Source organism: Pteronotus mesoamericanus, unplaced genomic scaffold (genome assembly GCF_021234165.1).
Source record: "Pteronotus mesoamericanus isolate MK-2021 breed Mesoamerican mustached bat unplaced genomic scaffold, CSHL_Meso_final contig_98, whole genome shotgun sequence".
In the NCBI taxonomy this organism is placed as follows: domain Eukaryota; kingdom Metazoa; phylum Chordata; class Mammalia; order Chiroptera; family Mormoopidae; genus Pteronotus; species Pteronotus mesoamericanus.
In genome coordinates, this window is record NW_026555295.1 from 3,835,057 (window position 1) to 3,907,145 (window position 72,089).

Consider the following 72,089-nt stretch of genomic DNA (forward strand, 5'->3'; position numbering starts at 1 on the left):
TGAAAGGATAGACAAACAGATGAACAAAACAGACTAGAAAGCACAGAAGTGGACCTTTACATAAATGAACACTTGATTTAATATCAATTTGATATTCACATGGGAAAAGAAACTTAACCTCTATGTCAAACCATATCCCCAAATTAAGTTGCAATTGATTATATATTTAATTGTAAAAAAAATAAAATAATTAACATTCTAGAAGTTGATATAAATTGTCTTCATAACAGAGAACGAATTTTAAATTGAACAAGAAAGGTCACCAGCTATAAAGAAAATAATTATAAATTTGACAACAGTACATTGATAACTCAAGATCTGATGCCTATCCAAAGACAACATTAAAGAGAATGAAAAGCAAAGTACAGATTGGGAGAAGATATTTACAAGAGATAAATTAAGGGCCCATATGTGAAGTATATGAAGAATTGATATGAATCATTAAGAAAATGATTAACCACCAATAAGAAGAATGGATCAGATACTTTAGCAAGCTCTCTTTAAAAAAACCTAAATAATCAACAAATTTGTAGAAAGTTGTTCAACCTCATATGTAATGCAGAAAATGAAAATTAAAACCACAATGTGGTTTTAACCAGCAGCAGATAAGTATGGTAGGTAAGAATATTGAACTATATTTGCTCAACACAATGCCACATAAGAATGAAAAGGAAAAACTATAGCTCCTTGCAACAATGTGGAAAAATGTTATAAATGTAGTTGAGCAAAGGAGACCAGAATAATATAATGCAGTGATTTTCAACCTTTTTCATCTCATGGCACACATAAACTAATTACTAAAATTTGAAGCACAACAAAAAATAGGTATAGTTTTGATTTATTTACAGTGGATGGTTATTGTTGTGTTGGGTGCAGTCATTTTTTAAAATTTGGTAATCTAAGGGAAAAGAAGTCAGTCCTCCTGACTCAATAGTCAGGTGTTACATAAGTGTTTTAAAAATTCTTGTGGGCTGAAAATCACTACTATGATGGTACTTTGGAGAGGCTAGAAGGGAAAATGACTAGAAGGGGACAGAAAAAGGGGAAGTATGTGATGTGCTTTGTTCATTGTCTTGTTCTGGTTGTTAATTTCGTGATAATTCATTGAACTGAACATGTTGTTTTGTATACTTTTCTGTATGCATGTTATATTTATCAATAAAAACATTTAAATTTTTTAATATAAGGAAAACATCTTTGTTTCCATCAAGGAACTGAAATGTATTTCTTATTTGTAATTTACTTTGTTTTCATTCTTCATTTTGGCTAACAGGAATCCTAAAACTGAATTTGAGGTTCAGTTCTAGCAATAATGCCAACCATTGTGACCAAATTATCGCATTCTTTCTCAGTCCTTGGCTTTCTACTATTTTCTTTGCCATAATTTTTTAAAATTTATATATTTTTAAACCATTATTTAGTTTTACACATGTATAACTAGATATGACTTCTTGGTAGGTTACATCTCTTAAAATTCAAATTAACTACTTAACCCTGAAGTTTTCTTAATTAATAGGTATACTGTTATTTCTCTTGGGGATTTCTCCTACCTCTTAAATGACCGAGATTCCCAGACACAGAAAAAAGAAGTCAACTGTCCATTATAACACTTTATTAAAGAGATGGCATCATAACTGTCTAAAAAAGACTTAATTCACCCTGGAAAATGCCCAACTCACACTTAGAAAATAGTTGAAGACGTTTGAAGAATTTTATAATGCCTATAGGAGTAATAACCGCGTGGTAATTCTTTAAAACATAGTAATACTGCAAATAAAATAACAGTGAATAATTTCCCATAACTGTCCAAATTCTCTAGTACCCAAGTAACTACTGTAAAAAGGAACAACTTGAGTCCAAAGAACAGTCGTGTGTTTTTACCTTAGCACACCCAGGATGGCTATAATTGTAATCATTATGTGGTAGGAAACTGTCATAACTTTTAGCTTTAAAGTCACTTAATTCATACAATCTGTTACAGTTCTAATCTAGCTAAAATTAAATGTACTTCCTGAATATAACTACTGAATAAGTACAGTACAATTAACTCCTTGATAAAACATTCTTAATAAATAAAAGTTGTCTTGTAGAAATTTGAATGCAATATGATTAAAAATGCCAAAACCTAGCATTTCTAGGCATTTGAGTAATATGTACATGTAAGTTAGGTTTAATACAATGAAAAACATTTTAATAAATCAAAGTTAAACTCTTATTTGTTTACTTGCAGAAATTATTCATAAACTTGACAGTATTCATTAAATAAAACATTGAGACATTGAGAGTCTGTTGATAAGGAGCTTTTTTGTGGAGTGATTGCCTTGTCACTTACATTACAATGATACTATCTGCTGGATGGATGGATAATTGTGAGAAGTCTTTGTTTCAAGTAAAAAAATAATAAAAATCATAATGTGCTGTTATGTAGCACAGTATGTGTGAAGAGCCCTGCTTCAGTTATAAATCTATCAGAATACCTTTGGCAGATCTGAACAGGTAACAAAATGAGTAGAGCTTTTTTTTCCAGTCTTGTTATGTTTCTAAAATATACTCCAAAGTGCACCTGGGCCCATTTTTCCTAGTCTTGACCTACAAGCAATTGTAATTAAAGTCACCTACCATGTTTATCCCTCTTCGGAGGGAACTGCTCCATCAAGAGCCTCTGCTGCTGCCTCTGTGACTTAGATCTCACCAGCTGGCCCTAAGCAGGTAAAACTGAATGGATTAGAGGGGAGCACCTGACTTTGGAAACGAATCTATTGGCTGGTTTTTCACCTGCCTTTCACAAAAGATACATGGAGACAATTATATTTACTGTTAGAGATCTGAGGTAAGAATTTGCTAGAGGGCCTTGTTCAAAACCACGGGGGTGGGGGGCAGAAACTATGTGGCAGCCTACTGAGAGTGGAACCGAAAGAAGCCGCAGTGTTATACTGACCGGGGATGATTAAGGTGAACATCTATAGACACCACATACTGGAAACTGAACAACCGCCATTCGATTCTAGTGTCCCTAAAAATGAGGTCTGACTGTAATTCCCATCATTTCTTTCAGTGAAAACCCCTTACAGTAAATTTCCTTTCCTTCAGCTAATGCCAGTTAACCTGTATTCCTTATATTCCTTATAAAAACTGACCTAACAAGCAAAATAGAGACAGATTCATAGATAGAGAGCAGGCCGACTGCTCTGGGGCAGGGATCTGTGGGTGGACGAATCGAGCCAAAAAGAGAAAGGACTCATGGACGTGGACAACAGTGTGGAGGTTGTGGGGTGAGTGGAGGTGAAGAGGATATAACCAGGATAAGTGGTAATGGCAAAAAACAATAAAAGAAAACTTTTTTTAAAAGAAGGAAAAAAACCTGAACTAAAACAAAGCTTGGGATCAAGAGCTATACTCCAATTATTTCTTAGTTTTTATTGGAGACACCAATTGGGAACAGAGAAATGCCAGCTGCAAAAATGCTTTTATTTTTAAATGCTGTTTGCAAAGCATGGCGTGAAAGCCATTCTTAAGGATAAGATGACTATTGTAAACTTTGGCAAAAATCACACTTAGTTATAAATGATTTGAACAGTTTTTATAATAAGTTAAAGGAATATTATTTTGAAAAGTTCAAAGTAGGATATAACAATCCCATTTAAAAATGGAGTTGGGAGCTAAGATATTTTAGTGATTCATTTGAAACTGAAATAATTTATGGTGGGCACTGGCTGTCATCTGAAATCACTTTTTCTTTTTTTAATATTTCTTGTCTCACTATTTTTATAAAGACCTAAAATTTTAGAAAATACGGACTGTGTTTGTTTGCCTTTCCAAACCATACTCCAGGATGACATTTCAACTTTTGTTTTACCACTTTCCACAATTTCCTTACCTTCTCAATCTGCAAATAGTTTCCTGGTGGCCTCAAACTTTGGATCCAACATGCCATTTGCTTTTTCAGCGCTTGTATCTGAGCTATTGAGTATGTTGGAGAGGTTCTCAATTGTGCCACCATGAACCAGAGGAGGTTTCAGTGACACAAGACAAAGGTAACTGATCAGCACAGCTCATGCTTCCATCCTCTAAAATAAAGATTCCAAATTCCCACCACTTTCTATATAAGAAAAAATGCCATGAGAACAATGAAGGTTTTAATTACTAAGAATAGGCTTATGTTAAGTCTTACATAAAATTTCATAATGTAATAAGTATGATTTGCACTGTATAGTACCAAATATGCTTCTTGAAATAATCACCACAGTCAAGAGAATTGAACTTATTTATTATTCCCAAAAGCTTCTTTGTGCCCCACTGTAATACTTTTATTTGTAATATATTTTTATGTAATTTATTCTTTATTAATGGTTGTGTTTAACAACCAACTCACAAAATTCCTAAAACTTATTAATCAGCTCTTAAGGGTTAGTATGGCTGGCTACAGCACACCAGGAAGTTTCTTACCTCTCCTTCTCCTTCCTCCAGTTGAAGCAACTTCAGTTCTGCTGCCATCTCCTCTACCTATTCATCATTCTACCTATTTTTCAAACTTTTCATTAATTTGAAGCCTCTTAATTCAGTGATTGAGTTCCAAACTGGACCTAGAGCATCCTACACTATAGTTTAAAGGCTTAAAAGTGAAGCCAGGCTGTAAATGTTAAAGGAAAAGAAAGCCTAGGGCCATGAAGTTAGAATGTTGCTGGGAAAGGAAGCTCTGTGGTAGGAAGGGACCCTTTTAAACTAAAAGGCTCTTGGGAGATTAATTTGTGAATGTTGGTAGGAAGAAGGAAGCAAAGCAGGTTATTCAATTCTGAAGTGGGCATATTTTTTGCACACCATGCTTTCTGCAGGTACCGTTTAGCAGTACCATTAATTTATTCAACCCCACTGATCATTTTTGGTACCAACCCTCATTAGGCCTATATCTACTCAGAACTAACTGCTGTGGGTGTCATGGAAGTAATTTGCAAAGACACTTTTCTTTACTGCTTTCAGTGAAACCTTGGGGGCAAAAATCTGAGCAGCCCCAAAATGTCTTATTCAGGGTTTATAATTTTCTTTTTCCTGGTTGTAATGGAACGTAGTCATTGCCTATGTGGTTTTTCTTTTATGAATACCAGGGAGGTGGCCTGATTTTAAAGCTTGTCTTTGACTCTTCTTCAAGCAGCAGTATTCATATCATTTACTCTGTCACCACAATTTTAACTTTAAACACCGTTACACTGTACCTGAGACTATTATAATTATTTTACAATAAAAATAAAGTCTTAACATTTTTACAACTATTAATAGTGTTTAGGCTAGCCTAACCAATTACATGCTAAGGGATGCTTGAATTGTCCTACATACAGATGGTTCTTTTGGTGAGTGTTTCTTCATACAGAATACTCTGGCTAGAGCTGAAAGGGGCTTTTGATTGAGAATGAAATTACAGTATTTAAATTATATTAAAGTTTTAAATAACATTTTAGATCAATTTTAATGTAAAAAATATATAGGAAAGAAGCTAGTTTAATTACAAAATCTGTATTACATAACCAACTCTGCTCATATTAATTCCGTTCCTAGCATAAGAAAATTTTCCTTTCAACAGAGCTTTTCATGTCTTTCAGACTATTGGAAACAATGATTGGTGTATTTCATATGAAGGTATAGAACTCTTTTGGCTTTGGTCTAGTATCAATAATCTGGGTAACAGTGTTGGAGAAAACTGAGCCCTGGGAGTTATCATCTCATTGGCAAGATATGTGTGGAAAACACAGGTACCTTTATTCTGTTGTTGAACTATTTTCCTATACCCGTTACCATGGCTTCTAAGTGCATCAACAGGCAGCCCCTTTACTACTGTTCACATTTCCAAACCCTCCCTGTCCCCTAAATCCTCACTATTTAAAATGCAGTGTGGGGGTGAGCAACCTGGGTATCATCTGGTAGCTTGTTAGAAATACAGACCCTTGAGCCTATCCCAGACCTGCTGAATCAGAATCTGCATGGTTATGCGTCCCTAGGTTATTCACGACCACAGTGAAGTTCCAGGGGCAATCCTCTGCAAGGACATTGGCTCGCAAGGATTAATGCCTCTTTTCTCTGAAGTCTTACCTTCAGTCCATTCTGTATACTTTAGCACTTGATTACACAATCATATGTTTCTCACCAGTTATTGGACATATGCAAACCTCATTTTCCTGGCAATGTTGTGATATCCTAGACCAGGGGTGGGCAAAATTCTGTAAAAGGCCAAATGATCGGTATTTTTGGCTTTGCATGCCGCATGCTGTCTGTGTTCCATATTCTTTTATGACGTTTACTTATTTAAAATGTAAAAACCCTTTTAGCTCGAAAGCCGTACAAAATTAGACTCCAGGCTACATTTGGTCCATGGGCAGTAGTTTGCCCAGCCCTGCCCTAGATGGCCGGGCCAGTGCAACACGGTGGCTCTTGTTACAGTGCTGCCGTGGAGGTTTGTAATCAGTGTTTATCATTCAATGGTTTCTTAAAGTCATTACCTATTCCCTTCTGCCTTACATTCCAAAACATTTTGAGGTAATATTTAGGAAAAGTTATGAAAAATTGTCCTAATATTAAAGAAACATTTACACACTTTAGAAAAAATCTATTAATAATAATGGAAGATTTCAAACAAGCTCATATATAGTTTTTCTTTTCTTATGGATGCCAAGACGTAAAAGTAAACCATGAGTCCCCACTTGGCAAGAGTGTAATTATAATCCTTAATAGACCATATTTGCAAAGAAATTTGATATTTATTCCAACCCAATATGAGTACATAAATAGCAAAAAGAGTAAAAATAATATGCCACAGTAGTAAGTTTAAATTTTTTATTACAATATCTATTTTGTGATTTGACCATAATATTATTCTTTAGTCTCTAATTGCTTGTTAGATTGCAACTTAATATCATTATGTGCTATTGCTTGAGCTTAAGTTATGTGTCCAACAGGATTAGTTCCCCAATTTCATTAATATTTAGAGAATTAAAATAGTATAACTAGAGAGGAATGAAGAAATCTAGGAAAAGCAGGAACAGAATACATGTCGCGCACACACATACCACCCCTGACCTATGTTACCGCTCCAGGCAATGGCAGGAGAGAAATGGGTTTTCTGTTTAGGCTGGTATTTTGTGGATTTTTTTTAACCCTTATAAGAAAACCAGCACTAAGTTATTTTAAGACCAGAAAAAAAAAATGTAGTTTTCCTGGTGGGAAAGACCAAAACACATTACTGTTATATATTTTATAGATTGCTTCTTTCATTGATATCAGAAGAACTGAACTACATTTTGAAGAACTGAATTTAACTAAGGCTACACAGAACATATTTAAAGTTGTGAAGACATTAGCTATTAATATAATAAATAATTTTTCTTGTCATTGTTCATCTATAGAGAAAGAAATATACAATAACCAAGATTTAAAAGTAGATTATTTGTGCCTATATCTTTTCAGTCTTAGGTTTTGCTTGATACCTTCACAGGAAGAGGACCTTTAATTTATATAACAGCTAATCTACAAATAACCAATTAAAATAGCATTATTTTTGTTTGGTTTCCCACAATATTTTTTCTGTGTTTCCACTGAATAATGGAAATTTGAAGCTTTTCCAAATTTTATTTTATTTCTGTGTATTTTTTCTTCTATGAGTTATTTTTAATAATCTCAGAACACCATGTACGGGCTCACTGTAAACTGTAAACTGAGTGTAGTTGACCTTGCCTCCCAGAAACATTAAATAATCTTGCTCATTTTCAGGGACTTTTTCAGGCCTCTGTTAATTTTCCTGGAAGTGAAGTATGCTTTTCCCACTTGGCCTGGAGGAAGTTACCCTGAAATGCATCCAGGGCTGTAAGAATTAGGTCTTCATAGGAAGTCAGATCTGGGGGAATCATTCATTTAGGATGATGTTGTTTAGGTTGTAGAATTCAGTGAGGTAATTTCATAGGTCAAAGGTCAAGGTTCCATGTTCTAGTTATTGGAGTTGTGTTTTCCCCTTTACACATGCATGTGAATGTGTAGGTCTCCTGGAGATGTGGTTGTGCATACTTGATCTAACAAAGTGGAAAAAAGGAGAGAAGACTCTGGTTTTAATACTGTTGCTATCTTAGGTCCACTGGAATCATGGCAAAGACACAGCTTGCTTTAATTCCTGCTTACACACAGATCACATTTTTCTATATGTAGAGGGACCACATCATTTAATACCCAAATTAGAACAGTGCTAATAGTGAAAAAAATGCCATCAACAATTTCAGCAGAAAACAAGTGTATACTGGGGACATTTGGTTAATGGATTAATGAGGAATGTTGAAAAATGGATGAACATCATCCAAGTTTATATTAATGGGCTCTCAAAGGCCCTGAATCAGATCTCCAGACTTCAGAATGAGGTGATGTAGCAAAGCATTGGCTTTGAAGGAACATACCTGGTTCATATTCTAGTTTATTCCTTGCTATTTCTGTGTCTTTGAACAAATTTTCTAATTTCTCTGTCTCTCAGTTTTCTGGTTATCAGTAGGAATAATAATCCTTACTACCCATGGTTGTTTTGAGGATTAAAGAGATGATATATGTGTAGCATTTAGCATGGTATCTGGCACAGAACAAGTACTCAGTAAATAATTATATTTTTAGTTATTGTCCCTGCTTAACCAGTATAAGAAAAGTGACATATCCACAGGCAAGGTGGAAAGGAGCCTGTTTGACTTCTTGTTTCGTACTTTCATTAGACTTCCAAGACAATTTTATTTAGGGGTATTTTTTTAGTTTAAAATATGGAACTCTGTAGATCTTTCATTCAGTAAGCACTTTTTGGAGTGAGTTTTATAAGTGAAGCACTAGATACACCATGGGCTACCATCATTGGCAAATAAATAAATACATAAATAAAAATGGCACAATGTCTGCTTTCATGAAGTTTACAGTTCAGAGAAGAAAACATTTACCTCAAAGTCACACAAAAGTGTTATAAAAGTCAGGGTTCAGCCAGAGAAGTGGAACCAGTGAAAGATACATATTAAGAAACTTATTACAAGAGTTGGGTCAGTCAATTGTATTGGCTAGCTAGGCAAAGTCTGAAATTTGTAGGTCAGGCTAGCAGAAGGGGCAGGCTGGAATCTCAAGTATGGACTGAAGTAGATGTCCACACATTTCTTGTTTAGAGAAACCTCAATCTGGCTTTTAAAGCATTTCTATTGAGTGAATCAGGACCAACTCAGATAATATAGGATAATCCATAAGAAGGATTAATTTAAATACAACTGATTATGCATTTAAATCATAGCTACAAAATACTTTCATAGCAATACCTAGGTTAGTGTTTGAAGGAATAATGGAGATTATAACCAAATGGACACATCAAAAAGACCATTAAAATGTAAAATTACAATCACAGAAAGTATTATGAAGAAGAGGTACATGATATTGTGAGATTGAATAAGAGGGGAAAGTTGACTTGAACATGGGGGCCAGGCAAGCCTTGGCCCCTTCCTTGTCTGTCTGTGGCTTGGCCCAGTACTTTGTAAGTATTTGGAAGTTATGGGCCTTGTTTACTTTGCAGGTTCACTAAGACTTCATGGTTACACACATTGTCATCTTAAAGGGAATAATTTACTTCATTATATGGACCCAAGTTATCTTCTAAGTGAGCCAGGCCAAAATAAAGCTCTCTTTTAAATTGTTCTGAGAATGTCTTTGCATTCATGTATATGTAGTCAAATACATAGCCTATCATCAACAACAAAAAATTTGGCCTTCAGAAAAAGCATTTTAAGATTTTCTGAAACCTAATGAACTTTAGTGTAATTACGAACTTAGTATTATACCTTCAGTTTTTGACAAAACCTCTTGAAAAGTTAATAAATTTATCGCTGGCATTGATAAAATAACATTCACTGCAGAGGACAAATTTTATATAGGATGCAGACAGCCCCTTGCTACCCATATAGTCTAGAGGAGAATAGAGTGAGCCTTAGTACTGTGTGTACAGCTTCCATCCTCACCGTAGAAGCAAAAATAAATGTGTGGTAATCATTGCAGGCACTCAGTCTGCACTTTCAGTACCAGATGTTTCATCCCATTTAAGTTTTGCTCAGCAAACAAACTTTTTTTTCCTCACTATTTCAAAGGTTCTGGTAGCCCTTAGAGTTTTCAAAAACTGTTCATAAACTGGGAAATTTTCCTGGGTGGCATCAGTGTGGATACACTGGAACAAAACCAGGAACTGGCTGCGGGAAGATGTTATGATCGAATTGCATCCTGTCTCTAAAGTGAGTAGTTGTCCATTCATCTGTATCCTGCTTCAAAACATTAAGTCAGCAATTCTGGATAAAATCATTTGTCAAGACACTGCTTCACTTCTTTCCTCTCGTCCATGAGACAAGCAGCCCCACATTTCCAGGGCACAAGGCTCCACCATGATCTTCCTAGCTGTGAGAGTTGATTGGATTTGAGATAATCAAATTTAGAGGATGCTTTTGACAAAGGTTGTGTATTAGAACTAATCTAAGTTTTGTTAAAGTTATAGTTTTGCACACTGGACCTGTTTTAGACAAAGATCTGTACTGATGTTGAAACTGGGAAAGCCAGTGTTCGTGCTGCGTGTCACCTACCAGACCCAATAAGCAGAGACAGGGGTTGAATCTTTATGGGTGCTTCATTCAGGTGGCTGGTGCTCTGAGAGGATGGTGGGCGAAGTGGGAAGATGGCATGTTTGTACCCTAACAGACCATCTTAAATTCCATTTTAAAGTGGTCCTTTTTATAAGGAGAAGAAAAGTGTAGGTGAGGGGTTTGGAATTCAGGGAAAAAGTTCGTCCGATAAAAGCTGCAGCATTCTTTCATCGGTTCCCTGCATAGTGATTTTCATCTGTGCCCCAGGCAGTGGTCTTTATCTGTGCCCTAGGCAGTGGGTGTCTCACCCTGGAGTACAATGGCTCAGATACCATCTTGATTACTTGCAGTCCTCCTGAGGCACAAAGGTGGAACTGCTATGGTCTTCTGGAGTAAAGGGGTGGGGGGGTGGGAGGGTCATACCTTCAGTTCCTGAAAAAATAGCTTTTTACTTGCATTGATTGCTAAGCTTATTAACTATTACCTGAAACTAAACATTTTCTGACTTTGGAGTCCCCCATCAATGTGTTGTTAACTTTTGCATCAGCCTCATAATCTTCATGTTTCTGTAATAGGAATGTGATGTATTTCCTTGGGTGCCCTTTGCTTTGGTCTTGAAACCACGTTGAGGCCAGAATCAGCAATTTGTCCTAGTCAAAAGAATGCAATTCTAATTTTTAAATCATTGACAAAAAAAAAGGACTCCATTTCTGGGACTTTTTCCCCTCTCTTTTTACTCTATTCCCCTTAGAAGTTAGGCTATTATTTCAAATTTCATCATCTACTTCACAAAACAACAACAAAATTCCACCCAGCCAAATAACACTTTGAGGAAAGCATAGCTAGATCAGAGCAGGCATGTTGAGGATGGCATGCTCAAAGAACACTATCTTTAACATGAAAATAAGAGAGTAAACAAAAAATAGAGAAAGTCTTGAGATTCCTGACACAGATAATTTAAATAAGTACATAGGTGAAGGGAATTCCTAGGATAATTAGGAAGTGATGACCTAAGATATTAGTGGTGCAATATATTTCCACTCTTGATAAAAGCAGAATAACAGCTCTTAGGAGGGAAGCTTTCAAAAATAAAACATTGAAAGAGAGAGATATCTTTCTGGTAGAAAATTATCCTGACTATTCGTATGTGCACAAACATTTAGCAATAAATATAAGAAAAACTAAATAATTAAAAACAGCTATCTAAGATGTCAGGTGGCCAAAATGAGGATTTCCAGCTACGGCGAAGTCAGAAGCCTGGCAAGTCCTTCTCCTTCAAAAATAAGTAGAAAATGTAACTTTCTTAAAAAAAAAAAAATTAGCGTTCTGGAAATCAAACAAAGGCAAAAGCAAATTGAGAAGCATTTATTACTAAAACAATTTTCCTGAACTTCAGGTAAGAACATTGGAAGGCAAGTCTTTTTTGCCTGGGGCAGTTCCCATTTAATCTTTTAGCTCAATAGACTTGGTATTTGTAATAGGGTGGGGGCTAGCCTTAAAGCCATCAGCTTTGCTTTTGAAAGACTGACTTGATTTAGAGTGGAGGCTAAATACTACCCCCAACACATACCCTAACACTTTTGTCAGTAACAGGAGCAGTTTTAGGAAGAGAATATTGAAAGCTCTGCAATACAAGCCTGAGGTTGTAATCCTGGTTGGCATAAGTGGCATACTTGTGAACTAATGAGAAAATTAGCAGGTGGATTCCAGAAAAATTAAGCATAAAGGAGCTAGCTAATAACCTCCCACATAACTGGCTGAGTGAGAGGCCACATGTATATACAGATGTAAACCAAAGTTAATTTTATTGAGTCCACAGAGAGGAGACCTGAAAGAGTATGACAGAATGTAAAGCAGGGTCAAAGAGTCAAATTTGGATATGCTCCCAAACAATTAATAGATCTATGAGCAGGATATATGCCTTACTAACTTCAGGTGTTTGGGAACATCTGGCCAATCATGGGCTGACCACTCAGCTATACTTTGTTAATCCTGAATCTAGTATGACCAAGAAAAAAAAAGAAGATATAAATTAGCAAATCCAAGAATAAAAGTGGAGGCATTACTACCAACTCAAATATTATCAGCAATATTCTGTCAAAAAATTAGAAAACAGATGAAACAGACAATTTCCTAAAAAGACACAAAGTACTGAAACTGACTCAAGAAGAAATAGAAAATCTTAATAAACAAGTAAAGAAATTAAATTAGTAATCAGAAGTCCACAAAGAAAAGACCAGGCCCTGATATCTTCTAGTAAGTTCTATCAAACATTTAAGTAAGAAATAATGGCAACCTTTTACAAATCCTGCCAGAAAATAGAGGAAAAGAAGATACTTCCTCTTGCTATGAGGCTAGTGTTATCCTGACACTAAAGCCACATACAGTTATGTCAAGAAAAGAAAACTACAAAAGAAAAAACAAAACAAAACAAAACAGTAAAGAACCCATAAATAGAGAGAATAAGCTGATGGTTGCCAAAGATGAGTGAAAAAAAAATAGCAAAAAGAAAAACACTACAAATCAGTATCTCCCTCTAATATATATGCAAAAGCCCTCAAGAAAGTTAACAAATGAAATCTAGCAACATATAAAAGAGGTATACCATGGCCAAGTGGAATTTATCATAACAATACAAAATTATTTTAATGTCTGAAAATAAATCAATGTAATATACCATATTAAAAGAAAAAAATAAAAACCACATGATCATCTCAAGAACAAGAAAACTGAAATATAAAAAAATTCAGCACCCATGAATGATAAAAACTCAACGAATTGGGAATGATGGAACTTTGTCAATGTAATAAAGGGCACCGATAGAACGCTACAGCTGACTATACTTAACTGTGACAGACTCAGTGCTTTGTCCCTCTAATTAAAAACAAGGCAAAGATATCTGCTTTTACCCATTCTAGTCACCATTGTATTGGAGACTCTAAGACAAAGAAATAAGAACATATGAATTGAAAAGGGAGAATTAAAACTGCCTTTTTTAATGATAACATGACCCTAAGTATAGGAACTCTTAAAAAATATTTTAAAATACTGGAACTAATAAATTAGTTCAAGGTCCCAAGATACAAGATAAATGTGCAAAAATGAATTATTTTTCTATATTCTAGCAATGAACAATTGGAAAATGAAAATTCCATTCCTGGGAGCATAAAAAAGAATAAAATACTGAGAATAAATATGACAAAAGAAATACAAGTTTTATTCACAGAAGACTGCCAAACACTGCTGAGAAAAATCAAGATCAAAATAAATGGACAGAAATTTTATGTTCTAGACTGAAAGATTGAGTATTGTTAAGATGGTACTTCTCTATAATTCAATGTAATCACTATTAAAATCCCAGGAGGCTTTATTATTATTACTTTTTTAGAAGTTTTACAAGCTGTTCTTAAAATTATACAGAAACAATGCAATTTTGAAAAAAGAACAAATTTAGAGGACTTGAAATATCCCATTACAAAACTTATTGTAAATCTATGATAATCAAGGGAGTGGAATATTGGGGTAAGGATAGACAGATGGATCAATGAAACAGATTTGAGAGTCCAGGAATGAATCATTCCATTTACGGTCAATTGATTTTCAGCAAAAATGCCACAACAGTTCATTGGGGGAAAAGACAGTATTTCCAACAAATGATGTTGGGATAATTAGGTATCCATACATTAAAGAAAAATGAACTTAGGCCCTTGTCTCATGCCATATATATAAAAGAGCTCAAAATAGTTGATACATCTAAATGCAGGACCTAAGATGTAAAACAACTAGATGAAAACATTAGAGAAAAGCTTTGCGATGGTGAGTTAAAGATTTTTTTGATGTGATTATCAAAAGAAAAAGTATAAAACAGACCTAGTTAAAGATACTTGCTCTTTGTATTGGTTTTCCATATTGGGTAACAATTAGTGGCTTAAAACAACATATATTTATTATTCCACAATTTCTGTGAGTCAGAAATCAGGGCATAGCTCAGTTGGGTCCTCTGCTTTGGGCATTATGAGGCTGTAATCAAAATGTTAGCCATGGCTGAGGTTTCCCTGAAATTCAACTAGAGAAGGTCGAGTTCTCCACTTGCAGAGATGTTGGCAGTATCTGGTACATGGGCCTATAGGATTCATGGCAGATTGTTCACTTCTTCAAAGCCAAGACAGAGAGAGAGAGAGAGAGAGAGAGAGAGAAAGAGAGAGAATGAGAGAAAAAGAGAGAAAAGGGGAGGGGACATGAGGGAAGAAGAGAAGAGAGAGAGACCATAGTAGGAGAAAGAGAGATTGTAACAAGAGGGGTGCTATGCTCTGAGTACATGGAACCACTTTTGTCACGTCCCACTGGTTAGAACCAACTCATAGGTTTCACCATATTCCAGAAAAGGGCTTACACCTAAGCATTAATACCAGGAGGCAGTGTGTAGGGTAAGTGGATGCAGTTTGGCTTCCTCACCCAGGTGTCTGGGTAACTAAGGGAAGCAATTTCTCACAACCTTGGAGGAGTCTGATAAAGTAGTGTTCTCAGAGTTTGAGACTGGGTCATACAGCCTTGAGTCTGGGTTCAGTAAATGGTTTCCATGACATGAAGTTGGCTTGCATGCAAAGCCCATGAAGATATGCTCAAGATAGTCAGGGAAATGCAAGTAAAATGAGATGTTGCTATACACTGGTTAGAATGGCTTTAAACAAAAAAGACTGACAGTTTCAAGCGTAGGTGAGGATATGAAGTAACTAAAACTCTCATATATTGCCTGTGTGACTGTAAAATGAGACAGCTACTTTGAAAAATAGGTTAACAGTTTCTTTTTAACTGTTTTTTTAATCCTCAGCTGAAGATACGTTTATTGATTTTAGAGAGAGAGGAAGGGAGTGAGAGAAATACTACTATGAGAGAGAAACTTCAGTTGGTTGTCCTCTATGGGCCTCAACTGGGGATTGAACTGGCAACCTAAGTATGCACCCTGACTAGGGATCAAATCCACAATATTTTGGCGTATGGGACAATGCTTCAACCAACTGAGCCCCCCGGCCAGGGTGGATGAGCTCTTTCTTAAGAAGTTAAACATAAATTTATTATACAACTCAGCAACTCCATGCCATGGTATTTATCCAAAGGAAATGAAAACTAAGTCCACACAAAGACTTGTACACATATATTCACAGCAGCATTATTTATAGTAGCCAAAAAAGTGGAAACAATCCAAATATCCATCAACTGGTAAGTAGATTAACAAAGTGTTGTATATCCATAAAATAGAATACCAATAAAAAGAAACAAACTACAGATACATGCTACAACATAATGAATCTCAAAATATTATGCTAAGTGAAAGAAGCCAGACACAAAAGACTACATATTGCATGATTCCATTTATATGAAGTTTCCAGAAAAGGCAAATTTATAGAGAAAGAAAACAGACGAGCAGTTGCCTGGGGCTGGGAGCTGAAGCAGGGGCTGACTGCAAGCAGACACAAAGGAGTTTTGGGGGGTGATGGAAAGGTTCCAGAGCTGGATTGTAGTGATAGTCACACAACTCTATAAACTTACAAAATTCATTCAGTTGTAATGATGAGTGCATATTATTGTGTGTAAATTGTACCTCCATAAAAAAAAGGATGGTAATAATTTCAGCAAAAATATAGGAAAGGAAATGTAATCATAGTACTCAGCTGTGAGTAATATTCACATAGACATAACTGGATATTTATTTAATCTAAAATGAATACAACTACATTAGAACCATGGAGCAGGGAAAGCAGAGATGGGAGCATAAGGGTAAAATGCTCAACTACCATAATAAGAAGTAATTAGATTATATACAAAAATGATGTATCTAAACACAGTGAAATACACACGTTATTTAAATATATAAAGGTAAGGTAAACGATAAAAAAGAAACAGCTGAGAAAGTTAACATGCTTGTGTCTGAAATCACAAAGTAGGAACTAGGAAAAAGTGGATAGGGGAATTGATAATTTTGTTTGTTATAAGTCTTTAGTATAATTTAGCTTTTTAAAACATGTACATTTATTTATTAATGAAAATAAGAATTTAAACCAAATACACAAGCTTTCTTATTTTTTTCCTCTCCTATTTTCTATTTCTTTCATTTTCTCTCTTTTCTTTTTTGTGGGAGATTGTGTAAGTTTTTAAATAAATCTATTAAGTTTTTAAAAAATCATGCTCTCATATTTTAAATTTCATCATCTATCTTTTGTTCCTTAAATGTTTCTTATTGTAGTGTCTTATTAACTGCTCTATGTAGGATTATTGACTTTTTCTTAAGTTTTCTTTCCCCAGCAGAATCTCTGTTTCCTCCACGTGCATTCTTTCTGTTTGCTTGATCTCAATTGTTCCTGTTATAAGGTTTTCTCAGCTTCCTGGGAATCTTGGTAGTCCACCTATATATAAGAATCTCAGGTTAAGACAAATCTCCAAAGAATAAATTATTGGTCCTCTGTCAGGTGATGGGGGAGAATTTGCCCAGCTTCACGGAGTAGAGGAGGGTATCTGGTCTCTAGCTGCTTCTTAAATTGCTCTTCCCCAATTTTCCTGATGTTAGCACTCCATTTCTGTAATTACTTGGCCCTTCAATACCTGAGCCCTTAATGATTCTTTGAATATATTCAGGCTTCCTCATTTGCAAGATTGAGATTCATTTTTTTCTTGTCTTCCAAGTTAGTTTTCACTCTTCCACCTGCTTTCCTTGTTCCAAAATGTCCTTGAAGTTGTTTCTCCTCCTGTTCTATCCCTGCTTCTTGGGGATTTATGTTTTTAAAAGCAAAAACCCTTTTATTGCCATTTTAATGGAAGGGAGCAAAATTAGAGGCATGTATTGTATCTGCCATTTTTACCTACATATGTGACATGACATGTTAACTGATAGGTTATTTTTAATGTAGTATATAACAACTACGTTTTCAGTTTTTAAGAGAAATTGCTAAGTGATATTTGTAATGGACATCACTACCCTAGAGGAGAATGCCACAGCTCCTAGGAAAGCCAAGAGGATGCGAGAGATTTGGGGTGGGCCGGGGTTGGTGCACGTGGTGAGGATGAGGTGGGTGTTAGGCAACATCTAGAAGGAAGTGGCGTAGAACCTGTAATTATATGTCTACTCTATCACAGGCTCTTTTCAGAAACCACTCTGAGCAAAGTATGTGTTCAATCTCTGAGTAATCACGTGTACCCTCATATCAAATCCTCCCTTTCTCTCTTAAAATAAGAATAGTCACACTCACTTAATTTTAAAGAGTACATGTATCTGTCACTTAATGATAATATGTATTTTCCTTTGGAAAATTTAAAGGAATCCTCTGCTCTCGGTAGGTGTCATGATTATAATTCCCAAAGCACAGTTTGAGAAATTTAGGAATGCATTTCTTAATTTATCCTTATTGAGGACACAAATAGGGAAATGTCCCCCAAATGGAAGTTAACTTGTTTTGTCTCCAGTCAAGGGTGTTATCAATTTGTTTATTTTTACATGTTTTTAATTTTGTTTTGGTATTCATTATAAAATGGCTGTAAGAGAAGAGATATTTAGGAACAATATCTGAAAGCAAATGGAAAGAGAGCAGCTTTGGAAGTGGTGAAGGAGAGAAATGTGCTGGATTGGAAGGGAAATCCTTTGGAGGAGAGAGGTGAGTTTCTGCTAAGGTCAAGCAGACACTTTTGAGTTAGGTATGGTCAATGCTATGAGTCAACACCTTTTCTACCTTTTAGATACCTTTTCTTAATGTTCTCATTCTCAGACTGGAGTTTCAGCAATTCAGGAATGCATTTCTTAATTCATCTTTATTGTTCATGAAGATTGTGGGAAATTCTTCTAAGTCTTGGATATATCTATTCTTTTGCCTTCCATCAGTGTAATTGTCAGTTTTGTCTTTTTATGGATTTTCATTAAGTATTGTAATTAAAAGTCTGGAGAAGCTGAATCAGACACTGCTAGTCTTGTTGCTATGATAACAAAGGAATCCTTAAATATTTTATATATGCTTGTCTTGGAGGTTAAGACCAGAATTTAAATGGGAACTTGTAGGATATTTATACAGGAGATTTAAACACACCACACTTGTTTTATGTCTGCTCTCACTTGTATTCTATGGCTTCCATATGGTATCTCATGATGGCATAGAAAACATGGTGTTATGGTTTCCAAAGCAAGACTTTATAGGGCTCTGGTCTATTTCTAACTGGGAGGGTGAGGTGGTTCAAAGGAAAGAGCACTGAATTCAGTGTCCTGAATATCTTGAATTCAGAACATATGAATGTGAGTCCTGGTCTGTCATTTACTAGTTGTGTGAAACTAGGGTACATTACCTAACTTTTCTGAGCTTCTGTTTTCTCACCTGCAAAATGACATTAGTAATACTTACCTCATGGGATTGTTGTGAGACTTAAAGAGACACTGTTTTGGAAAGTTAAACATCAACTGTATAATGAAGTTGGCTATCAAGATGGATAGTCAGTAATTAGATAATTGATATCACCAACACATGTAAAATGGCACCTCTGACAGGTACTGTGAAAGAGAAACTCTTTTTTCACACCTACATCCTGTCTTCCAAAAAATCCTTTTGTTTCTGTCTTCAAAATACAGGTAGTCTTTGCTTTGTGGTCTTGATAGACATGAAATTCAGTTACCAATTCATCAATAACATGGTTCAAATTTAGTTACCACAGAATATTAACTACGAGTAATTACATAAAGTACAAACTTCACTGTTAGCTCTTCAGTTCACATATCTTTACATAAGTAACAAATGTGCATCATAATCAATCACCCATCACGTCATTTCTTTTAAAGCCTGTTGGGGATTGGTCACGGCACATCTATTATTCAGTTCATGCACAGACAGCAAGGTGTGTGATTGTGTTGTCTCCTTGTCTCTTAGTGATAAACCTACATGCATTTTGTAAAAATGGATAATCAAAAGAAAGAATTAAGGGGGGTTGGGGAGGTTGAAAAGGGTGAAGTGGGGGTAAATGGTGATGGAAGGTGATCTGACTTAGGGTGGTGTACACACAATACAATAGACAGATGATGGATTATATTGTAGAATTGTGCACCTGAAACCTATATAATTTTATTAACCGATGCCTCCCCAATAAATTCAATAAAAAAAGGAAGAAATGACCCACAAAGATAAAAATGTATCAAAGGCACAAAAAATGATAATGCTGGAAGTGAAATTCAAATAGAACATAAAAGGAGTTGTAAAAGAAATACCTGTTCATATTGGGAACGCTAGCACAGCCATACTTCAGGAGACTCTGGATTTGCTGCCAGAGGGACTTAGTTAAGGTAGACTTACCTACATAAGTGAAGAAGGTGGTTGTGACAAAAAGGATGAATTCTCCAGTGCAGATGATGCTGATAAATAACTTCACACTAAAGGGAACTCTCAGAGGTATTTCAAGACATTGAAAGTGGAAAGGAAAAAATGCTGGAAACCACCCTGATTTAGGAGCATAACAATTCACCAAAGCATAGGAAAGATGCTTGCTCATTATTTAAGTTTTACAAGAAGGCACAGGCAAAGTTTGTTCAAGTTACTCTTGAAGAGTTTTCTTTTTCTGCAAAGAAATAAAATACTAAATCTCAATGTTTCTAATGTTTTAAATGACAGTGTCTTAAATAAATAATATATATACTATATTTTTCATTTCCTTCTGTGTTTATAAGTGACAATAGGAAGTTTTTAATGTTTTGAGAATAAATCTTGAGAATAAAGGTTCCAGAACAATTGTAACTCTATTGACTACTAAGATTATTGATTATTAAGATGCATAATTTTAGTTTGCAGGGGCATATTCATAGTTCTGCAGTCCATGCAAAGCAAAGACTGTCTGGATTCAGCCACCATCATTGCTACTATTCTGATCTGCACCAACGTTATCTCTTGCCTGGATTATTGCTATAATCCCTTAACTGATTTTTTTTTTTTCCCTTTGACTATGCTTCTCTACAGCTCATTCTCAATACAGAAACCAGACAGATCCTGAAAAACATGACAGTTCATGTTATGCTTCTGTTGATGACTTCTTAGCTTAGAGTAGAAGCCATGGTCCTTACTTTTATAAACTCCTATGTGATCTAAGTCACAGGTACTTTCCTGGTCTCATCTTCTATTCTCACCCTTGTTTCTCTCTGCTCCAGCCAAGGAGGCCAGTTGCTGTTTCTCAACCTACCAATCATGCTTTTGCCTCAGGGCCTTTGCACTCATTGTTCCCTCTCTGGAAGCCTCATCCTCCAGATGTCTATATGGTTTCTTTTTTAATTTCCTTCTTTATGATCACTTCCCTGGCAACCCTATCTAAAATTTCACCTTCTTCTTGAACATTCCTTATCTCTCTTTCCTTTTTTTATTTCCTTTTTTTTCACCCTAGCAAGTATCAGTAACACTATATATTTTACCATTTCCTCTTGTTTTTTTCATTACCCTTACTACAATGTAAGCACAAAGAAGAAAGGATTTTTTTTTATTTTATCCTCTACCTTATATTCCCAGTGCCCAGAGTAGTGCCTGACACGTGGTAGGTAGCCTCTAAATATCTGTTAGATTAATATTGAATACGTGATTAAGAACCTACAGTTTTTAATATTTTTCAGAAATAAAATGATTTCTGAACTATAAGGGAATTACTTTATGTTATTTGACAAGTAAATATATATATATATATTTCCTGCTGAATATTAAGTTTTATCATTAGATAAAAAGAATTAAATATAGCTTTGCCTTCAATGGCAAATATATTATCATTTAGTTTACTATGAATCTTTTGTTTGTGTATATTGATGACAGTTATACCTGAGTCCATTTACAAATCTGGTACCATAATTTTGATTAATTCTCTTGTTCTTTCACTGTCTTCAATGCCTCAATTCACCAGATGGTGTAGGTGCTAGATCAAAGTGTGTCATATTATGCATTGAGAGTGTCATTAACAATATAAAATGGTGATGAGTTTTCAGATGACTGGGAAAAATGTTTATTTTTGGTAGGGTGCAGAATATTCAATAACTATGTGGTGATTAACAAATAAATCTCCATTATCAACTGTTGCTCCAACGCTGCCATCTTCAATAATTACTTCTGCAGCTCTCATTTTTTTGACTAAGAAGAAGTAGTTAATCTCTCAGAATTTATTCCCTGAAATTTTATACGTTATACATTTACATTTTATTTTGAAGTAATTTCAAACTTACAGAAAAGTGAAAATAATACAGAGAATCTCCACACATATCCATCACTTAGATTCTCTATATGTTAACATTTTACCATGTTTGCCTTATTCTTCCTACCTGGATGTATGTACACAAAGTTTTTCCCCTGAATTATTTGAGAGGGAGTTGCAAACATACGCCCATTTAGTCCTACATATTTCAGTGTGTTTTTCTAAAAACAAGGACGTGTTCTTCGATAACCTCAGCATAATGATCACAACCAGGAAATTAAACATTTACTTTTAGACAAAGCATTTTTAGAACTGTGCATATTGGTAACTGATATCATTCTGATTATTATTATGCCTATAATTTAATATGCTTTCAAAGAGAGCACTATATCATTGTTGCCATTTTTTCTTATTTTCCAATTGTGCTTCAAATGATGTCAAAATGAAGCTTATTTTGTCCTTTGTGGTTATATCACACTGTTTCTGTCTTGTGAATTTAAAGCAGCAGATCAAAAGTTCTTGCGAGGCCTCCCAGATATAACACATCTGTCTCAGTTTTTAATGTTACTATTTTTGGTCTGGTAAAGTTAGAGAAGACTTTGGGATTCAAAGGTTTGTGATGTGTGGGTCTGAATGTTCACAGAGCATTTTCTTCCACAAATTATGATGCGCCTTTGTGACTATGATGCCAACGTACTACCCCCTGCCCCAAAGCCTTGTATCGCATCAGCTTTTGTAGTGTAGTGAACAGTTTTTCTACTGCAGGTCTGTTGGTGCATTAGCTTATCACCTTTGATGGTCAGTTCTCTATTATTTTCTTTCCTTTACCTTCTTTTCTTTCTTCTGTTAGGGCCTAGTGTAGTAACAACTTTCTTGCCTCTAGTCCCAGATTTCTGCATTATCCCCTACAGTTCCTCTACACCCCATTCACACCTTATGTAAGTAGTTCCTTAAAGTCCTTGTCAAATTAAAATTATTTTAGTTTAAGTGTGCCATTTGTTTCTTGATAGGCTCTTGATTTATGCAATGTCTTTACTATTTAAATGCCAGTTATTATTGGATTTTCTAACTCTTCCAGCCAAAAATGATCCCAAGATGTATGTGTGTTTATGTATGTGTAAGTGTGTATAGACCCACACAGACACCAACCATACTTGTGTACCTATATTTGAAATTATTCTGTATATTCATTTTTTATAATGTTTTATGCATCACATAAGCCTTTTATGTTAAAGAGTCTTTGGAGCTCTTCTAATAATTGCAATATTTTGCATAGTGTTGGATTACAACATAATTACATGTTTCCCTCTTTAAAACATTTAGGTTTTTATCAAAACTTCACATTTCCACTATTAAAAATAATGTTAGGTAGACTATCTTATGTATAAGACTTTAGTGATGAATTTCCTGAAGCATAAATATTGCCTTAAAGTATATATTTGCATTTAGAAATACTTATATATTTATATTTGATATATTACAAAATTGTTTTCCAAAAGAATTAGAACAATCTAGCTGTGTATGGAAGAACCCATTTTGCTGCATCTTTGCAAGCATTGTGTATATCTGTTTTTTTCACTTTGTATAATTTATCGGAAGAAAAATATATGGTTTGCACATTGTATTATTTATGAATGGCATTTAATTTATTTGACAGAAACACTTTTATTTCTTCTCCATAAATTTTCTTCTTTGTATATAGTTCAGGAATTCCTTTAATTCTCTATCTAATGCCAAAAATTCCTAAGAAAAATTAAGTCAAAAGTTTAAAAATCTTAGATTCTAGAATTGTACTCAAGTAGGAAGAAATTCTTGACCCATAAAGACTACTTATTATTACCATTTGGAGGCTACCCTGTTAATATTGGATTAGTGCAATCAGATACGAGAATTTCTATCAATTAACTTGGCAGTCAGAGATCCAGCGCCATTATAGTTTCCTATAACACAAAAAGAGTTTCCTTATTCTGGAAACGTGTGAGTGATGCTGGTGAGGAGTGGTATGAAGAGGTGTTTCTTTGGGTTGTTGGCTTATGTTATTGAAAGCCGGGGAGTTATTCAAGGGATGTCATTCATTAAGGTGCCAAAGGAAATGTTTAATTGCATTTTACCAACCAATACAATTTGGAGGGAAATGTTTTATTCTAAAGAAATCATGGTTTAAAATTTAAAAAAATATATCAAAACCAGAGGAGAGCAATCCACAGAATAATATCCTTAAATGTCTACTGATTTAAAAAATGAGAGATTAAGTAGCTCTTAATATTAATTTTCAGTTTTATCTTCAATGAGTCATACTGTTCCTTTCCTTGAAATTTCTGCAAATGTTTTTATTATATTACAATTAAATTTTTCTACCTCCTTATTTAGTGCTTTGACCAAACTTATGAATCTGTAATTTTTTGCATTTTTCTCACTTATTTCTATGTTTCCCTCTTCCATGTATCCTAACCTTGAAATTGCTTTCCTTTTCAAACTGGCATTTTCTTTTTGCCCAATTCTCTCATACTTTTTTTCTAAGAAGCTCTTAGAAGCTTGTAGAAGGTTCTTCTACAAAGATGATATATATGTGCTCTTAAATTAGAATGAAAAGGGCAAAGAAAAATGAAGCATTGAGGAATAGTTTTTCTAGCTGAGGCATTCTCTTTCCTTTGTCTGGTGTTTAATGAGTTCTGGGCTGAAGTCTCTGTAGGATGAGTAGGGAAATATCATGTGACCTAGTTAGACTTGGAGTTTAGGCCTGTGTGCGGTGGGACAATTCCCACCTTCCCAGGCTTATGAAATCACCTGCTATCTCAACCTGTGCAGGTCTAGTAACCCCTTTGTCCTGTGGCTCACTCCGACTCTTGGGACCAGCTAACTGATTCAAACTTCTCTTTTCAATTGACCTTAGCTGTACTCTAAATGCCAGCCTTTCTGTCATCTGTTCCTTCCAGTCTTCTCCCTATCTTCTCTGTGTTCTCACTCCATATCCTTCTGTTGTTGCCCTTCATCCCAACACTGTACACCTGCCCACAGAAGCCCCTGTTTCACAGTAAACAAGCTCTGCCTTTTGTCTTCAAGTCTCCATAGCCTTCCCTCACAGGCTTGACTGAAATAAAGTCAGGTCTCCCCCAGATGGGCTGTTTCTTTCACGGACACTCCTCACATAACCACGGGAACAAAAGGAGGGGGGCGGGGAAGCAATCTATAACTTCTTATACACTCATTTTTACCTTATTGTAAAAAAAAACAACAAAACAACAACAAAACCTGTCCTGTTTTGAGGCTCACTCTCTATAGAAGCTAGCCATCTACCTTACCATTCATTGTCATTAACTGAAAACCCCTGGTTCATATATCCACTTTAATCAACAACATTGGTCTCTAGCTCAGTCATTTCCTTCTCTGTAAGTATTGCATCCATTCTTGGTCCTTCATGTCTTTTTTGGAGACCCTTCAACCATCAGGAGACATATCCACATTAGGCCAAAATTCACTGACTGGTTGTTTTTTTTTTGTTTTGTTTTGTTTTGTTTTTAAGTAGTAACACAAGCATTTCAAAATACTAAAAGAGGTAGTCTGTATAATTGCTTACAAACATTCAGGTCCTATAGGAAAATAAAACATCTTACTTCTTTGAATTGTGGACTGGCCAAGGAACTCTCTCTGACCAATGAAACATGAACAGATCACTCGTGTGTTAATTCCATTCACAAACTTGAAGAGCCAATGAGTGGCTCATTACATTTTTCCTGCCTCTCTGGTTTCTGAGATGTGATGTAAATGTGCAATAGACTGTTGTAAGTGCTGCTATTTTCTGGTCATTGATTCTCTCAGAATAATTTAGCATGCACTCATAGATACATAATAAGCAGAGAGTATCCACCCTCCTTCTAAATATTTTATCTGTAAGGTCCTTTATTTTCTGTCCAAGATAATATATGCTGTGAGTTTGTAGGTATGTATTCCCTAATTTTTGAACTTCTCCAAGATACAGGAGCATATAAAGAGAAAGTTTTCTTTTTGTGGCTGGTTTTCTATTACCTTCCTCAAATGGGAATCTTATTGGAAGAACTGTATTTGGTAATGATGTCACCCAATTATACCTTTATTTCACTATTTCAGGGACTGAGAGGAGCATTTCTCTAATAAAATATTAAAATGTTTCCTCTCTTTTTCCCCTTGTTCCAACATGTATACCTACCTTCTTGGAAAGGAATATTCAGAGCCTTCTAGCATTGATTTGGAAATTAAGGTGCCAGCTTCAAGCTTCAGAAACAATCCTGATAATACTAATCACTTCCATATGTTCCTAAGAAAATGAAGAACTGCCATGTATCCACTATCCAAAAGAACTCCTTGGTCTATAGGATCATTTAAGTCTTCCTGAATAAAATATGGTGTTTGGAATATAACATTGATTCTGGCCTCTTCTTTAGTTTCTTATTTTCATCATCCCCAAACTAGAAGAATATTCTTATTTTTCCCTGTGTTTTGTTAAAGCTCTGGAACATCACACCCTTTTTCTTGAAATCACATTCATTCTCTCTCAGTGGTTGCTAGAGCTGGCTCCCACAGCCTCCTGAGAACAAACTATGTATTTCTTCCCAACTTTGTGCTCAGTAACTTCACATTGGCTTCACTGACTTAAGCCACGGGGGTTGATTTACGGAGGAAATAAAGCACACTGCCTCACTATATTTAAAACTTCGTCCTCATATACATAACTACATGGATAATTTTCATCCAGGACATGAACCTAAATCTCTGTAACCTTTTCAGCTCCAGCCATCTTCCTGAGTTCCATTTCTGCTGCTCACTCACAAGGCCATATTATCTTCAACATACTTTGGAACTGATTCATCCCTGAAATATTATACCTAAATACCCTACCCTGAGTTCAAACTCCAATATTTTTAGCTCACTGCTCCTTTACTCTCATTGTACCAATTTTTAAGATCTCTAATCCATTTATTCTTCTACTTCCTCAAATATATCAGCTCTTTTCTGTTTATACTTCTTTTCCTGAATAGCCTAGTTCCCACAATCCAATGTGTCAGCTATTATTTTTTCTTCTCCCTTAATCCCTTCAGTTCCTATGTGAATCAATCAATCCCTGTAATTTTTATGCTGCAGGCTGTTGAACGTAGCTGGAGAAGTTCAAGTAAACAAAGAGAAGTGATGCATATTTGTATTTTCTTACCCAAGGTTGGCAAATGTTTTCTGTAAAGGGCCATATAGTAAATATTTTAGGCTTTTTGGCTACATACCATCTTTTTCTCTGTTGTTTCTTTCTTTTTTGTATGATACATTATAACTGTAAAATTCTTAGCTTGGCAGTTTATGAAAACAGCCTAATGAATGGAATTAAGAGCCAAGCTTTCCTCTTACCTCAGACTGATCCACAGCAATGGTTGGCAATTCTTGTCAAGAACCTCTCTATTTGTTCCCATTCTCCACAGCAGCTTCTCTTAACTTTAACCTTTGAAGGGCCCCTGTACAACCTTACAGTGAAGTATGATAGAAAATATAAATAGCCCCACAAATCCCTCATGTGAAATGCCACATGAAAGACACTCATTGACATACTCACTGACAAAAAGATGTTCTCAAACCTCTCAGTCATTCAGATATAGTCATACTTCAGGGGAATTACATGCTATTGCATGTCACTTTTGTGGTTGCTTCGAAGAGCCCAGATGGTGAAGACTGAACTCCTGAGTTCCAGAGGATTTCTGTATTCACAGTTCTAGAAAAGAGCTTTAGACTTTCTGTCACTTCCTACTCTGCACATGAGGTGTCCTCTGCTTAGAAGACTCTTCAATTACCCCACACCTTTCCCTATTTCTGAGATTAGTGGATCAAAATATACAAATAATATAGTAGGCAATTAGGCATGAGTAGGGTAGGAACAATAGGCCAGGTATAGAAGGTCAGCAGGGTGGAAAACCATGGGTGCCTGGCCATGGGAAAAACTGGGAAAACATAGAATTCACCTCCAGGGTGGCTTTCCTTCCCTAACAAAATACTGGTCGTGCAGTTTAGAGTCCCTGACCTTTCATATTGCTGGTCATACAGTTTGGACCCTTCCCTTTTCTCCTTTAGCATGTCACTAGTCATTGGTAGACCCCATTAGTGGAAAAATAATGGGCTGGAGAATAGCCTCATATGACTCCCATACAAGCCTTTGCATTACCACTCTCTTAAGCATTGGGCCCTCAGGACAATGAGGTTCTGCCCTGCATCAAATAATCCTAGGACAAAGTCTCAGGTCTATTGACCAGGACACAGTTTTGGTCAAACTAGAGATAACATTTAGTCCTCAGTTGTGTTTTAGCTTCAAGCCCAGAAAAGCACCAAGGCCAAGGGGGATGACACCATGGCTGACATCAGGACCAGATGCAATGACTAATGACCCCCTACTCTAGCACCAACCAATCAGTGGAAACCATGACCGTGAAAGGACACACGTGGAAAGCTAATGATTATTCTATTGAGATCCTCCCTTGGAAGCTCCCCTTAAAAAGCCTTTGGGACAGAGGACCTAGTACACTTGCCTCTCTTGAGCATGTCCTGTCTTTCCCCATCCCCTCTTTCCTCAGGGCACTCTCTCTCTCTCTGGAGCATATCCCTGCCTTTCTCCTTCTCCTCCCCCAAGCATGTTACCTCTGCTTTCCTTTTCCTAAGTTCTAAGGACCCTTCTTTTGCCTCTGTAACTTGTTTCCTGAGCCCACACAGCCCAACTGGCTCACTTGTTTCCACCTCTGTAACTTTGTAAATAAACTTTCTCTTGTAATTTGAGTTCTTTTCTTAGCTGAACTCAGGAATCAATGTTGCTGAACTGAGTCTGGTATGACTCTGCAAGTTAACAGATGGTGCTATTTCACTGCTAACATAAACATTAAAACATTATGATACATAGCCTTGAACTATTTGTCAGAAATTTGTATCAAATTAAACTCCCAATAACAGTGTGTAAAAGAGTTCTTCCCACTCAGGGGAGGGCCTAATTTTAATATTGTGTTTGAAAATATTCTTAATCAGGTTGTTTCAGAAGGATGTTTAAACTATATGATTGCACATATGTCCATCACCAATGCTTTATTCTGTGAATGTTTGATATACTATCATTACAGTACTAATAACTCTTTGATTTATTCTGTGGAATTATTTCAGTACTTTGTGACATGATCTTGGGCCTGTTGTAAAATTTGTTTTACTAGCCATGACTGGCACCTGAAACTATAGGTATTTAAGTAATTGCTTCTTGAAAGGTGTTCATATGAGTGCAAATGAGTTTGGCTTCAAACAGATCTTAGCATGCATTTGACAGCTTGTATGACTGGCACATTGTCATCTTCATAACACACCTAAAATGCAAATTGTCAAAAATCATAAACAGGTCGGGTATAGTTAAAGACCTAAGACATTGTCCAACTTAGTCTTTTAAATCATAGCAGCAGAAATATGCCAACTTTAATTAAAATTGTAGCCTGTAGTGTAAAATATGATTATTTTATCTACAGATATATTTTTATTTTAATATTCCATTTTGTGTTAAAATGTGTCCTTGTAAGACTCGTGTGGTGTAGGATTGACAGCTCATTGGAGTGGAAACCTCCTTAGACGACAAAGGAGAATTTGGGAATGCCAGTGTGTTTTCTCTGAACATTTTGAGTTTTTGCTCTAGGGCTATAAAACTTGGGGAATTTTTATTGATGAGGTAAAAAATCCATTTTACTTATATGTTGATGACAGACATTAATAAAGGAGGGTGAAAGGACCATGAGAGAGTCAGTAATACACATCACATCACAAACGCTTTTCTGGAGGTGCTGGGTTTTAATGAAGAGGGACTTTGGATCACCCCTGTGCGTGTGCATGGGCACGTGATTTAGTTAATGTCCACAAGTGAGTGAAATACAAAAAAAGCACGAGGGCTTAAAAAGGTATAAGGCTCAACTTCTTCTTTTAAAATTTGGTTTTCAGAAATTTCTACTATGTTGCGAAATATTCACTAGATGTTTTCATCTGTAGTGTCAAGGAGGAAAAGTTATCCTCTATCCTTCAAGTACTTCTGGCTCGAGTAATACTCAAATTAACATGAGAGAAATCAGCAGGAGAAAAATTAAAGTTTACACACATGTATACATGGAAAAAACCCAGGAATGCTGAGTAACTCACCAAAGTGCTGGAAGGCATCACCTGAAATACCACCTTCAGCTAAAGACAAAAGAAGATGTTGGGGATGGAGAGTCACTTATGGGAGGCGGCCAAGAAAAGCGCTGCAAGTGAGGCTAAGGTTGTTATTCAGGTTTAAGTTCTGATTTTCTCTATTGATAGTGAGGGTAGCTCTGGTACAGTGAGGGAGACACCCTTACAAATGTCAATGTCCTTTTACAAAGGGTGACTTTTAGGAGGTTTTCAGAGCTTCTTTCATATGTGCTATTTCTTAAAATTAACTAGTCTAAAATCAATATGCCAAAGTGGCGTATTTTGGAGCAGCAAATTCTGTTTCCCTTCACTAACAAAGTAAGTTGTCAACACATATTGAGTACTTATATTTAATTTCTTCCTATTTTTTTCCCCCAGAGAGGAAATATAGAAATCCTGGTCAGTTAAATAACTAAGCAGGGATATAACATATGCAAAGTGAAAAGACAAATCAGTGGACAAAGAACAATCGGAAGAGTCTGTTATGCTGAGAATCAAGGCTGAAGGTACTGAGATAATGATAAAAGTAGGGAGGTGGCTTAGAGCAATGGAGTGGAGAAAAGGATGCTCGATGTCATTATAAGTAAATTTCTGATGGTTCTGGGATTTGTACCTTGAGAAAGTAACTTATCTTAAAACCAGAAATATAAGAGCTGCCAGAGACCATAGTGAGTTTTTAATTTCCTCACTTATTTTTCAGACAAGGAAACTGAGATCCAGAGACTTGCCCAAGATCTTACAATGAGGCAAGGTTAAAGCAGGGACCAGAAGGCAGAGTTTTGTATTTTCATTTGACCTTGCAAGGTTGTTAGAAGGTTTAGAGAGAATGTATACAAGCACTATAGGAACTCAAGAAATAGTAGCTAGCAATAAAAACAAACAAACATACAAACACAGCCAGTACTTATTGATACACAATAATTACATTGTTTAGTAGTGTCAATTTAAGAAGTGTCCAAACCTGTGGAGAATTTTTCTAGTTTATTTGATCCAAACTGATGATGTTGTGGGGCAAGATCTCAACTGTTCCAGAGAATAACAGTTTTGCAGTTTCTTTTATACATTTTCACTTAAGGAGGGAATATAAGGAAGAGTGCATGAAGGTGGGAGAAAGCAAGGGATAGTTGTTAAGATTATGTGCTACCCAGAGGGTGGTTACACTTCATTGGTGTCTGAAAAAGAGGCATTTCAAAGATGTGTTAACCTAGATGTATAAAACCAATGGTCAGAGCTTGCTTAAGGTAAAAATAAATCTTTCATGTGTCTGAGGTGTGACCACCCTCTATGATCTGTGCAAAAGTAACCTTGTGAGGCTACTTTTTGGTCACCGTGTCACAGGAAAAGGACCAGGTTCTGTGCAGATTTGCCTCATGCCAGCTGGTAGTGTGTAGGTTTTTGACTCTATGCAGGAAAGATTTCACAATATGAATTCAGATGATTTTGAGAATATGTTCATTAAAGCTGGGGACAGTGAAATAAAGAAAGGGCTTAGGCTAGATGAAACAACAAGAGACAGCTTAGGCAGTGCTCTGCTGTGACTCTCTAGAAAAGTTGTAGGAAAGAAGTGAGCCACGCTGGGCTGTGTGGACTCACTGAGAAGCAAAAGTCACAGTGACAGAAGTGAGCCAAGAAAGCCTGCTAATAGCTCACTGCAAAGTCAGAGAAAAGGAAGCCTTGGAGACAGGGTCAGGGGGTCAGCCCAGGATGAGCTGCCACTGCCTGATGCTCCCCTGCATGCAAGCCTTGCCACAACCCCTAGCAAGTGGGAGAAAGAGAGCAGAGATACATGCCTGAGAAAGGGGGAAGAAAGGCATGGACTTCCTTTATCTTAAGAGGTTTTATCTTTTCCTAAAGGTGGGGAGTTTTAGAGGCGGTCTCAGGGAAGGATCTCAATACAAAATTCATCAGCTTTCCAAGTGTATCCTTTCAGGGTCATAGTTTCCACTGATTCGTTGGCACTACGGGAGAGGGTCATTAGTCATTGCATCTGGTCCAAAGGTCAGTCATGGCATTACTGCATCTGGTTTTGTTGCTTTTCTTGTCCTGGAGCTGAAACACTACTGAGTCTTAAATCTTATCTCTAGTTTGACCAAAACTATCTCTGCGGTCAACATACATGAGGCTTTGTTCCTAAGATCATTTCATGTGGATCAGAACTTAGTTTTCTTGAGGGCCCAATGCTTAAGGGAGTGGTCATGCAAGTTCTTGTATGGGAGTCATATGAAGCTATTATCCTGCTCATTATGCCTCCTCAAAGGGGATCTAAAACCACGTGATTAGTGATACCCTAGGGGAGAAAAGAACAGGGGAGGGTTTGAACTACATGACCAGCAATATGAAAGGTCAGGGGGTATAAACCATAGGAGCAGTGATATGCTAGGGGAGGAAAGGTCACCCTGGGATGAGGTCCTTATTTTTCTGGTTTTTCCCGTTGCTAGGCACTCATGGCTTTTTGCCCTGGTGACCTTCTGTAACTGGCCATTGTCCTTGCTCTGCTTGTGTCTGTCTAACTGCCTACCACAAGTAGACTTGTCAGATTTATTATAGAGTCCCTATTTCACTCACAGTACTTTACATGAAATATCTCATCTGATCATTTAGACTATGTTTATGAAGATTATCATTTAAAAATATACATTATCTTTGCTCAAAGTATGTTCTTGCTTGTCTTTTGGAATGTTTACATTTGAGTAATCAGAAGACATAGCTTTCTGAACCTGAAGCCCTGCTTCTATGCCGTGTCATTCAGCATGTCATTTTGTAGGTAGATGCCTCTAATCTCTAACCTTAGGCCATGCCTCTAATCATGACACTGTGCATTGTTTTACGTGGAGGTGTACTGAATTCCTGCTGTTGCTACTGTAGCAAATTACCATAAACTTAGTGGTTTAAAATATCACTAATTTATTATTTTACAATTCTGGAGGTCAGAAATTCTAAACAGGTCTCTTCTGGGCTACAGTCAAAAGGTTGGCAGGGCTGCACTCTCTTTTCCAGCCTTTAGAGGCTGCCCATGTTCCTTGGTTCATGGCCCCAGTTTTTCCATCTTCAAAGTTGACATTAAGCCAAAGCTTACTCATCTGCTACTCTTGGGTTCCAACTATTCTGCCTCCCTTTTCTATTTATAAGGACCCTCAAGATTATATTGGGCCATCCAGATAATCCAGGATAATCTCCCTATTTTAAAATCAGTTTATTAACAAGTTTAATTCAATCTGCAGTCACAGTTTTCTGTTGCCACAAGGGAGTCACTGGTTCTGGGGATTAGGATGTGAGCATCTCTGGGGAGCCATCACTTTACTTGCTGCAGGAAAGACCATAAGATTAAGCAGAAGATTCTGGTTAGGAGCTGAATGATCTTACTTTATGAACTCTATGTTCTCCATGAGAAGAATCTGATAGCCTTGATGTATCTTTCACCAGCCTTGTTTTCTCATCTCTGTTGCCTTGTAAAGGTGAGATTTCTCTTTGCCAAGTGGTTCATTTCATATGGAATTTATGTCCAGCAACTTCTTTAAGGTTTGTTATTATTATAATCCCTAATATGTCTCAACAATTTGACCCTGAAGAGATAGTGTGGTAAGAAAAGGCATTCTTGGGGGGAGGTGTGGGACCTGAGTATCGACCGTGCCTTTGCTGCATGCACCCCCATTCCCATTGCTGTGGCTAGGAGCACAAGGTAGATAGGAGGCAGATGAACCTGGGTTTAATCCCAAAGCCCCATATTAACTAAATGACCTTTGGAAAGGTATTTAAATTTCATAAACTGCAGTTTGCTCATATGCAAAGTAAAAATGTTGGTGAGTATTTACAGGATTATTGATGTTAAGTGAAATAATGCATGCAAAGTGTTGAACATAGTAACTGACTTACCGTAAGGACTGCATTAATGTGAATAACTGTTGTTTTCATCTCTCTGAAGTTCTGTTCCCTCATCTGCAAGAAAGGGTCAGACCAGCGCTCTCTAAGATTCATCCAGTTCTAACAGTCCATGATTTTAAATAGGCTCCTCCGTGCATGAAAGGATTAAACAAATTAACTTTGTTTTGTTTTTAGAAATTGAAGGGTGTATATTTTAATTAAGAATTAAATATCTCTGTTCTAAAGGTTATGTACTCATTTAGGTTTTTTATTTTTAGTTTTTGAGATGGATCAGATAAGGCATATTTATTTTAAGAGATTATTCTTTTTCCTTTTGATTTCAAACTTAATGACGTATTTGGCCATAGTATTATCTTTGATTTTAAAAAACTTTCTACTCTTTCTGTAGCTATGTCCTCTTCCCTATTTTAAATAATATTTGTTTTCCTGTTGTCCTTGTTTTCTTCACCATTTTGTCCAGTATTTATCAAATTAGTTGTTTGGTTTTAAACTAGCTTTTGCTTTTATTCTCTTTTGTTGCTGTTTTAAAACATAACATTAATTTCCACTTTTGTTATAGTATTTCTCATACTTTTTATTTCTTTCTGTTGCTCTACTAATTTCTTAGTTTGTGTAGTTTAGTTATTTTCACTTTTTTCTTTGAAAAGTATATACAGATAAAAGTATAATTTTTCTTCTGATTATTGCTTTAGTTATATCCCACAAGTTTTGATATGTAGAATTTTCATTCTTTGTTTAATTATAAATATTTTAAAACTATCATCATAAGAATTAGACTCCATGAATTATTTAAAAATGTGTTTTTTAAATTTTCATATATATGAGGTTATCCTTTTGTGTTTGACTATTAGTCTTTTTGAATTTATTAAAAAATTATGGTCTGAATGACAGAGATCTTTTAATATTTGTTGAGATTCACTTTGTTTTCTAGTAGATGGTCAAATTTTGTAAATCTACATGGGCTTGCAAAAAGTGTATATTCTTAATTGGTGGAAGCAGTTTTATATACAAAATCTGGTAGAACATAATGTTGGTATATTGTCTTTGATATATCAATAGTAAGAAATGGTTATTAAAACCTCTCACTACAATTATGGCATTATCAATTTATTCTTGAATTTTAATTGTTTTTGCTTTATATATGTTGAGGCTGTTTTTTAGGTACATACAAGTTTGAAATTTTTATATCTTTTTGGTAAATTATTAAATAGATAATGCTTTCAATATATGATAAGCTTTTTTATTAATTTCAAAAATAATTTTTGGCCCTAAACTGCATTTTTTTTCCTGCTATTAATATAGTGACTACATTTTTTTTGGAGGGGCAGGTATTATCCTTTCCCCTTTACTTTCAACTTTATTGTATCTTTATATTTGTTGTATCCCTCTTTTAACTGCACATAATGATTTCTTTGTTTATTTATTCTCTGAATTTGTAGCCATTGTTTTTTATTTTTGCTGAAATTTATTTTTTTAAATTGCAGTATATGTGACATAAAGCATATTAATTTCAGGTGTACAATGTAATGATTTAATATTTGTATATATTGAAAAACTATCACCACAATAAGTCTATTTAACATCTGTCACCACACATAGTTACACATCTTTTTTTGTTGTGGTGAGAACTTTTAACATTTACTCTCAGCATCTTTCAAATATACAATACAGTATAACTAACTATCATCACTGTGTTGTACATCACATCCCTAGGATTTATTTATTTTACAACTGGAACTTTGTTCCTTTTTTGACCCCTTTCACCTATTTCACCCCCCACTCATCTACCTTTTGCAATCACCAACCTGTTGTTCATTGTGTGTATCTATGAGTTCCACTTTGTTTTTTAAAGATTCCACATATAAATGAGATTGATATTTGTGTTTACTTGTCTAACTCATTTCACTTAGCATAATGTCCTCAAGGTCCATCTATGTTGTCACAGATGGCAGGATTTCCTTCTTTTATGTAGCTGAATAATATTCTATTGTATGTGGAAAAACATTGATGTGAGAGAGAAACGTTGATCTTCTGGTTGCCTCTTGTGCTACTTTGACTGGGGATTCAGTCTGCAACCCAGGCATGAGCCCTGACCGGGAAAGTAACTGGCAACATTCTGGCATACAGGACACTGTTCCAGTCAACCGAGCCACACCAGCCATGGCTGTCTGTGGACATCTTTTTAACTGGGGAATTTAGTTCTTTTATATTTGCTTTTATCAATGGCATTCTGGAATTTAACTTGTTTCCTATTATCTTATTATACTTATCCTGTTTTTGTCTATAGGAATTAGGTTATAGCATAGTGTGGAAATGATGTACATAGATACTTATAGAAACCAATGGAGTAAAATGACAAGAGTGAAAGTAAAAGATCTGAGATGTGAGGGCAGAATTTAGAGGAAGGTATTACAGACCAGAGAAAGAAATTCACAAGCAGGCAGATAATTCTGTCCGAGAACCAGGAAAAAGATTTGATAGGCAATGTTTTAGGGTCTAGTAGCTGAAAAAGTTTCAAGTAAATGTGTGCGGTCAGTGATACTAGAAGATACAGATTGTGTGGAACATGATTATATTTGGTGATTGGAAGGTTGTTGAAAATTTTTGAGAGAGTTGTTTCAATGGAGTAGTAGGAACAGAAGTTTTGTGAGCTAAAAAAGGCCTGGTATAGAATATAAACTTAAGAGTATGAGGTTTATAAAGATAAGGACAACTTTAGCATGGGAGAGAATGACTATCAAGATATAAGAGCAATAAGGCAACAGAACACAGGTTAACTCATGAATCAAAGTCTTCAAGATAATAAAGATCTTTCCACTTTCTTCTGATGTAGCTTTCTATTCAAGAATCTTACTGACTGCACAGGTTACATGACTAATTATGAGTTGGAAGAAATGCAATATAAATGACGAGGGTGTCTCAATAGGCAGCACTGATGAATCCATTAATTTGGGTATCATTGATCAAGCACTGTGAAGTTAATCCTGCACTGTGAGTTAGAGCAGAGCATACATTAATAAACGCACTTGCACTTGACCTATAAAATGAATGATCAACATGTCCCATAGGGCTGTGAAACTGGTGAGCTCTCTGAAGAATCATCACTATCACTAAGCCATTTTAAAGGCCTGGTTTTAGATTTTCATTAGGAGAAATATCTCTGAATGCCTTTCCTAATGAAAACCAAGTGCCTAATTTCTGCTAAAACAGACTCAAGGCAATTATTAAAGTTTTTGCTCTTAAAGTGAAAATAAAGCAATTTTACTTTACCTACACTTTTTGCCTCCTTTCCGCTGGGAAGTAACTGCAATACCAATTTATTTAGCAAATATTTATTGAATAACACTAGGAGTATTACACTTATCCTAAGCAACATTGGCTTATCAAAGAGTTCAGGAGGAACTATTTATATTTTATATAGGAAAAGAATGCTTAAATAGAATGTCCTTCTTCTAGTAAACTTTAGTAAAGTTCTCTGTTTCAAGGAAAGGGTAGTTACCCATACTTTTGAGAGCTTTGACTGCTTATGGAAATCTCTGTTCATCTTCTTTTAGAATTCTATACATTGGATATTGAGGAAAACAATGTTTAAAGTGACTGTCCTTTGAGATGGCTACCTTCAAAAAAGAGGACCTTTTTGGAAGAAACACACCTTTTTAGGCTCTTTGGTTATGAAAAATGGGTGCTCCCCCAACAGGTCTAGATATTGGGAAGACTGCTTTATTTGTGTTCCATAATTAAGTAACAAGAGTTTGGCAATTATCTCCTGGTAACTCAGGAGAGTTGTTTTAGGGCTTGGCAATATTGAGAGGAGAGATGGAGTTGAAAGGTTTTAGTAGGAAGATAATGTAGTTGAAGTTCAGGATTGAAGGGAGGAAGAGGATTAGTAAGAGGTTATCTGTGGCTGAATGGCTGAATATATTTATAATATAAGATATTCCACTTGAAGATGGTTTTTGATCTGTGGTATAATTTAACTTCCTTCTGTAATCTTCAATAAAAGTCAGTTTACACAGCAGCTCTTCTTTACCGTTGTCTTTGGTAGTGAAGGAGAAAGAGCCCTCCCATGCTTGTGACAAGGCGGGATGAGGAAGACTTCACAAGGAGGGTGGCTGGATGAAAATGGAAGTTCCAAAACAGGACTGCATCTGAAACATCAAGACAAAAATCATGACTTCAGAAGAAATGCACAATTTTAATAGACAATGAAGACATCAAAATCGTTGAAGGTTCCGCTTACTTTGGTCCAGGCATTAATTCACAAGGAAAACTGCAGCCAAGAAATCAAGAAAAGGCTGAGACTCAGAAAGGCAGTCATGGAAGAATTAGGAAAGATTAGCAAGAGCAAAACTGTGTCATTAGAGACCAAGGCTAAGATCACCTACAGCCTTATATTCCTAACTACTATGTATGGAAGCAGCAGAAAAACAGGAAGATCAACTGTGATATAGATTGACGCCAGAGAAGAAGCCATAAGCATGAACTTATAGGAGCTGAGCAGTGCTGTCGAAGACAGGGCATTGTGGACATCGCTTATATTTATAGGGTCACCAAGAGTTGGAACCAACTCAAGGGAACATAATACACATAGAGATTGGATAGAGAAAGCTCTTTGGGAACCCCTGAAAGTATTGTTGGCGGGGAGGCTAGTCTTCTCACAGAAAATGGAATGATTACAGAGTGATTTTTAAAATAAAAACATGGTTCCTGGTTCCCATGTCAGGGAACTGGGGAATTGCTGCTGGCTTACATTTGAAACACTGATAGCAGTGTCAGCTGGTCATGAGAATTTACGCGCTGCAGTCCTGGGTAGGGGTGAGGGGATGGATCTTGAAAGTTCCAGAATTTGAGTCGGAAATAACAAACTTTTCAAAAAGGGAAATGAACACATTATATTCCACCATAAATGCCATTTCAGTATTAACATTTTCTTCTCCAGTTAGCACTTCTTTTTTGAGTCATATTCAGCTGTAGAGAAACTTATTAGGTCAAATCATATTCTATATAGTAAGAATAGTTTTATTCTTTTAAGAACTTTAGCGGTTTGCAGCCAGAATGAGGTCAGACTATATCTCATCATTTGCTTTGCATTCTCAATAGCTTTTAGTGGAGGATTCTCATGCAGAACGTACATTCAGTCATTGGGGTTAGCATTTGCTGAGCGTATTGACAATGGCTTCCAGTGGAAATTATTATCATTTTCTTACTTTTCTTGGGCTCGTTTTGTCATAATATAATAAGCCATGCAACCATATAAAAGAAAGCTAGAAAGTCATGCTGTGCCAGGTAAAGCTTGGGAGAATAGCAGAGCAGTTAAGGGACTCATAGCACGGGCTCTGGAGTCAAACTGGGGGTGTTGAAATTCTGCCTCTGTTTCTCACCTACTATGACTCTGGATAACTGACTTGTCCTTCCTGAACCTCAGTTTCTTTGTGTAAAAGTGAGGTATTTATAAGAAGAGTGCCCCATACATGGAGTTTTAATAAACCTAGCTTCACCCTATCCAAAGAAGTTATTTATACATTTAACATCTACTCCTTACCTACTATGGAGATGTAGAGGAGAGACACTACTCCTTTCCTTAAAGACTGCACAGGCTTTAGAATTTGGAAGAGCCTAAAGCTAAGACTTATGCTTCTCCTCTGTGGCTTTAAAACCAATGAGAAATAGCCAGGAGAATATGAATAGGGATCCAAATCTACTTAGAAGCACAATATTTCCACATTTCAAGGCCCCTGGTACACACAGATGGAAAAATAGGGCATAGCAAAATCTGCCTTTGTAGACTGAGCAGCAGTGGAAACTGTTTTTCTGCTTGGGGAGGAAGACCTTGCCAAGGTGAGCTTGCTTCATTCAAGCAATAAAAAGATAAGGAAATGTATTCCCTGGTGAACAAGCAGGACTGAGAGTGCATAGAAGGGGTACCTTTCCAAGTCTGAATCAAAATAACAATTGGGTGGGACTTGGTCTAATCTGACCATCCTATAAACGATTCCTCTTCTAGTCTCACAAACATGCATATGTGTGCAGTTTTAAATGTTTGAGAGAATGGACTTTGTATTAAAGACATCTCCATTCATGTTTATTAACGGCATGGTTGTAGAAGCAGAACTGGTGTTTGTTTCATTTATTTAGCACTTGTGACAAGATGGCTCTGGGCCTGGCTGGTGCAAGGGCATTACTTTATTGATTAAATAATGTGCTGAAAGGGAACGGTGCTTATGTGTTGAGAGATTATTGCCAGAGACACATGGCCAACAAAGTGCTGAAAGGAGAGCCGTGTGACACTTTCACTGTGAGTAAGTAATTAGTAGTCAGTTGAACCGAAATGCAGTCTCCTGGGAAAAGTTACAGTGACTGCTGCAGTTTTGCATTTTTGATGGCATGCAGAATCACATATTTTGTTTCCCAATTGAGCTCATTGTTTTGACTCTGAAATAAAAAAATAAACATCCAAAACTACAGTGATATAAACCAGTGTATTTGAAATGATATTAAAGGAAACCAACTATTTTGGAAAAGGGACATGATTCTAATCTTAGGAATTGGATATAAAACAGTGAAAAAATTCAAACCATGCACTCATTCTATTACTTTGTTGCAGTTCTAAAAAAAAAAATGTCTGCAACTCTCAGAAATGTTATAGGGTATAAATTTGATGTGTTTATTCACACATTTATGGGAAATATCAGACTGGAATTATTCTAGAATGTAAGTTGACATTTTTCTTTTGGTCTGTGGAATGATTCGAAAGATAGATATGTTGCCAAGAAAAATGGGGGAATCTTTAAGAACATCAGGCATCGGTGCATCTATTTAGAGCGATGACACTGGGGCTTACTCTCTGCTTCACGCACATAGGCTAGTCCTTGCTGGCAGGGGATACAGGAGGCATTTGTGGCTTCTTTTGGCATCTTAATGTATTCCACTAACACTTCATTCTGAGTGTTACTTCTAGCCTTCTGTTCTTCATTCTTTATCTTTACTGCTCTGCCTAAATTCTGTATTTTATTTTTCTCTCCCTCAGTAGAGTAAATACCTAAAGCGAAGACTCTGGAGGCTGTCTTCTTGGTTTCAATTCCTGGCTCTGCAACTTATGAACTATGTGACCTTGGGAAAACCACGTGACCTTTTGGGTCTTCAGTTTCCTCATTTATAAAATGGTGATAATAGTAGTACCTATCACAGAGGATTTTTATAAAAATAAAACATTTAACATGTTTAAATCGTTCTTGACACATAACAAATGTTATACTTTTTATGTATTTAATACAACTAGTAAATACACTGGTTTGATTCCCACTGACTCAGCAATATTTACGGGCTCTGTAAGACCTGCAAAATGATTCAATGGATTCAAAGGGCTCCATTATTTGGCTACAACCACTTTTTTCAAGCTTTTACATGATATGCTCTAGCACACTGCATATTCTGGTCATTAGGGTCTCTTCACCTCAGCCTGAATTTACCATGTATTTTCCTACTTCTTTAAGTTACTGATTTAGCCAGAAATGGTTCCATTTCTTGTTTTCTACCACTCAAAAGCTGAGCACCTATGTTTTTATCACTTCTATTAAGAAACCGAACCTGATACGTCTATTATAAACGGTTCCCCTATAATATGATTGTGAAAAGCTGGTAATGGCTCCCCTCCCCTAGATGTCCACATCCTAATCCCTGGAACCAGTAAATATTACTTTATAGACAACAACTTTGCAGATAAGATTAATAACCTAGAGATGGGGAGATTGTTTTGGATTATTCATGTGGGCTCAAATTCAACCAAAATGTCATTATGAAGTGAAACAAAGGGAGATTTCACACAGACAGAAGAGGAGAAAACAATATGACCATAAAGGCAGAGACTGGAATAAGCAGTCATGAGTCAAGGAATACCAGCAGGCATCAGGAGTCGGAAGAAGCAAGAAACAGATTGATCCCTTGGCTCTCCAAAGGGAATGTGTCTCTACCTACACCTTGATTTTAGCTCTGTCAGACTCATTTTGGACTTTGGCCTTCAGAACTACAAGAGAATAAATTCATGTTGTTTTAAGTCACTAAGTTTGTGACAATTCATTAAAATAGTCACAGGAAACCAAGAAAATGGTATTTTGGCCCAGTATGTTATTTCCAACATTTTTATTCATTTATTTTTAATTTTACATATCATAAAATTAATTTTTTTGGTATACAGTTCTATGAGTTTTGACAAATGATATAAGCACCTACACAATCAATATATACAACAGTTGAGAAAGAAGAACAAAAAAGTGCTTTCTAATTTTGAACTATATTACAAAGCTATAGTAATCAAAACAGTATGTTACTGGAATAAACAGGCACATAGATCAATGCACTAGGGAACTAATTTATTTGAGACATATGTTTATATAGCTGTATCGTGCAAACATTCTCTAGTATTTTTTTCCTGCTGTGTATGCTGGCTGCTGGCTCTCATGTGGCTTTTTTTAAGGAGAATTTCATAATTTTCCCTTGAGTTATAATAACTGAGAAAGATTTTTCAGTTGTTGTGGTGTCAAATCTATGGGAACCATTTTTTGTGTGTATAATTTTCTTATCTTTGTACCCAAATATGCACAAAATGTAGGCCTGTGGTTTTGATCTCTTGGGGAAGGTTTTATCTTTGGGGTTTTCCCCCCTATATATCTTATGCCAGAGGATAGATTTTTTTTTCCTCTTTCTCATCATCTCTTACCTCCTCTCACTTATCCTCTCTCCCTGTAGCCTTAAGCATTGCATCAGCTCTCCATGCTGACTGCTCTTTGTTTATAGACCTAGGCATTTTCATTTAATTGTTTACCAGTTCAAGTGTTTATTTCAAACATTTTGTTGTTAAATGCTTATATATTGCTATTTTTTAAGAAGTAAACTTTATTGTTAGCCTGGTCTGCCACCTTGCCTGAAATAATCCTGTAATTTATTCATTACCTGTCTACACTATTCCACCATTCCTTCAACATAAGCAACATTTCTAATTGTATTTTTCTCTTCCATAATACTTAGCACAGTATTTACATGCAGTAGATGCCAACAATTGATTGTTAAAGGAGTGGATGAAAGTGAAGTGTGTGTTTCAATATTTTCTGGTAGAATGGAGAGTAAGTTACTTTTAGAAATGTGGGATAAAGATAAGAATAAATATATCATTTTGACCAGATAACATTCTCTTTGTTTCCCCAGATTCATTCTGAACTTTTCTGTTCTGTGTCCTGGCATACTAACCCCATGACTGACTCAGCTAGGCTTCCTGGCCTTCTGGCTTCTATTGACGTTGGGTTAATGGCAGCCCCAGCAGGACAATGAGTAACAAGAAAAGAAATAGGATAGAAAACTTTAACACATACACAAATTACCTTTAATACGTATTGTCATTTGAAATGAAAATTCTGATTCACTAGGTTTGGAATGGAGTCCATGATTCTGTATTTCTACCACACTCCTGGGTGATGGCTATTGACATTACGAGGACATTATGTAAGTGGCAGGGTTATGAGTATTTTTCTTTATTCTTTCCCTTCCCTGGATGTCTGCATCCTGGCATAGACTGCATCCATTCCTCTTTGATGGTCGTTCTTTACTTTGGCTATATGTTAGAATGATCTATGAGGTTTCTGAAAACCTGATGCCCTGGCTACATCACAGATACATTAAATCAGAGTCTCTGGGAGTGATACTCAGGTGTCAGTAATTTTTTTGTTTTTTTCAAATTACATTTTTCTATTTATGATATTACAGTTGTCCCAATTTCTCCCTTTTGTCCTCCTCCACCAGCCCCACGCACTCCTTCGGGCAATCCCCACACTATTGTCCATGCCCATGGGTCATGCATATTATGTTCTTTGACTACTCCATTCCCTATGCTATACTTTACATTTCCATGACTATTTTGTAACAACCAATTTGCACTTGTTAATCTCTTCACCTTTGTCACCCATCCCCCCAAACCCTCCCTATCTGGCAACCATCAAAATGTTCTCTGTATCTGTGAGTCTGTTTCTGTTCTGCTTGTTTTTTTATTTTGCTTTTTAGATTTAATTGTTGATATATACATATTTATTGCCATTTTATTGTTCATATTTTTTAATCTTTTCTTTTCTTCTTCTTAAAGAAGACCCTTTAACATTTTATGCAGTAATGGTTTAATGGTTATGAATTCATATAGCTTTTTCTTGTCTTGGATATCCTTTGATTCTAAATGATAGCTTTGCTAGATAGAGTAATCTTGGTTATAAGTTGTTGCTTTTCATCACTTTGAATATTTCTTGCCACTCCCTTCTGGCCTGCAACATTTCTGTTGAGAAATCAGATGACAGTCTTATGAGAACTCCTTTGCAGGTAGCTAACTGCTTTCCTCTTGCTGATGTTAAGATACTCTCTTTGTCTTTAACTTTAATTATGATGTGTGTTGGTATGGGATTCTTAAGGTTCATATTGTTTGGGACCCTCTGTGCTTCCTGGACTTGCATGCCTATTTCTTTTATCAAGTTAAAGAAGTTTTCTGTCATTATTTTTTCAAGTTGATTTCAAATTTCTGGCTCTTTCTCTTCTTCCAGCATCCCTATGATGTGAGTGTTGGTATGCTACAAGTTGTCCCAGGGGCTTGTTACACTATCCTCAGTTTTTTTGGCTTCTTTTTTCTTCTTGCTGTTCTGATTGATTGTTTTTGGTTTTCTTATGTTCCAAATTGCTGATTTGATTCTTGGCTTCATCCACTTTACTGTTGTTTTCCTGTCAATTGTTCTTTATTTCAATTAGTGTATCCTTTGTTTCTGACTGGATTTTTTTTAATGCTGTTGAGGTCCTCACTAAGTTCCTTGAGCATCCTTATAACCAGTGTTTTGAACTCTGAAATTACTAGATTGCTTGTCTCCAATTTGTGTAGCTCTTTTTCTGGAGTTTTGTTTGGTTTTTTCATATGGAACATGTTTTTTTTGTTTTTTGTCTCCTCATTTTGGCAGCCTTCCTATGTTTGTTTCTATGTATTAGGTAGAGCTGTGATGTTTCCTAGGCTTGGTAGTGTTGCCTAATAGAGTAAGTGTCTTGTAGGGTCCAATGGCACAGCCTCCCCTATCACCCAAACTGGGTACTCAAGTGCACCCATTCTGTGGTCTGTGTACACATGCCTCTTATAGTTGAGCCTTGATTGTTGTTGACACATTGAGGTCAGCCACTACCTGTGTTCTGCCTGAGGTCACACAGCATAAGCTACAAAGCAATCTGCAGATGGCTGCTATGTGTGCTGGGCTTGGAGAGGCCAAGCTATGAACCAAGGCCAGCTGCTACTAGTGCCAGGCCTGGGGCAACTTGGAAGTACAGGGCTTGCTGAAGCCAGATGCTGCTTGTTTGAGAGAATTTAGGAAAATCTGATGCATGGGCCAAGACAAGCCATTCATATGGAAAAACCATTGAAAACAGCTTGGATGGGCCTGAAAGTTGAATGGGAAAGGGCCTCAGGGTATCTCGAGGGCAGGGAAAACAGTGTGAGCCAGGTTGATGGAGTCTCAGATATGGCTCCTGCCTGCCAGCCCGGTGGGGTGAGGGCTCAGAAAAGGAACAATGGCCTCTGCCAGCAGTTCTGTCTGGGACAAAACTGCCTCCAGCTCTCGCCCTGATTTCAGACAATTCAATTCTTCCCTGTTTGGTTCTTTTCAATCTATTTCCCAGATGCTGGAGCTCAGAGGCAGTGATTCCAAATAAGTCTGTGCATGGGCACTTTAAGAGGAACTGCCTGGGATTCCAGAACTTTCTGGCTTTCTCAGCCTCAATCCCTGCTAGTTTTTACAGCCAGAAGTTATGAAGACTTTTCTTCTGGACACTGGAACCCTGCACTGTGGGTCTAGTGTGGGACTGGGACCCCTCCCTCCTGATCTTTCCTGATATTTATCTGCCACACATGGGTGTGGAACCAGCCTCTTCCACACCTCTATCTGTCCTACCAGCCTTATGGTTTCTTCTTTAATTCTCTAGTTGTAGGACTTCCATTCAACTCAATTTCTGACAGTTCTGAATGATTGCTGTTCTATAGTTCAGTTGTAATTTTGATGTGTTTGTACAGGGAGGCAAGCATATTTACCTATCTCGCCATCTTGACTGGAAGTCCCTGGTGTCAGTAATTCTTAAAGCGCTAACATGCAGCCAAGGTTGAGAACAGTGAATTTTTGACTAGATATTGTTTTGGATGGCCTCTCTTCCATGCTTACAATTCTCTAAAGGTTATGATAACCCTGTTTCCCCTACTCCTTTCCCCTCAGGTCTATGAGTAGTAGTGGCTTCTGGTCATTGCTAATTATCAAGTATTTCAACATTTTACAAATAGTCTCTTTAAGAAATTCTTTTTAACTCCTAGTTCTTTCCTGCCAATGTTCCACTTGATATATCAACATAAGAAATTTGATTTTTATTTTGTAGTTAATTGGGAACCAGTGTAATCTTCGAGTGTTAAGTTCAGACTTATATATTAGTTATTGTTTCCAAATGAAACTTTTAATTTTACATCCTTTACTTTTAGAAGTATTAAATTTTACTATAAGTTGCCAAGCTCAAATATTTTTTATTTTCAATAGTTCTGCTAACACTATTTGAAATTAGATAAAAAGAATGATATAATATTAATTCAGTTTCTAATGACAATTGTTCTTTAGCTATGGTATAGCTATAACAATCTGTAAATCAGATTTATTTTTTCCTTATTAGCATTTTCTTTTTGCTTTTTTAAATTGAGACATTTGTTAATAACATTACATAAATTTCAGGTGTACAACATTATCATTCAATATCTGTGTACTCTATTGTGTATTCACAACCAAAAGTATAGTTTCATTCTGTTACCATATATTTGACCCCTGTTACTCATTTTGCCTTTGAGGCCCTCACCTCTTTCCCTTCTGGTAGCCACTCCTCTGTTGTCTGTATCTATTAGTTTGTTTTGTTAGTTTATTTGTTACATTTTTGTTTTATATTCCACATGAGTGACATCATACAGTTTTTGTACTTTTTTCTTTGACTTATTTCTCTTAGCATAATACCCCCAAGTTCTATCCATGTATTCACAAATGGCAATATTTTATCTTTTTTATGGCTGAGTAATATTCTATTGTGTGTGTATGTGTGTGTGTGTATGTGTGTACTACATCTTCTTTATCAATTCATTTGTCATTGGACACTTAGGTTATGTCTGTATTATCATGGCTATTATAAATAATGGTACAATGAACATAGGGGTACATGTATCTTCTTGAATTAGTGTTTTCATAGTCTTGGGTAAATACCCAGAAGAAGAACTTCTTGACAATATGGTAGGTCTATTCTTAATTTTTAAAAGAAGATTTGTACTATTTTCCATAGTAGCTGTATCAATTTATAATCCATGAACAGTGTACAAGTGTTCTCTTTTCTCCATATCTTCTCCAACACTTAGTATTTCTTATCTTTTAGATAATAGCCATTCTAACAAGTGTGAGGTAGTATCTGATTGTGGTTTTGATTTGTATCTCACTAATAATTAGTGATGTCGAACATCTTTTCATATGTCTGTTGACGATTTGCATGCTTTCCTTGAAAAAATGTCTGTTTAGATTGTCTGCTTATTTTTCAATCAGATTGTCTTTTTTTTTTATGTTGACTTTGTGAGCTCTTTTATTTTGGCTATTAACCTTATTGGAGTTATCATATGCCAATATTTTCTCCTATTTTGTTGCTTGCCTTTTTGTTTTGTTGTTGGTTTCATTTGCTGTGCAGAAGCTTTTTATTTTGATGTACTCTCATTTGTTTATTTTTGCTTTTGTTTTCCATACCTTTGGAGACATTCACAAAAACACCACTGAGACCAGTTTCCAGAGGCTTAGTGACTATCTTTTTTTCTTTATATTTTATTGTTTCAGGTCCTACATATAAGCCTTTTTAAAAAGATTTTTATTTATTTATTTTTAGAGATAGGGGAAGAGAGGCAAAGAGGGAGAGAAACATCAATGTGCAGTTGCCTCTCATGCGCCCCCTACTGGGGACCTGGCCCGCAACCCAAACATGTGCTCTGACTGGTTCAATTCCCAGTCCTTTGGTTTGCAGGCTGACACCCAATCCACTGAGCCACACCAACCAGGGCCTATATGTAAGTCTTTATTTTGAGTTAATTTTGGGGTCTCATGTAATATGGTCCAGTTTTACTTTTTGGCATATGGTTGTCTAATTTTCCCAGCACCATTTATTGAAGAGACTTTCTTTTCCCCATTGTATATTCTTGCCTTCTTTGTTGCAGATTACCTGCCCATATATGAAGGGGGACCCCCCAAAACCAGGATTATTTTCTGGAGGACAGGCCCCTTGTAGTGTAGGCTTCACCCACTAGGTTAGTGTTCTAGGAACCCATCTGTATCACAGTACCTGCTGGTGGTGTTGTGAGAGGCTGTGTTTGGCTTCAGTGAATTTTTTTGAAGACTCTTTCAACGTGTCTGCCCCTTTCATGATGGGTGATTTATGAGGGCACCTGCCCACACTGTGCTGAGTATTCAGCAGTTTTTGACCAAAAACAGCATGACCCCCATGCCCTACCCTCCCTATTCAGCCAATCTTGCCCCAAGCAATGTTTCCTCAAAGGGAAACATTTTGCTGATGTGGAAGAGATAAAACAAAAAATGGCAAAAGCACTAAAAGGCATCAAAATTGACGAGTTCAAAAACTGTTTTGAGCAGTGAAAGTGTCTTGATAAGTGTATTGCCTCTGATGTAGAGTACTTTAAAGGTGACTGAAGTTTAAACATGTAAGAATAAATACCTAATTTTTTATAAATAAATTCTGTTTTGGGGGGATTCCACTTACATATTTGGGGCTCTCAAGTCTGCTCCACTGGTCTGTGTGTCTGTTTTTCTGCCAATACTATACTATTTTGATTACTATAGTTTTGTAATATAGTTTGAAATTGAGGTGTGATACCTCCAGCCTTGTTCTTTTATGTCAGGTTTGCTTTGGTTATTCAAGATCTTTTGTGGTTTCATACAAATGTTAGGATTTTTTTGTTCTATTTCTGTAAAAATGTAATTGGGATTTTGATAAGGATTGCATTGAATCTACAGATCGCTTTCTGTAATATGGACATTTTAACAATGGTAATTCTTTCAATTCCTGAACATGTAATGTCTTTCTACTTCTATGTGTCTTTTTTAATATCTTTGAACAATGTCCTATAGTTTTCAGTGTCCAGGTCTTTTGCCTCTTTTGTTAAGTTTATTCCTAGGTATTTCATTCTTTTTGTTGCAGTTAAAAATGAAATTGTTTTCTTCATTTATTTTTCTCATAGTTTGTTATTAGTATATAGAAACAAGACACATTTTTGTGTATTGATTTGGTATCTTGCAACTTTACTGTAATCACCTCTTATTTCTAGTAGTTTTTTATGATCTGTATATAAAATCATGTTATTTGCTAAATAGTATCAGTTTTACTTCTTCCTTTCCAAAATAAGTGCCTTGTATTTCTTTTTATTGCCTATTTTCTCTGATTAGGACTTCCAATACTACGGTGAATAAAAATGGTGAGAATGGACATCCTTGTCTTGCTTATGATCTTAAAGAATAAGCTTTCAATTTTTTACTGTTGAGTATGATGTTAGCTGTGGTCTTGTCATATATGGCCTTTGTTATGTTGAGGTACTTTTATTCTATACTCATTGTGTTAATAATTTTTATTATAAATGGATGTTGTATCTTATCAAATGTTTTTCTGCATCTATTGAGATGTTCATATGCTTTTTACCTTCATTTTGTTAATGTGGTGTGTCACATTGATTTATTTGTGGATGTTGAAACTTTCTTGCATCCCTGGAACTAATTCAACTTGATCACCATGTATGATCCTTTCCATCTATCATTGTATTTGATTTGCTAGTATATTGTAGGGGATTTTTAGATCTATATTCATCATAGATACAGATCAATAATTTTCTTTTTTTGTGATGTCATAACCTTGTAAAATTAGTTGAAAGCATTCCCTCTTCTTTAATTTTTAAAAAAGGTTTGAGAGAATAGGTATTAAATCTTCTTTAAAAGTTTGGTAGAATCACCTGTGAAACCATCTGATCCTATACTTTATTTGGGGGGAAGTTTTTGATTACTTTTTCAATTTTCTTTGTACTGATTGGTCTATTCAAGTTTTCTTATTTTTCATGATTCAGTATAAGAAGGTTATATGCTTCTAAGAATTTGTCCATTTCTTCTAAGTTGTCCAGCTTCATGGTGTATAGACTTTTATAGTTTTCTTTTCTAATCCTTTGTATTGTATTTCTGTGGTATCTGTTGTAACTTGAAAGAAGTTTTTATTGATGTGTTCTCTCTTTTTTCTTTTGTCTAGCTGAAAGTTTGTCAATTTTCCTTATCACTTCAAAGACATATTATTAATTCTTTGTATTATTAATTTTTTTCTGTTGTATTTTTATTCTCTATTTCTTTCCTGATTTTCATTATTTTCTTTCTTCTACTAACTTTGGGCTTTATTTGTTCTTCTTGCTCTAGTTCTTTAAGGTGTAATATTAGATAGTTTAAGATTTTGTATTTGTTTTTTTGACATAGGCCTATATTACTATACACTTTCCTCATAGTACTGCTTTTGCTTCCTCCCAAAGATTTGGTATGCTATATTTTAATTTTTATTTGTCTCTATGTATCTTTTAATATTTTTATTTTTTCATGGACCCAACAGTTGTTCAGTATCATGTTGTTTTATCTTCACATGTTTGCGACTTTTCCAGCTTTCTTTTAGTAGTTGATTTCTAATTTCATACCACTGTGGTTAGAAAAGATGCTTGAGATGATTTCAGTCCTTTTAAATTTATTTAAACTTGTTTTGTGTCCCAACATAGTCTATCCTTGAAAATGTTTTATGTGTACTTGGGAAGAATATATATTCCATTGCTTTGAGATGGAATAGTAAGTCCATCTCATCTAATATGTCATTTAAGGCCAGTGTTTCCATACTAGCTTTCTGTCTGGATAATTAATTTATTGGTCTAAATGGGATGTTCAAGTCTCCTACTATTATTGTGTTGCTGTCTATTTTCCCCTTTAGGTCTGTTAATAATTGTATCATATATTTTGGTGATTCAAGGTTGGGTGTGTACATATTAATAAATGTTATGTCTTCTTGATGTATTGTCTCTTTTATCATTTAAAAATGTCCATGTTTTTCTCGTGTTACCTTTTCTTGTCTTGAAATCTAGTTTGTCTCATATAAATATGGCTATACCCACTTTTCTTTGGATACCACTTGTTTGGAGTATCATTCATCCCTTCACTTTGATCCTATGTTTGTCTTTGGAGCTTAGATGAGTTTCCTATGGGCAGCGTATAGTTGGGTTTTGTTTTTCAATTCATACACCTACTCTGTGTCTTTTGATTGGTGAGTTAGGTCCATTTGCATTTAGGATGACTATTTTTATATGAGGACTTACTACTGACATTTTTATCTTCAGTTTTCTGTATTTCTGCACTGTTGCTCTGTATTTTCTTTGTTTTTTTTTCCCTTTCTGTTATTCTAGTTTGGTGTTTTTTTCCTATAATATTTTTCTCTATATCTTTGTGTGTGTGTGTGTGTGTGTGTGTGTGTGTGTGTGTGTGTATTTTGTGTCTCAGCTCTGGGTTTTTGTTTTGCACTTAACATAAATTTTGTTTAAAATGTTTCATAAATAAAATAGTCCTTTTTCTTGTGATAGTATCTCATCTTCATTCATCTATATATTTTTTAGCCTTTCCCTCCACCCCTTGTGTGTGCAGTTTTTTTTGGGGGGGGTGGTTACAAGCTATTCCTTTTTATGTTGTGTATTCATTAACAAATTGCAATAACTATAGTAATTTTCTTGCTTCTTCCCCTTTAACCATTGTGTTGTAATTAAGCATTTAACACCTTATTCTAAACTAGAGTTATAATTTTATGTTTCTTTCTTTTTGTCAACTAACTCAGTTTTGTGTACTTTTGTCTTTTTGTTTCAAGTGAAGAGCTCCTTTAAACATTACTCATCAAGCAGATCTTGTGGTGATAACTACTCTCAGCTATTGTCTGAGAAAACCTTTATTTCACCTTCATGCCTAAAGTATAACATTGTTGGATATATTATTCTTGGCTGGTAGTTTCTATTTTTCAATATTTTATATGCATTATTCTACTGTCTCCTGGCATGTAGGGCTCCTGCTGAGAAATCTGTTGATAATTTGTTGAGGTTTGTTTTGTAGGTTACTTTTTTTTGTATCTGTCTTGAGAATTCTTTCTTAATCATTAACTTTTGACAGTTTTAATATACTGTGTCTTGAAGAGGTCTTTTTGCATTGAGATAGCTTGTTGTACTTGAAGGTCCAGCTCTTTCCCTAGGTTTGGGAAAGTCCCATCAATTACTTCTTTGAATAGGTTCTTTGCTCCCTGTTCCCTCTCTTCTCCTTCTGGGTTACACATTCTATGTTTCCCTTTCCAGTGGAGCCAAATAGTTCTTCTACTGGAGTTCTTTCTAATGGAGTCATATAGTTTTTCTTGAGTTCTTTCACTTTTAAAAAATATTTGTTCTTTTTTTTCCACTTGATTCATTTCTAAAATACTATTTTAAGCTCATTAATTATTTTTTCATATGGTCTTCTCTATTTTTAATGCTTTTATACTAAATTTTTAATCTCATTTGTTGAGTTATTGAGGATTTGAATTTCTGTTTAGTTTTTTTATAGTTTTAATCTCTTTGGTAAAGTACTCTTTTTGTTCATTAATTTTACCACTGAGCTCACTGAATTGCCTTTTTGAGTTTTTTGTATCTTATTGAGTTTCTTTATGACTGCAATTTTGAATTCTCTATCATTTAGATCACAGTCTTCTGTGACTTTGAGTTTGTTTTCTCGAGAGTTGTCATTTTCTTTTTGTGTTACCATATTACCTTGGTTGTTCATGGTTCTTGAGGAGCTGTTCCTCTGACAGCACATTTGAAGTAGTGAACACCTTTCTAAATTAGGTGCTCCTGATTTTAACATTTCAACAGGGTGATAATTGGAGGTCTTTCTTTTGCTTTCCAGTAGATGGTGCTATAGTCCAAGTTTTTGTTTCCTATTACCTTGTGCTACTTGTGCTTCTGGGGTCATGGTGGAGGGCATCACTGGGGTTGTTGGAGTCACCACCTGGGTGACCAGGTTGGTAGGTGTCCTTGCCATGTCTGGGTTGCCTAGGTCTTAGGCACCACCATCACAGTAGGAAGATGTGGCATGTAGAAGGCACCAGATTTGCAAGCTCACTATGCTGTTACCTGGCTCACTATTGCCACTGGTACCACTGTGCTGTAGCTGGGAAGCCATAGGCACATCTCTGCTGCTGCTACTGGGTTCAGCCACAGTATAGGGGAGGGAGTTGGATTCTTGGGCACTGAAGCTGTTTTAGCCCTTCTGACTCTCCACGAGGCCATAGTGTAAGGGCTGCACCCCAACTCCTCCTCTGCTACTGCATTAGTTAGGGCCATGTGCTCAGCTACAGTGGCTGGGGAAACGGTGTTTGTGGGTACTATCCCTGTCCTTTCCCTCATCGTGCTTCTTCTATGCATTCCAATTAAGAATACCTTCAAATGTACCCATGTATGGATCTCTGAAGAATACCACTGTAATGAACAGAGGAACCTTTGTTGGGTTATTGAATTCCAACTAGTTGTAGATTTAAGGAGAGATACAAAGAGGTTGTCTCACGCCACCATGATGCTGATATCACTTCTTGAATTTGTACCTTTATGTAAACACTTACCCAAGTCACCAGAGATCTATTGATCTTTTGATCTTCCTTGAAAGGCATTGACAATTCCATCACTTTGTGATCCACTTACAGTGCCATCACTTGAAATAGTGAGTTTGAGTTTATCTTTTCTTCTTCAACATTTTACCCATTTTCTTAGAATTCACATTTCAAGAACTCTCTGCCATTTAAGAAGCTCTCAATTTTAGTTCCTAAATTTTCTACCAATAATCCTGCCTTCAATCCTATCAAAGGATTTTCCCTACAAAAGATCCCTAAACTATTATAATTCCCCAAGAGAAAATTATCCTCTAATCTTCCCCTCAATTTTTTCTTCTAAATATTGAACCTCTGACACTCTACCCAAGGAGTTGTTAGCATTTTGTCTCTTCTTCAATATGAGTGGGTTTATGCAATCAGACTTGAGTACAATCTTGAATTTAACTCAACAAATAATTTCCTACCCATTGTTGTATTGAAACTCTGTAGTGAAAGAAAAGGTTTATAATTTGTTTTCACTATAGAGAATAGGGTGTTTGGTGTTACTAATTCTACCTCAGGGCACTGACGTATTTTTAAAATACATATGAAAAAATCAACTCAACTTGAGAAAGCGGTTTTTTAATGAAGCAAAGTGTTTTCAACCCCAGCTACAGATTTATATGCCATGGCTCAGCCCTTTTGGGAATATTCTGTTCCTCAGTGTAATTTCTTCCTTCTCTTTTATAAGACTGGAGAGAAGCAGGAAGATCAGTTAGAAGTTTAGCTGTAACATGATGGCAGCTAATCATTTTGGTCAATAACATGTTTTTTGTATGAAAGAATAGATTGAGTTAAAAAAAACCTCAAGAAATATTTTATTTGGAACTTCCAGAAAAAAAATATATATCTACACACCCACACACACACACACACATAGGTATACATATACATATATATACGAGATACACTTGCCCATGCCTTCTTAGAACCATTTATTTCTAAAGTATTTGAAATTTGAGAAACTGAAAAATTAAAACCATCAATGAGCACTGTGAAAGAAAATGAGCTTCTGAGCTTTAGTGGACTTTTAAATAGCTGAATTTTTTGTGGGCTAATTCAAATGTTAATAAAAAGATAATAGAATTGATCAGAATGTCTTTATTCTTATACTCATAAACCAAATTCTGCACATTAGTTTAGAAATAGTGATTTTTTTAACCAAGTCTAAACACTTCTATTCTAATTACTTAGATTAAAGTACCTTTAAGGATTGCCTCTAGACATTCAGTTATTGATGTGGCTATTTCTGTAAGTTTATTTTTCTATAATGTCTTTCTTCTTTGAATATTATTGTTTTTTAGAAAAATATTTTATGTTATTCTATTACAGTTGTCCCAAATTTTCTCCCTTGCCCTCCTCCTCCCAGCCCACCCCCTATTCACATAGTTATTCCCCGCCCTGTTGTCCATGTCCATGGGTCATTCATACGTGTTCCTTGATTAGTCCCTTCCTCTGCTATCCACCCTTCTAACTCCCTCCCCACTACCATCTTTGGTTGCTGTCTGTCTGCTCTTTTTTCCCATGCCTCTGGTTCAATTTTGCTCATTAGTTTATTTTGTTCATTAGATTCTTCTTATAGATGAGATGATATGGTATTTGTCTTTCACTGTCTGGCTTATTTCACTTAGCATAATATTCTCCAGTTCCATCCATGCTGTTGTGAAGGGTAGGAGTCCCTTCTTTCTTTCTACTGTGTAGAATTCCATTGTGTAAATGTACCATAGTTTTTTTATCCACTCATTTACTGATGGACACTTAGGCTGTTTCCAGCCGTGGGCTATTGTAAATAGCACTGCTATGAACATAGGAATACATAAGTTCTTTTGAATTGATATTTCGGGATTCTTAAGGTATAATCTCAGCTGGGTCAAAAGGCAGTTCCATTTAATTTTTTGAGGAAACTCCATACTGTTTTCCACAGTGGCTGCACCAGCCTGCATTCCCACTAACAGTGCACTAGGGTCCCCTTTTCCCCACATCCTCTCCTGCACTTGTTGTTTGTTGATTTATTAATGATGACCATTCTGACTGATGTGAAGTGACACCTTATTGTGATGTATAATTTGCATTTCTCTGATGGCTAGTGATGTTGAGCATTTTTTCATATTTCTATGAGCCCTCTACTTGTCCTCTTTGGAGAAATGTCCATTCAGGTCCTTTGCTCATTTTTTAACTGGATTGTTTGATTTCCTGGGGTTGAGTTGTAGGACTTCTTTATATATTTTGGAAATCAAACTCTTGTCCAAGATATCATTGGCAAATACGTTCTCTCATAGGGTTGGTTCCCTTTTCATTTTGATGATGGTTTCTTTAGCCGTGCAGAAACTTTTTAATTTGATATAGTCCCATTTGTTTATTTTTTCCTTTATTTCTCTTTTTCTTTTTCACATTTACATTTTATTTTTTTATTTTAATTAATTAATTATTTATTTCAAATACATTCGTCTCTGCTTTCCCCCTACCACTTTCCCTTGCCCCCTCCCCCCTCTTCCTCCCTCAGTCCTTCCCTTTTCGTTTTGTCCATGAGTCCTTGCTATTGCCCTAGGAGATATATTGGCAAAGATATTGCTATGTGGGATATCTGAACTTTTACTGCCTATGTTTTCCTCTAGGACTTTTATGTCATGACTTAATTTGAGTTTGTTCTGGTGTATAGTGTAAGTTGGTGATCTGGTCTCATTTTTTTTGCAGGTACCAGTCCAGTTTTCCCCATACCATTTATTGAAGAGGCTATTTTTACTTCATTGTATGCTCCTGACTCTTTTGTCAAATATTAGTTGACCCTAGAGAAATGGCTTTATTTCTGGGCTCTCTATTCTGTTCCATTGATTTATGTGTCTATTCTTATGCCAGTACCAGATTGTTTTAGTTACAGTGGCCTTGCAGTATAGTTTGATATCAGGTATTGTGATCCCTCCTACTTTCTTCTTTCTCAAGATTACTAAGGCTATTTGGGGTCTTTTTTTTGCTTCCATATAAATTTTGAAATATCTGTTCTAGATCTGTGAAATATGCCATTGGTATTTTAATAGGAATTGTGTTGAATTTATAGATTGCTTTGGGTAGTATGGACATTTTAATGATGTTAATTCTTTCAATCCATGAACACGGTATATCATTGCATTTATTTGTGTCTTCCTTTATCTCTTTCTTCAGTGTTCTGTAGTTTTCTGAGTACAGATTTTTTACCTCCTTGGTTAAGTATATTACTAGGTACTTTATTTTTTTTTGTTGCTGTAGTAAATGGGATTTTTTTTCTAGTTTCTGTTTCTGATATTTCATTGTTAGTGTACAGAAACGTCCTCAGTTTCTGAATATTGACTTTGTATCCTGCTATTTTTCCAAATTTACTTATTAGTTCCAGTAGTTTTTTGGTGGAGACTATAGGGTTTCTCTGTACACTATCATGTTGTCTGCAAATAATGACAATTTTACTTCCTCCTTTCCAATTTGGATGCCTTTTATTTCTTATTCTTGTTTCATTTTTGAGGCTAGAAGTTCCAGTGTTATGTTGAATAAAAGTGGTGAAAGCAGACCCCCTAGTCTTGTTTCTGATTTTAGGGGGAAAGCTCTTAATTTTTTCCCATTGAGTATGATGTTGGCTATAGGTTTCTCATATATGGCCTTTATTAAGTTGAAGTATGCTCCCTCCATTCCCATTTTGCTGAGTGTTTTTTTTTTTTTAAGTCATAGGTGATTGCTGGATTTTAACAATGCTTTTTCAGCATCTATTGATATGATCATATGATTTTTGTCTTTCATTTTGTTTCTGTGGTGGATTATTTTATGTCTTTAATTTTTTAAAAACTTAGACATGCTTCAAGTGCTTTGGGATGTTTTTGTAGCTGCTATTCATGAACAATAGATGAATTGGTAAGTAATGAGCTAATGAATCACCTGTTTCCCCAGCTTGTCCTTCATATTCTTTGGTGCATATCCAGCTTTCTAAGGAAACAGTGAAAATATATTCAACACCGACAATCCCTGACAAAGGAAGATGACAATGGCAGCATAAATACCAAACAATCATCCATATAAATCCATTGCTTTGGAATGATATTTGCTCTTTAAGTATTTTTAATTTTTAAATTATTGATGAAGGGGGAGAGAGAGGAAAAAAACATCAACTTGTTGTTTCACTTATTGGTGCATTCATTCATTCATTGGTTGATTATTGTATGTACCAGAGATCAAATCCACAACCCTGGAGTACTGGGACGATGCTCCAACCAACTAAGCTACCTGTCCAGGGCTCTTTAAGTGTTTTGCTAATGACAAATATTAGAAGCAGTTTGCCGAGGGAAGACTAAAGAACTGTTTCAGAATAAAAAAGGTTAAGAGAAATGATAACTGAATGCAGTGCATGATGCATGATTTTTTTTCCATAAAGACATTATTGGGATACATGGTAAAATCTAAATAAAATTTATACACTAGATAATAGTATTGTATTAATGTTGATTTTCTGATTTTGATAGTATGTAGTTTTGTGAGGGGATGGCCTTCTTTTAGGAATACAAAAATAGAATTTAGGGCTAAAGGAAGATTGTATCCATATAATTCATTCTCAAATTATTCAGAAAACATGTTTGTGTGCAAACATACATATCACACATATGGACATGTAAGGCATATATTGTACATATTTGTGTGTGACTGTGTGTTTACATGCATCCAACAGAGGTAGATAAAGGATATGTATTAAAAGGCTAACATCAGGGAAATATGAATGAAGGAATTTTTTGAGTCATTCTTGTAGCTCTTTTCTCTGAATCTGAAACTATGTCAAAATAAAAGGTTAAAAGAAAAGAATAAAAATCACTTTCCATGTTTTTGACAGGGGAACAGGTTGCTCAGAGGCAATAACATAGCAAGAAATCCCAACCAAGTATGGGAAATTGCAGGCCCTATTAAACTTAGAAAATACTATTAGTCTATATATTTTATATGGATATTTTTCAAACCAAAACTAAATTTTCACTTAGGAAATCTTGTTAAATGGATTAGAACAAATTTACTCAGGAAATGAGAAGTAGTAAATTCTGTAACATTTTATCTGGTATTTGTTGGCAAATGCCAACCTGCTTTTAGTGTATTAAATAGGATGGTATTTGTTTATTTTCATGACCCTTGATACTTTTCAACTGTTTATTTTAAATAATCTACTTAGTTTTCTTTTTTCTGGTAATGAAAACACTATGTCCTGCTAATTTCAGATCAAACAGGTAATACCCATAGTGGATTCTTTATAGATATGTTTCCATGTTAAATTTGCTAATTTTTATGAAACATTAAATGTATTAACTAATGGAAAATGGTTGTGCATTATATTTCACCAAATCTTTCCTTCAAAACATTTTCCTTCTTTGCATTAGACAATCCTTACTCAGTATATATATGTCCCCTGCAAGACTCCACCTTTCTTGTCCACAGACCTTTGCACTTCAGAGCAGGCAACCTCATCCCCACTTCCAGGGGTGGAGCTTTCCAATCCAATCTTGGTGATCCTATTTCCCTTGCTGGTGGCTGGTTTAGGAATCAACACGTAGTTCATTTTTAGCCAAAGGAAAAAGCTGATCTAGATTCAAGGGGCATTTAATTCACCCCTGAGAAAGAAACCTTTAGCCTCATCACTGTGGAGACTGGATATACACCTGGAACTGTGCAGCTCTCTGAGGGCAAAGGGAGTGAGGGATGGGAGGATGGATGGATGAAGAGACTTTGAGTCTCGATGGCACTGATGGACTGCCGAGTCACCCAGCCCTGGAACCTGAGTTGTCTCTTGCCGACCCTTACATCTGGGAGTCTGTGTTACTTGAAAGTGAATATATGATAACTTATTACTATATATTCTAGAAGTTTTCTACATTTTTATTTTTTATTCCATGATTTATTAGTTAAGAAAAACAGTCAATTCATCAAACCAACCAGGTGACACAGGCTTTTATGTTTTCTTTTAACTAACCATAAATATTCAGATTTCTTGAGTCATAGTCATAATCTTATTCATCTTTTGAGATATATAATAACATTTTAGAAGGGAAATTTGTGATAAGGAAGATGAAGAAATCCTGGCGATACAGTGGAAGTAATGATATTTACCTACTTTATAAGTCATAGTAAGCATTAAATGAGTTACCATATTTAAAGTGCATAGAACAGTGGCTAGTAGGTAAGGAGTTCACAATGATTGTTAACAATAGCAGTAATAATAATAATTAATCCTTCTCAAGGCTTTTATTGCTAAGAAACATCTCAATATTAAATTGTTTTTATTCTAAGTAACCAACTCTTTGAGAAGCAAAGAACACTATCAATGAATTTGACTTCATAAAAGTTTTAGGGAGTAAATATAACTTTCAGTTTTTATCTGAAAAACTTGAAAACTTGAATCATATTGACGATTCACAATGACACTCCCTGCAAGTACACTTTTGGACACTGTAGTGATATCAAACGTAGTACAGCAAAATTAAAAATCTTGTAGGGTACTATGATATAGTGTGACATTTACCAAATTGTGGGTCATGCTATAATCATAGGATGTGAAGCCAGCTTAGTGGGGCTGCAACTAGAATTGTAAAGAATTGAACTATGCCAGAATAGGATGAGTGAAATCCAAGTAAATTGCATGTATACAGGTAAGTATTGTTTTATTAAACTTTGTTTCAGTAATGTATGATTGTGTAGAGTTACATTATAAAAAATATTTCTCCCCATGTGCCTATGACAATCTGATCTCAAAATAATGTCCCTTCTTTCCTGCCCCGGTCCACAGGTTCCCTACCTGCATTTTCCATGTGGACTTGAGCTTATGAAACCATAGATTAAAAGCAACATGGACATTAGCAAACAAAGTATCTTCAAAGAATAGCTATAACTGTTTTATGTACTATGTATTCATCCAAGCTCAAAACACCAGAAGCACATTGAGTGATCTGAGTCCAGAAGCAAGGAAAATCAATTTTATTTAAACTACAACAAATAGTATCTCCTGTGCTCCTCACAGCGAAGACATCACTCTTCACTTATTCTTAAAATAATAGGTATTTGGGTAGAACTATTGATTGTTTTCAGTTTGGTTACCTCAGCAGAATGACATACCATCCATTAACAATGGGAGTGTGAGGGCAGTGGGCCACCCTGGCATGTGGAGCAGCCTCGTTCACTGAGTGCTCAGGTGCCACCCAGACACATGCTGCGTGCTGAGGCCACCTGGATGCACAGGATCCTCCTGTCAGAGGTGAAAGAAGGAGAATGAGGGGATAAAGGCATTATCACATGGTGACCATTGCTTATTCCATAAAGCCCGCAGCACCATAGGCATGAATCATTTGGTTTTTTCCTCCACGTCCAGTCCTTTTATTTGGTATTACTTACCTTAACTCTTTATTTTTAAACACATTTTATTTATTTATTTTTAGAGAGAGAGGAAAGGAGGGAGAAGGAAAAGGAGAGAAATATTAATGTGAACGAGAAACATCAGTCAGTTGCCTCTTGTTCCTAGGCACCCAGACTGGGACCAGACCTGCCACCCAGACATGTGCCCTGATGGGAATGAACCAGTGATGTTTTGCTTTGCAGGAGGGCACCCAACCAACTGAGCCACACTAGTCAGTGCACTCACCTTAACTCCCAATTTGCTATGTGGGATTCTTGTGTGAATCCCAAGGAGAAGAAACAAAACAAATCATATGGCTTCACTGACACATTATTGAGCAAAAAAAAGACTGATTCTCCTTCCCCCCTTTCTCCCCTTCCTTCCTGACGCTCCCTCCTCTCCATTTTCCTTCCTTTTCCTCTTCCTCCTCTCTCTCCTCTTTCCTTTTCTTCTTCTTTAATAAGACATCTTTTTTGTGTGTGTGCCAGAACTTAGTGAAACTGCTGAGTTAGTCAAGGCGGTAAATCAAATGGGTGCCTTTTACCTCTAGAAAATACAAAAGCCTCCTCCTGCCACTGAGCTGGCCCCATGGCGGGATCAAGTGCTCCTGTTAACGGGAAGGCAGGGAAGTACATTATCACTTCAGGATCGTCATTACCAGAAGGTTTCACTGTGAACTGTGGCATCCCAGGGAAAGCAGGCAGGAGGGAAGAGGGTGGTAGTGGGGGCTGGGAGGGCAGATGAACAGGGAGAGGGGGAAATAAAAAGCAAGAGTTTAAGGGTTTTTTGTTTTTTGTTTTTAAAAGGCTGACCAGAATGGTGATGATATTATTAGTAAAGGAATTCAACTTGAGTGCAAAACATAGCACTGCTTTCATTTAAAAGATGATTAAGACAGCCACTTTTTTCCAGTTACCCTGTAAATACATATTTGGGAAAATAGAGGCTCAGACCACACACCTGATGGCTTCAGCTAATCAATTCATGCGCATTTTAAACCTGTCAAGAAAAGATCTGCTATCTAGTTATAAATCTAAAAATGTATAGTATGTACCAGTGAAAGTCCAAATCGATCAGTTCATTTTATTTTTTTTCTTTCTGCTTACAGAAGAAACTCACTTAAAAACATTTTTCCTCCTTGATATAAATTTTAAAATTTACTTGAAACAAATCACTTATCTAATATCTTAAATTATAGCAATAAATGGCTAAAGATATGAGAGTGCTTTAGATTTTCTAATTTAGTTCATAATACAGTTGCTGAGTGCTGTATCTAAGTAGTGTTGTTATCATCTTATAACAGGAGAATTTTGCTTAGGCAAAGGAGGAAAGTTCAGAATCTTGGGTTTTGTTTTCTTCATTCTTTTATACCAAGGTTGTTTACCACAGACACTGAATTCAAATGAGAGTAGTTATAATCATTTTTATCTCTTTCTTAGAAGTCTGTTTTCTGTCTGGATTCTGTTGTGTTAGCGTATTGGATAAGCAGAACCCTAAGGAGTTCAAAGTCAGCTAGTTCCTGGATGTGTAGCAGGACCTTGTTAATCTAGTTATATGTAGGAGGTTACTCGTTTTCCTACTTCTGCTCTCCACCCTGCCTACACTAAGGTTTCTAATTTTATTGCAGAATGGTCCACCTTTTAACAATAGAGAAATCATTAGTATTATTATTTTTAAAAGCAATAGTACTAAGAGTAATTCTAAACCAAGTGTTATAGAAAAAGTAAACAGTATGTAATGTCTATGCCATCATTCCCTACAGGACTATCTGTTTTCAAAAAAAAAAAAAAAAATCTAGTGCTTCCCTGAGTTATTTTTTAAAGGGCTTAAGCAGTCATTCAGATAATCAGACTTCATTGCTGTGAAATTTCATCAAAGTGTACTCAATCCTTGAACTCATATCTGAGTCCATTTTGCCAATCAGATAAAACTTCCTAGGCCTTTTCCTAGAGGCATGAGGATTAACTTGATCTTATTGCACTGCAAAAGATTTTGTGCTACAAACCATTTTTCATAAAAGCTATTTGTTGTGTTAGGAGAACTCCAGACAGGCTCCCGGTAAAATAGATTTCAGGGGGTGGGATGGCTTGCTCTGCTCTGTCACTTCGGATGAAATAAAAAATTCTTAGAAGAAATTCTTACAAGTTAATTGCAGAAGAAATGATATGAAAAAAAAATAGAATACAGGGAAAATCAACATCTAAGCATGAATGTTATTTCCCATGAACAGATCAACAATTATTTTAAAAAAGAAAAGGAAAAAATAAAATAACCCCAAGAAAATCTCTGGCTTGGAAGCACTTGGAATTCATTTGTCTTAAGATTGTCACTTGCTCCTTTTCTTGTTTCAGGCACAGAGGTTGAAACTAACTGAGTCCTTTCTTTTTTCCTTTGTACAGGTCAGCCACCCAATGCATGCCCACTCACATCCACAGCCCCACAAACAGCCTTTGCATCGAAAAAGCACTAGGTGGTGCCCATTTTCTTTGCCGGTGAAAGAGCTGGATTTCCCCAAGGGAGTCCACTCCGGGGAAGTTCATCAGCCAGAGCCCCATACAGCGCGGCCCCTCCTCTAACAGATGACCAGAAGCGTGGTGTCACGTTCTGTTATTTCCCGAAAGCATCTTGAGGCTTGCCCGGTTTAGGAAGGAGCTTTGGTTTGGGCGACAGTGTTTTTAAATGTGAAGATGGGAATGGAGGGGTGATGGTGGTAATAAAGCTTTGAATATTCTCTTTGCAAATAAAAGATAGGAGGAATAAAAGCTTCAACTCAGCCATCTGTGTTTCTAAAAAGTGGTAGAATCGTATCTTTGCCAAGGCTTCCCTCCTGCCAGATCATCCCGACAATGCCCTCCACGTGCTAGTTTAATTTCTCTCATTTTTACCCAGCTATAAAATAATAAAAGAAAATAAAGGTTAATTTAAATTTCTGTTTGCTTCTTCAAGAAAATTATTATTATTTTTTTGTCAAAGAAGTGTGGTTAAGTTAAACTGAAGAATTTTGCATGCCTGTGTTTACTGTTTGAAGAAGTAGCTTTATACCAATGGGTTTATTCCTTTAAAAAAATCTTATTAGGCACGCTTAACAGATTGTTGCTTTATATGCAAGGAGGGCAAATAACTGGCTAAGAAGATGTTTTCCTCAGGAGAATTTTTTCCAGGTGATATGCCCATCATATTTGTTTTAGGATTTAGAAGCATTTAGAAAGTTTTTGTTCTTGTAAAGATCTGGTAGCTGCAATTGGGCTTGATCATGGTACAGATACACAATGAAAAGAACAAAAGAATATGTTAATTTTTTAACTTAAAATATGTAAAATTATTGTCTCTCTATGACCTATTCTCTGAAATTTCACTGAATGGGGTCAGCTTGTTTAAATATATTTATTTTGTTTTAAAGAAGCAAGAAAATCGAGGGTTTTTTAGTGTCAAAGAGTAGACTTGTTCTAAAACCTGAATCCTGTTTCCCAGTTGATGACCATACTCCAAAATAAAGGGAAGTGAAGACTGTTAGTAGTTTTAAAAGTTGAAATAAGAAAAAGGCTTTATTGTGAAACTACGAGAATTATTTCTGTGCTCTAGCTGCCCCGTCATATGTCATGACATGTGGCAGGTTGACTGCTCATTAATTCTATTTATATCAGTATGATAATCCACCCCACTGAGTACACATGTGTTAAAATATTCATAAATTATGTTTATTGCGGACAAATATACATTAAATGCCAAAAGAAGACCATTATTTAAAGACAAAACTAGTCAAAATCAAATAAGCATTGCCTTTTTACTGTCAGACCAGTACATTATGTTTTATCAAATTCACATTAATTGCCTCTCCTTCCAGTGCCTCATAGGGAATGTTTATTTTTTATTTTTGAAATGTGCAAAAGAAATAGGTTTCACTGAAAGGAATAGACTTTGGAAACAAAAAGGTGTCACATTATTTCAGACAAATAATAACATTGACAGAACAAACCATCTAAAGAGAAATATACCTTTGACTTCCAAAATTGTTAAATATGTGACATTTAAATCCTAATAACAAAATTGAATTTGAGGATGTTTTTCATGACATCAAAGGCCAGGTTAAATCAATTAGATAATTTCTTGATAAAAGGCTGCAAGTAACAATTTTAAGTTTATACATATTTTGAAATCAAATACATAAAGGATAGTTGAGAAAATCTAGAACATTGAGAATTGAAAACAGTAATTAAAATGTACTGCAGCACACTGTGTTTTAGAACTTATTACTTCCAAATGAAACAATCCTGAACTACTCTGTTTTGAGTGATTTCAGGAAGTTGAAAAAGTCGAGGTGATTATTCTTTTTACAAGCTGCCTGTGCCGTTACAGACCACAGTTGAAAAGTTTGAATTCCTTGTCAAAATCCAAAGTGGTTTTAGTTAAAATATATTGCCTAGCTTATCCAATTCATCACATTCTGAATTAATGCCATGAAAACATCTAGGATTATTAATTATTAGTACCACATTTCAGGTATGACTAAAATAATGCTCGTTTAAAAAAGTAAACTGTGTACTGGCCTAATAGCCTCTTTGCAATACTCTCTAGGAAACTGTTACACATTTTCAAAACTTATACATAAAGGGAACTTCTTATTTTTTTTTTCTGGAGAGAATCATAAATGATAAGTAAAACAAAATAAGAAATTCTGATTTTATTTAATTGTTATTGCATGTTTTTTGAAAAGGAGTGAAGGAAAGGACAGAAGAGTAAAAATGAAGTACTTTTCTCATGCTACCAGCATTTTGCTACAAGAGCAAAGCCATCACCCTGGGATCACATGTCAACTTCAGGTAAGATGTCTGTTATTTGTTTTTAAATTTCAGCTTTATTGAGGTATATTGACAAAATTATAAAATATTTAAAGTGTACATGGTAGTGATTTGATATCTGAATTCACTGTAAAAGAATTTCTTCCATCAAGTTCATTAACACACACATGATCTCGCATTTTATCCTTATCACTTGGAGGGCATAATGAGAACATTTTAGTTTTACTCTCAGCGAATTTCAATTATATAGCACAGTGTTATCAGCTATAGTCATCGTGTTTTACATTAGATCCTCAGACCTTATTCACCTTATAGCTGAAAGTCTGAACCCTTTACAAACAACCCCTCCCTATTTCCTTCATCCCTAGTCCCTGACAACCGATATTCTACTCTCCATTTCTATGACTTTGGCTTTTTTAAAAATAGGTTTCACATAAAGTTAAGCTTTTCAATACAGTGATACCTCACAGAATGTTTTACTTTCCACTTTTCCTTGGAAGAAAAATTTCTTTACTTATGGGTAGGGGAATTGATCCCAAGGAAATAATTCTAAGTGTGGAAAAAGCTGTATGCATAAAAACTACGTTTATGATGTTATTTATAATAGCAAACATCAGAAGGTATCTTAATATCTAACAATGGAAGCATGGTTAGAAAAATGATAACACCTGATGAAATATTATGCAGCCAATAAAAATATGGACATGTAATAGTATGGGACATGTGTAATAAAATAGTAAATCAAAAAAAAAGTCAGGATACAAGATTAGGATATAACATGATTATAACAATTTTAAGATATGCAAATAATAAAATGCTAAAGGAGAATGAACAAAAATGCTAATCATTAAGCAGTAAAACTGATCTTTTGCTCTTTTCAAGCTTTTTTTATATTGTCTTGCTGAGATAATTTAAAATGCATTTTAAAATTTCAAAGAAATTATTTGGAAGAAATCAGTAGTCAATTTACATTTTTTTCTTTAGATGTCATAAATAATCACCACAGATTTTTGAGGAGAAAAATTGTACAACTTTCACTTCCAAAAATGTGGACTTTGGAACAAGTATTCCAATGTGTGGCTTGAGAAGTCAAACCTAATTTGCTTTTTATTGAATCACAGTGCTCATATATTTTATTAGATAAGAATTCTCTTTTATTTTTTGTATTTCCTTGCTTATTATAGTTAACCCCAAACCACAGCATTTTCATCTATCAGTTGTCAAAAACCCTAAGCAGCCATTTCAGAGAAAAACGAAACAAAACAAAAACACATACCAAAACACCACAAAACCGTCTCAATAAGCTCTCTGCAAAGTTTGGGATATACTTTCATGTGAATCTTGGCCTCTGTACAGCATGCTGCACAATCATTTTCATCTGAGATTTGAACATATTGGAAGAACTAGAGCCTTCCTTTCTTTTATCCTGTCATTTCCCCCCCTGGAAATGACGGGCATATGGCAGGCACCCTCCCTGGATTCTCAAACAACAGGAGGGACCTGATTTCAATTCCTACATCCTGTCATCAGTGACTCTCGGGATATTTTGTTCTTGCAAGGCTAAAGATGTGATTCGAATTTGCCATACGGACAGAGCTTAATGCGATGCCATTTTTACCACTGGAGCCCTCAATCAGTTAATTAAACATGATATAAATCACCGCATGTATTTGTAAAGTAAGATTAATATGGCAAAGTCAAAGTAAATGAGGAATTCTCCCTATCCTTGGAGTGTGAATCACCGGTAGGAAGATTACACTTTTGGAAACTCAATACTTTTGAGCAGGCTTTGTTGGTTTAATCCCTCTGACTGCTTTGTGCAACTTGAAACCTGGAGCTGTCATCTTTAGCCAAAATTTCAGCCATAGGTTCCTCAGCTTTCACCCCTTCATTGAAATCAGCATTCACAATACTTAACAAAGATGAACCTTGCAGTGGACCACAGGGCATCTCTTACCACCTGGACACCAGAACATGTTAAATAAATATTTCATTTTGTTTTAACATGAAGACTTTCCCCAGTTTCCCATTTTTTTCTTTCCTGGGGAGCTAAGGGCTACCCCTAAGCTGCACATTCCATCACTGTGGTCAGTTAGGTTTATAGCCTTAATAAAAGGATTTTCCCCTTTCACGTGCTAGGGAGCCTTGTTAAACCAGAGCAATTATAGAAACACAAGATAGGTGCTCTGCAAAGATCAAAGCTCACCTAAAGACAGCTCTGTAGGAATTTGGAGCTCTCTTTGAAAAGCGCTCAGTTTACAAAGTATAGAGGTATTAAACCTCAGGAATTAAAAAAGAAAAGCTGAGTTTCAAATAATGTTAAAAGTCTGACAGTAGTTAATATGGGATCTCCTTCAACCACTCTTTGTGTATTATTCCTAATATCTATTCACGGCGTATCTATAATAGCTCCAAAGGAACCATTATGCTCAGAAGACATACGCATATGATGGATTCTTAATACCAAATACATTACCTACTCAGTAGGTACATTTTAACCTCAATATCCTAGCTCAGGGGGAAGGGTGAGAAAATGGCCTGTAAATTTCTTTAGGAGGAAAAAAATGCAGGGAGGAAAAAAATATGCAGCATGTTTGGGTCTTTATAGTCTGTGGCTTACTCAGTAGACTCTCTAGCGGCTGCACCAGGTCACAATGGTGCCTGCCCTTTGGGGCTCCTGCACAACCCACCCCACTGCGATTGGTTATGAATGCACCCAGTTGTGGGCATTGTAATGTTTCCCCTACCTCTCTGGATTGTATCATTCTTCCTGAAAACACACGCACACACACAAACCCCCACCCACACACACCCCTTGCTTGTAGATTCCATTTGAGAATATCGGAGAATAACATTGATAAACCCTGAGTGATATAAACTCAACCTTGTGGCTGACGAAGGGTTTGAAAATACCTTTCCTGATTTGGCCGTCTGCAAGCCAAAAATTTTCTTTTGTTGTACAGCATCTTCAGACAACAGAGCAGAATAAATAGGCTAGGCTGGGATTTTGAATTCCATGCTTCAGTTTAGAAAAATGAGTTATTTAAAAGGCAGCTATTACCAAGAACATTTTCCTATTGATTTAAAGAACACCATTTAGGGGTTTTGGTGTCTGGTAGTCTTAGCTTTGAAAAATGCAGAGATAATGCAAACCCCTTATTTTACTTCAGCATATCCATTTTTAAGGAACCATTTAATGATGATAAAAATAAGAACTAATATTTATTGATTGCTTGTTCTGTGCTCGGTTCTATGCCAAGGTGGTTACATGGAATAACTTACTTAATCTTCGTTACAACCCTATGAGGTAGGTTCTATTATTATATTTATTTTATAGATGGGGAGACTGTGGCACAGAGGGGCTGCATAATTTGCCAAAGATCACACAGCTAGTAACAGGTGAGATCTGGATTTTTAATCAGGGTTACACAACTCTAGAATCCCAGTTTTTGCAGACTATGACTGTCTGATTTGAAGTTTATTTTGTGCAGTGACCTGAAGTTCCTATTTTATAGTCTCTTTTTACTTAGCAGTAACATTTAGGAGTTGAAATGAAAGTTAACAGAGTTGGTTATTTTTTTCTGATTAACTTTTTGCCTTTAATTTTGGTGTCAAATGGATAATGTAAATTTATTTAAATTTTTTCATTTTTCAGTTAGAACTGACATTCAGTACTATACTAGTTTCAGGTGTACAGCATAGTAAGTAACGGAACTTTAAATTTTGTGTTCTCATCATTTATTTTGGGAGATGCCATACACCAAAAGTATACTGAAAGAGTGTCATGAAAGTAATCAACTCTTTTAATTTTTGCCCTGGAATCATCATTTCATAATTCGCCTAAGAAAATGTCATCATTGAAAGTAAAAACTTCAATTATCTTGTCTGCCTTCCCTTTAAATAAAGCTTTTCCTCTGACTAGCTCAGATTCTAATATTTTATCTAATAGTGAAGGAGATTATTTCAAATTTGGAAATATTATGTTGCAATCCTAGTTGCAATATTAGTCAGATAGGCCTGAATTAAAATCTTAGATTCACCAATATTGGGTCTATAATCTTGGGTAACTAGTTAAATTCTCCTGGTAAAATGAGAAGAGTAATGCCAATCATACATTGTTATTACAAGAACTAAAATAAATCACATATTTATAACACCTAGCAGAGTTCTGACCCATGGTGGTCCAATACAAATTATTTTCTTCTCTCCTTCCCTTATTGTATTTGCAATAGATCTGGCTGCGCAGGTTCTCCCTTCTCCCTTAGATAAACTTTGGAAGCCTTCCTTTCATAGTCTGGCACTTTATTGAAAAATAATTCTCAAGCCCTGATCAAACTGGAGTGTTTGTACCATCCAGAAGCCCCCGAGCCACCCCTGGCAGGCCGGAAGTTCTGAACAGAAAAACTTACTCTTCCTGTCAGGGCTTTGCTTGATCGTTCACACATCAAAGGGGCCCTTGAAATAGAAGGAAAATGTATAGTTTCAGTTCTTAGATTATGAACATTGTGGATTTTAAGAATTTTCTAGCTATATTCTATGGATTGTCAGGTCTCATTTGAACAAATATCTCATCCTGCAGCTCAGCAACAACATATGTCATCTTGCCCTTTAAAACCTTGTCACCCACTGCTCCAAGACAGGCCACTTCCTCCTGAGGCTATGGAGACCTAGCCTGCATGTTCCAATTGCCTCTAGCTTCTTGCTGGTGTATAATAAATATTAATAATTATTCAATCAATCAATCTGCCACCTTTCATTAGCACTAAATTTCTTTCACGGTGTAAAAACACAGTTGACATTTTATTGAAATTCAAGACTTTTTGAGGAGTCATTTTAATCTTTGATCTAAGTAGATGTCTATAGAAACATATATACATACCAGTATTCTCTTAAAAGAAACTGTTAATGTCAAAAAATGTTTATTCTGCTTCTTGACATCTCCCCTGTCTTTTCTTTCTTCACTTTTCTTAATCTTTCTTTGTCTGCATGTAATGCTCTCATTGTCCTTAGAAATATTCAACATGCAGCATGAATGTAAGATTAATCCTCTTTGAAAATATCATTTTAGCGAACTATGAAAAGTTGGCTGTCACTGAGTAATTCTGCCACTGCTTCTTACTCAAAGGTCTACCTACTCTGCCAGAGTCTGCACACATAGGAACACCTTGCATTTAGTCAGAACATTTGCTTTCCTTCTGGGGTTGCCAGATTTAACAAATAAAAATACATGGCACCCAATTAAATTAGAGTTCAAGAAAAATGATGAAAAAATTTTAGTGTAAGTATGTCTCATGCAATATTTGGGATATGCTTATACTAAAATGTTATTCATGGTTTATTAAAATCCAGTTTAATTGGGCTTCCTATATTTTATCTGGCAACTCTATTTCGTCCACCTCCTTAGTGAATAAAATAACAAACTCAGTGCTGTTTCTGTTAACTCTTAGGGGTTCAATAACGTGCCATTTGGTGGTGGTAGGAGGGGGCCTCTGCCTTTGCACAAACACTGGGCGGACGTTGAACCAAAGGTCAAGGACGAAGTCAGAAAGGATGATTTTGGTAGTCTGGAAGGACTGAGAATATCAAAGAGCTATCAAACCACAGATTGTAATTCAATATTCTGCTTTGCTTTATTCATTTCTCTTAAAGGCAAAAATGAAAATTACTCAATTGTATAAAGCCACAGACTTCCTCAGGACATGTTATTTATTTATTCATGTTCATTCTTTCATTCATTCAGCACATATTTATTGAAGGCCTACTATGTGTCAGGGAGTGCATGGCGGTTTTAACAACATTTTAATTTTACTTATGTTTAGGTTCAAGGGCATTATGTATACCTGGATTTTAATGGTGATTGTTTGAATAAAAATGGCTGTAGTTGCATAAGTCATGCTTCCTGCCTTCTAATCAAGCATCAGTAGTAGACATCATCTATACCAATGATAACTAGGTGTATTTTATTAGAGGTCTTTTGGTTTCACCTTTAAAAAAGTAGCATATACTTAGAAGATTATGTTATAACAATACCAATATTTATAGATATATAGTTATACCTTTGAAAAGAAACTTTCCCCATAGCACCAAGTTAAATTATGATTCATTCTATATTTTTAGAAACCAGAAGGTCAAAATATTGTTCCGGTATATTGCTTCATCTGTTAGACATCAAAATGATTCCTAGCAATTGTCTTTCTTAATTTTTAAGTCATTTTGACCCATTTTGAGGTTATGGGGAAT